Source organism: Pseudorasbora parva, chromosome 25 (assembly GCF_024679245.1).
Source record: "Pseudorasbora parva isolate DD20220531a chromosome 25, ASM2467924v1, whole genome shotgun sequence".
Classification (NCBI taxonomy): Eukaryota; Metazoa; Chordata; class Actinopteri; order Cypriniformes; family Gobionidae; genus Pseudorasbora; species Pseudorasbora parva.
Genome location: NC_090196.1, coordinates 24,654,708 through 24,726,796, shown reverse-complemented (window position 1 = coordinate 24,726,796; position 72,089 = coordinate 24,654,708). Strand labels below are relative to the sequence as shown.

Genomic DNA, 72,089 nt, shown 5'->3' with positions numbered 1-72,089 from the left:
ATCACTCTGGCTGGATAACGTCTGACCTGCACTGATGGAATGTTGAGTTTGCCATGGTTTGTCTGAGACTCTATTGATGTGTCACTGTTAACATCTTGTTCCTTTGCTGGTGGTGGAGAAGAAGTGCCATTTACAGAGGCTTGTACGGGAACAGACACATCACTGATGTCAGATGGTTGTGTCACCTGAGTTTCAGCTGTTTGATTCGGAATAGACAAGAGTTGATCAGCATGCCGCCTCCATTCCTCAGAAGCTCCTACATCCACAGTATAAGATACTGGACCACTTTGAGACTTCACTACACCTGAAGTCCATCTCTCTCTCCCTCTGTAATCTCGAGCCAGCACAGAATCACCAACTCCAAACTGTCTTGGTTTCGAACGACCAGCTCTGCGAAGAACCTGGGAGGTCTGTGAGAGTCGCACAGCAGCTGTTACACTGGGTTTCAAGGCATCTAGCCGTGTGCGCAGCTGGCGTCCCAAAAACATCAGGGAAGGGGACTCTCTTGTTGTTGGATGTGGTGTGTTGCGGTATGTCAGCAAGAAGGTTTCCAACCGCCTCTGAAGAGTAGAAGAGCCCTTAGAAGCCTTCAGTGCTTGTTTTAGCGACTGAACAAACCTTTCAGCCTGCCCATTGGTTGCCGGATGATATGGGGCGGAACGGATATGTTTTACATGGTTGGCTTTCAGGAAAGTTACAAACTCCTGAGAGACGAATTGGGGGCCATTATCACTCACAAGGACTTCAGGCAGTCCATAATGGCTGAAGTGGTTCCGCAAAACTTCAATTGTTTTTTCTGCTGTTGTTGATGTCATCAACTGCACCTCAGGCCACTTCGAATGTGCGTCAACCACGACTAGGTACATGTGACCCTCACATGGCCCAGCAAAATCTACATGTATGCGCTCCCATGGTTTGCTTGGCCACTCCCATGGGTGGAGGGGTGCTTGGGCTGGCATTTTCTGTATTTGTTGACATGACTGACACGTTTTCACTTGCAGTTCAATGTCAGCATCAACACCAGGCCACCAGACATAACTGCGAGCAATGGCTTTCATTCGGACAATTCCTGGGTGGCCAGTGTGCAGTTCCTCTAGTACTCTTTTCCGCAGCTTGTAGGGAACAACGACTCTCAAGCCCCGCATTAAGCACCCATGTTGGACAGACAGCTCATTGCGTCTGGAGATGAAAGGTGAGAGTTCACTGTTACCAGAAAGGTTGACAGCTTGAGTCCCTTTTATGACCATTTCGACAACTGTAGACAAGGTTGAGTCACTCATAGTCTCATGTCGGATATCAGTGGCACTGACAGGGAGTTTCTCCATTTGTCCGAGGTAAAACAGCTCTACGGCATCCTTTTTCTCTTTGTGCTCTACTTGTAATGGCAGGCGAGAAAGACCATCTGCATTTGCGTGATGTTCAGCTCTTTTGTACTCAATGGTGTAGTTATGCGCTGACAAAAGTAATGCCCACCTTTGCATCCGCGCTGCTGCCATAGACGGAATTCCTTTTTGTGGCCCGAAAATCGTAGTAAGGGGGCGGTGATCTGTGAAAAGCTTGAATTTTCGTCCGTAAAGATACTGGTGGAATTTTCTGACCCCAAACACTATGGCCAGAGCCTCACGCTCAATCTGCGCATAATTCTGTTCTGCCTTGCTAAGTGTGCGCGATGCAAAGGCTATTGGCTTTTCTTCACCGCTGGGTAACAGGTGAGAAATGACGGCACCAATGCCATAAGGTGATGCGTCACAAGCAAGCCGAATGGCGTTCTGGGGGTCGTAGTGTGTCAAGACATTTTGTGACACTAGCTGATCTTTAGCCTTTTTGAATGCAGCATCACACTCTGCAGACCACTGCCAGCGTTTTCCTTTACACAACAGGGCATTCAGAGGATTCGCTATGGTTGCCAGGTTGGGTATAAATCTTCCATAATAATTTAACAGGCCGAGAAATGATCTCAGCTGTGTGATGTTTGATGGAGCTGGTGCATTGACAATTGCACTTACTTTATCGGGTGACTTGTGTAAACCTTCAGCATCAATTATGTGACCCAGGTATTCCAATGAGTCCTTGAAGAAGTCACATTTCTCCTTCTCAGCACGCAAGCCAAACTGTTCCAGCCGTTCAAGGACTGCATCCAGATTTTCTAGGTGTTCCGCTTCAGTCCGCCCCGTAACCAGAATGTCATCCAGATAACAATGGACATTAGACAGACCTTGTAAAATTTGGTGCATAGCTCTCTGGAATATGGCTGGCGCCGAAGCGATCCCGAATGGAAGGCGATTGTACTGGAATAGCCCTTTCTGTGTCGAAATTGTGAGGAACTTCCTGGACTCCTCCTCAACACTCATTTGAAGGTAAGCATGTGACAAGTCTAATTTGCTGAAACATTGTCCTCCCGCTAATGAAGCGAACAAGTCCTCAATGCGCGGTAACGGATAGTGTTCAACGTGTAAGACGGGGTTTACCGTTACCTTAAAGTCACCACAGATGCGAACTGCTCCGTTTTTCTTCACAACAGGGACTATTGGAGTAGCCCATTCACTGTACTGTACTGGTGACAATACTCCTATTTCAGTGAGACGGTTCAATTCCGCTTCGACTTTTGGACGAAGAGCATACGGAACAACTCTGGGCTGACAAAACTTGGGTTTGTGTTCAGGTTTCAATGTTATTTTAGCTTTAATGCTCTTCATCTCTCCCAAATGTTTAGAGAAAACAGTGGAATGTTTCTGCAGCACAGCTTCTATTGTCTTCAATTTGACTGTTTTTATTTCTTTCCAGTTTAGTTTGATTTGACGCAACCACTCTCTGCCATAAAGTGGTGGATAGTCCCCCTGCACGACATACAATGGAAGAACAGCTGTCTGCTTGCCCATTTTTACATGTACATCAATTACACCTTCAGGATGCAATGCTTGTCCTGTGTATGTACGAAGAACAATGTCAGTTGAGTTTAAGGGCAGGTGTTTCAATATTCGATCATAAGTCTCTGTTGAAATCAATGACACTGCTGCACCCGTGTCCAGTTCCATTTCCAGTGGCATACCCTCAATTTCTGGTTTCACAATGATACTGGACTTTTCTCCTGGCTGTGACAGTTTATACAGAGCCAAATCAGAATCTGTGTCATCATCATGGGACTCTGCATCAGCATCAAGGCGGTGTACACTTCCCTTTTTTATATAGCCTTTTTGCTTAATTGCTTTCGTTGGCCGTGCAGCTCTCTTTGTTTTTCTGTCATCGTTAGTTTTCCTGCAAACGCGACTGATATGGCCCTTTTTTCCACATGTGTTACAGTTTTTGTCCTTAAACCAGCAGTCATCTTCACTATGGTTATTCTTTCCACATCGTTTGCATTTGTTTTTACTCTTTGATAAAGACAGTGCATTTACCGTCAGTGATCCGCTGAGTTGGTGTGCTTCGCGTGACGCTGTTTCCATGGAGACCGCTAACTCTACCGCTCTCTGAAAAGTCAGCGTAGATTCAGTCAACAAGCGCTTTTGTGTAGCCTCACTCTTCAAGCCACACACAAACCTATCGCGAAGAGCATCATCCAAATGTCCCCCAAATTCACAGTGTTCTGACAATCCTCTAAGTACTGCAACATACTGTGTCACCGACTCGCTCTCTTCCTGATTCCGCCTGTGGAAACGAAAACGCTCAGCGATGACCAGGGGCTTCGGAGAGAAGTGCTGCTGTAGCGTGTCTGTGATGTCTCTAAAGCTTTTCTCTCCGGGTTTGTCCGGCGCGATGAGACTTCGGAGTAATCCATACGTTTTTCCTCCGATCACACTGAGTAGCACAGGCACTTTCTTGTCGGCCTCAATGCTGTTAGCTTTTATGAAGTGGTCAAATCTTTCAATGTAAGTGGTCCATGGTTCAACGTTTTCATCAAACGCTTCCATGTGGCCAATGGTAGCAGCCATTCTAGCTAACCTAGCTCACTTTAGCTACGCTGAGAAAATAAAATAAAAGTTGTAGTACGCCTAACTACTCACGATTCACTATGGTAGTTTCGTACAAAGAATCTACCTCGTCGCCAATTATGTTATGTTGTCACACTATCATAACATGTAGTGAACACTTGGGGTTAAACCACGTTCAATAAACACAGCCGAACATTCAGGAATACTTTACTTCTTCTGAATTTATTGTAAAGAACACAACAACTAATAATTACAAGTGGCAGTGCCACCTGCAGGCACAATAGGGGAAAAGCAGTATTACATACATAACAGCTGTGTACCTCCCTTTTCATCTCTTCCTCCTCCTCACTTGGCCTAATGTCTCCTTGTACTTCCTCACTCATCTCACTTTCTTCCTCATTGGCTCTTACCTCTCCTTCATCTTTCTCTCTCGTCTCAAATGCTTTCTCTTGAATCTCATCAATACTCTCCTTATCTGACCTGCAACTCTCTATGAAAAATAAATTTCATTACATTATTTTTATATTACAGTGACAAAATGAAGATTGTTTCTATTGTGGAAAAATTTTGTCCACATAATGAACAGAAAACAGGGCTCAATTTTGTTAACCCTTTCCCTTTCAATATATGGTTAAAACCATTCTTAAAAATATTCACAGAATAAAGTTGTACAGGTTTGGAACTGCATATGGGTGATTTCCTTTTCAATTTGGGCGAATTATTCCTTTAAAACACACTTGTTATTGTCCTTAAGTGTTAACTATTTTACTGTAATACTAGTTTAAATGCATATAAGTTTAAACAAAATGTAAATGAAACAATACCTGCATCTTTATTCTCTTTTCAGCCAACTTGTGAGAGGGATGCTTCCTTTGGCTGCATCAGAGTTCCTTGCCTTTTTTCAATTTGATCCTTTCTTTCCTTGGCATGCTATGAAAAGACGTTGATACAAATAGAATGCTTAACACATCAAACGAAAATATGAAAATTAGGATAATATTACTAAATATTATTTACTTTTATTTTGCTAAACAAAACAGTGAGAATCAAGAAGGTAATTATGAGGAATTCATGTTCATTTTTGCTGATGTTGATGTAAACCTTATGTACGTATTATATGTATGAAAGTATAGTCATGAAATAGGTACAATTTTACAACAAGGTTTCATTAGTTAGCTACATTTGTTGTAGCTTTTGTACACATGATCTAATAATTAACTGCACTTCATTATTAGTTCATGTTAACCAATGTAGCTAACTAATGAAATCTTAATTGTAAAATGTTACCTATTTCATGATAGCCAATACTTTCATAGTATTACACAATACACATTAATAAAATCAGTTGTATCAGTTGTAAAAAAAAAGTTGTATTTGTTAACATTAGTTAATGCACTTTGTTAAGTAACATGAACAAACAATGAACAGCTCTTTTTTATTACCTAACATTAACAAAGATTAAAATATAGAGTAACAAATGTATTGCTCATCTTTAGTTCATGTTAGTTAATACATATGTTAAATGAGACCTTTGCAACGATGAAATAATCAAATATATAAATTCCATACAATTTAGAGTTGGACATGGACTTTTTAATTTCATTTCAGTATGTATTTCCCCAAGCTGTTAAAATTATGCCCAATAACACGAGGATGTGACGTGCTATGGTTTTGACTTGGATAAAAAAAAAATTGAATGACATTGTTAGATGTAGAATGTTGCTGAACTCGAGACTCGAGTTATGCTTTATTATAGTTAAGCATAACTTGCACGCTGTCGCAACCTTCAGGATTGCATAGTACTGATGGTAGGATAAATATACATGTTCTGTATTAGCTAAACTTACCTGCTGATCGTGTAGTTTGAAGACTCGCGCGGCTAACTGCTGTGCTGCGTAGAGCTGAAAAGGAAACTCCGCCTACCGCTCCACCTCCGCCAAAAAAATAACATTTATAAAACTTTTTTGAATTAATTTTAGTGGCAAAAATGTTTAGTGACCTGATGGGCTGATTTCAAAACAGAATGTTATGAATCAGTGTATCGTTTCATGATTTGGATCACCACGTGATTTCAGAAGTTTGGCAGTTTAGTCTTGTTCGAGATCGGTGCTGCTGATCCATCTGTGAATGAGATCCAAAAGCATAAGGAGTAGTTTGCTCTACCATAGTTCTCTTGGTACTTTGATGTCATATGCTGATCAGTCTGTGCAGCACCAATGGATCTCAATCAAGCCTTTTGGCACGTGATCCAAATCATGTATCAATATGCTGATTATAACCGTTCAAAACTTTGTTTTGAAATCAGCCCTTCACAATATCAGTCGCTATTTAGTTTTTTTGCACAAAAACTATTGTCGTCGCTTCATAAAATTATTGTAGAGTCACTGTAGTGAGATGGGCTTTGTAACAACGTGCCTCGACGGGTCTTGAGAGCGGAAATGACATTGGTGTCAATGAAGGCCTTTCTGAGCCATCGGATTTCAACAAAAATATCTTCATTTGTGTTCTGAAGATGAACGGAGGTCTTACAGGTGTCGAACAACATTAGGGTAAGTAATTAATGACAGAATTTTCAGGTTTGGGTGAACTAACCCTTTAAAGGAAAACTTTCAGTCTTTTCACTTTCTCTTGTAGGATCACACCTTCTAGTTTAATAAAACGCAACTGGTGCCATCTTGTGTCTAGTCTATGAAATGAATAGGCTAATACAATTACAAAATAATTTTAATTCAAATAAAAATGTTCATGAATTTGTTTAATGAAAAGTCAATAGATTTTGTAATCTTATAGTCTGTTTTTTCCATTGTCGTTTTGTTTCTAAATTAGCTATGATAATTTTTTAATTTTGTTGTTTATTTCTCTCTCTCTCGCAGTTTCGCATTTATTTTGGGTGCTTGTACATTTTAATAAACATTTTGGATGATTTAACAGTTGGAGAAGACGCAAAAAAAATGTATTTAGATGAAGTTGTGAAGTGAACCTCGCCCTCGTCTTGAGTAATAGCCCTATGCATGTTCTGAAAAGCAGGCTAACTTGAATAACTCGTTCCGTTTCTTGTTTCCTGATTCAATGAATGCGTTTTTAGAGAAGAATATGTTTTAACAGCTTGAGAAGATGATAAGCAAATTATTCATTTGTGTGCTTCTGTTGGCTCCAACAAGTGTTTCAACTGGTAGGATTCAATTTGGTTTGCATTTTGGCCTATTCATTTAAAAAGTGTGTATCTCGTCAATGTATGTGAATGATACATGTTTCTCAGATTAGCCTGCAGTGTGTCAGAAATGAACGTAGCCTATAAAGAAGCACCGAGAAGTAGACCTACCGTTCTGTGCCGTTTACATAACTGAAAGCTATTGTCTCAGGTGTAGTCAGCACAGGGTGAACGTGATTTTGCCAAGTAAGCTGCGTTCCTGGATCAACATCCTTTGTTGATCCTGGATCAACATTTAATTAACCAATCACAAGCCTCTGATGTCATCAGTGTGTGCCGACTAAATGCCATTTCCCCCCTTTTGAACGTTCCCGCCTCACTTCCCTCGACTCACCGACCAAAGGTAAGTTATTTTTTCTGTACTCTTTCTTTGACCCTCTCTGCAGCTAAAACTATGGCAATGTAAATGTAATTTATTCACTAAAAAGTCTTCAATTAGAACACTTAAATGGCATAATGTCATGCAACCCAGAGCACACCCAACAACCATGTGCCATTTAGCTAATAGCTAAAAGCTAAGTTTACTTTACTCCAATCCCCTAACGGTATTCCTTCTCTCCTTCATTTACACACAAATACACATTTCATATTTAGTTTAACAACTTTTATAAAAAAAAATTATAATGTTTAAAAATGTAATTAATTCCTGATCTTTAAAACAGTCTGCTATTATTTTGGTCTGAATAAAGTGTGCAAAAATGTATACATATATACATAAAAAAAAAGTAGAATAATTGCTTTTTGAATCTGACTGTAATCAATATTTTGATAATTGCTTTTTAATACAGGGTAGATTCATTCATAAATGTTGATCCAGGATCATCACGATCATTTCAGTTTGGGGTAGATTCATTCATAAATGTTGATCCAGGATCATCATGATCATTTCAGTTTGGGGTAGATTCGCTAATGTTGATCCAGGATCATCACCATTTCAGTTTGGGGTAGATTCGCTAATGTTGATCCAGGATCATCATGATCATTTCAGTTTGGGGTAGATTCGCTAATGTTGATCCAGGATCATCACCATTTCAGTTTCGGGTAGATTCGCTAATGCTGATCCAGGATCATCATGATCATTTCAGTTTGGGGTAGATTCGCTAATGTTGATCCAGGATCATCATGATCATTTCAGTTTGGGGTAGATTCGCTAATGTTGATCCAGGATCATCATGATCATTTCAGTTTGGGGTAGATTCGCTAATGTTGATCCAGGATCATCACGATCATTTCAGTTTGGGGTAGATTCGCTAATGTTGATCCAGGATCATCACAATCATTTCAGTTTGGGGTAGATTCGCTAATGTTGATCCAGGATCATCATGATCATTTCAGTTTGGGGTAGATTCGCTAATGTTGATCCAGGATCATCATGATCATTTCAGTTTGGGGTAGATTCGCTAATGTTGATCCAGGATCATCACGATCATTTCAGTTTGGGGTAGATTCGCTAATGTTGATCCAGGATCATCACGATCATTTCAGTTTGGGGTAGATTCGCTAATGTTGATCCAGGATCATCATGATCATTTCAGTTTGGGGTAGATTCGCTAATGTTGATCCAGGATCATCATGATCATTTCAGTTTGGGGTAGATTCGCTAATGTTGATCCAGGATCATCACGATCATTTCAGTTTGGGGTAGATTCATTCATAAATGTTGATCCAGGATCATCATGATCATTTCAGTTTGGGGTAGATTCGCTAATGTTGATCCAGGATCATCATGATCATTTCAGTTTGGGGTAGATTCGCTAATGTTGATCCAGGATCATCACCATTTCAGTTTGGGGTAGATTCGCTAATGTTGATCCAGGATCATCATGATCATTTCAGTTTGGGGTAGATTCGCTAATGTTGATCCAGGATCATCACCATTTCAGTTTGGGGTAGATTCGCTAATGCTGATCCAGGATCATCATGATCATTTCAGTTTGGGGTAGATTCGCTAATGTTGATCCAGGATCATCATGATCATTTCAGTTTGGGGTAGATTCGCTTGAAACTGAAATGATCGTGATGATCCTGGATCAACATTAGCGAATCTACCCCAAACTGAAATGATCATGATGATCCTGGATCAACATTAGCGAATCTACCCCAAACTGAAATGATCATGATGATCCTGGATCAGCATTAGCGAATCTACCCGAAACTGAAATGGTGATGATCCTGGATCAACATTAGCGAATCTACCCCAAACTGAAATGATCATGATGATCCTGGATCAACATTAGCGAATCTACCCCAAACTGAAATGGTGATGATCCTGGATCAACATTAGCGAATCTACCCCAAACTGAAATGATTGTGATGATCCTGGATCAACATTAGCGAATCTACCCCAAACTGAAATGATCATGATGATCCTGGATCAACATTAGCGAATCTACCCCAAACTGAAATGATCATGATGATCCTGGATCAACATTTATGAATGAATCTACCCCAAACTGAAATGATCATGATGATCCTGGATCAACATTTATGAATGAATCTACCCCAAACTGAAATGATCGTGATGATCCTGGATCAACATTTATGAATGAATCTACCCTGTATTAAAAAGCAATTATCAAAATATTGATTACAGTCAGATTCAAAAAGCAATTATTCTACTTTTTTTTTATGTATATATGTATACATTTTTGCACACTTTATTCAGACCAAAATAATAGCAGACTGTTTTAAAGATCAGGAATTAATTACATTTTTAAACATTATAATTTTTTTTTATAAAAGTTGTTAAACTAAATATGAAATGTGTATTTGTGTGTAAATGTAGGAGAGAAGGAATACCGTTAGGGGATTGGAGTAAAGTAAACTTAGCTTTTAGCTATTAGCTAAATGGCACATGGTTGTTGGGTGTGCTCTGGGTTGCATGACATTATGCCATTTAAGTGTTCTAATTGAAGACTTTTTAGTGAATAAATTACATTTACATTGCCATAGTTTTAGCTGCAGAGAGGGTCAAAGAAAGAGTACAGAAAAAATAACTTACCTTTGGTCGGTGAGTCGAGGGAAGTGAGGCGGGAACGTTCAAAAGGGGGGAAATGGCATTTAGTCGGCACACACTGATGACATCAGAGGCTTGTGATTGGTTAATTAAATGTTGATCCAGGATCAACAAAGGATGTTGATCCAGGAACGCATCTTACTTGGCAAAATCACGTTCACCGTCAGCACAGACACAGATTTTAGCGTTTATCTGATGAGGACATTCGTTTTTTTAGGATTATTCAAAAATGAAAGTAAAAATATATTAAAACAAAACGAAATTTTGAAGAATGACTCAGAAAACTACAGTTGATGCCATTTAATATAGTATTTTTTCCCATACTATGGTAGTCAATGGGGCAATCAACTGGTTACAAACATTCTTCAAAATATCTTCTGTGTTCAGAAAATTAAGAAAAAGAAAATTATACAGGTTTGAAACTTAAAGGGGGGGTGAAACACTCAGTTTCAGTCATTGTCATGTCAATCTTGAGTACCTATAGAGTATATATTATATAATTATATAAGAAAGATGCGCTGTTCCGAGTCTTTCCGAAAAAAGCCGAGTGGTGGGGGGCGTATCGTGTGAGCGGAGCTAAATAATGACGTGTGCAGCAGCGCGCTGCTATTGTGTTGAGTCGAGTGCGTCGTATAGCTGTGTCATCCCTAACAGCGGGAAAAAAACTTTATTCAAAATAAAAATATGGCTTTTAATCAGATACAGCCATACATCTATGATCCGGAATCAGACCCAGAGGCTGCAGTTGAACAGGAGCAGCAGCAAAAACGACTAGAGCAGGACGTCTCTATGTGGTACAAGTTATACACTAACTATATAATATGCTTAGCAGCTTGTGTTATTTACATATTTATACTTGAATTATATCGTCGTATTTTTGTCTTTGAAGGTGTACATGTGGGAAGTGCACGTGTGTTTACGCGTGGTTTAGACAATTGTAACGTTAGTAAGCGGACTGGTTTTGCACGGCAGGCTAAGTTAGTGTTTACATAGAAAGACACGGAATAGTAGCGCATTTGAATGAAGAAGCGTGCTTATTTAGTTCAACATATTTCCCCCCTCTTTGTGTATTGTTGTTTGGAGTGCTTTTACAATACACAAACATAAAGTTACACATATAGTGGCCAGCTAAACAAATGTACACGCACTACACCTCGCATGCTCCATTGATCAATTAACTATACGTGATCATGTTTGGGCTACTTGATGAGCATAGGCAAAAACACAGACATTTGAAGCAGTCTTACTCACAGCCTGCGGTTCTAACGTTGGGACCTTTATTGTTGGGACTGCTCCATCCTTCAGCATTAGGCGATCGGAAAATCCTGTGTCGAGCTGGGCCTTGTTTATGAAACAGTCGGCACCGAAATGCAGCGAACAGATATAAACATTCGCGCAACTCAGTTGCTGATCCGGAAAAGCAAATTACATCCACTGTTGCCTTAACGCGGGGTTTTTGGGGAATCTGTGCAGGACTGTCTTGGTCTGGCAACCAAAAACGCACTTTTTTGGTGACATTGTAATTGTGCACATCACCTGTGCAGCAGCCTACAAGCCAGCGCTTTGATGGGCATAGCCTGTTACTTTCGCTCTCTCCCTCTCTCTCTCTCACGCTCTTCCGGTAGAATTGTCCGTAAGGCCCATACAAGGAAATTCCGCCCCCATTAACGTCAAAGGGGACGCATGATCGCAAAAAACTTGCCGAAACTTATGACTAACCGGAAGTAGTATTTTTGACAAAGAAATACTCCCATCAAACGTCCACCTTAACTTTTGAAACTTTGTCCATGTTTAGTATGGGATTCCAAGTCTTTAACAGTGTAAAAAGATCAGTATGCATGAAACAGCATTTCACCCCCCCCTTTAAATGTGAGTAAATGATGACAATTTTATTTTTCGGATATATAGAATATTTTAAATCAGGAATAAAATTGTCAACAAAAAGAAAAGAATAAGGGGACAACAATGGTATTGCACATTTTACTTGTTCCGTGTATTCAGTATTTTATTGGCTGATCCAGAGTAATGACTATAGAAAAGATGAGTATTGGGACCTACATTTTTCTTTCAAAAAAGAAACATTTTAAATAATTGACTGACTATTGATTTTACATAATAGTCTTTATTTAATGTTTTTTTTTACTGAAAAATAAACAGATTTTTCAAATTAGCAAAAGATAATGTCCCTAACATTATTTGATACTAATATTTTTTGTCTTTTATCTTATTTGTATTTGTCTTTTTTGTCATTTCTCACAGGTTCTCACTCTTTGTGGTTGCTTGTAACATACATTAAAGGAGATACACCATTTCCTGAATTTAGTGTTACATTTATGTTGGATGACATCACAGTAGGCCACTATAATTCAGAGACGAAGAAATACATTCCACAAGATAATACTACAAATGAAGATGAGATCGTTTCTTACATCTTTTATGCAATGAGGCGTGATTTGCAACCTTTCCATATGGGAAGACTAACATTTAAAACCTATACAGAAAGTATGTTCAGTTGGTTGAAATATGGCATATTGACAACGAAAGTACGTGAAATGGGATCATGACACTGTCTCTTTTCTCCTGACAGGTCTTCAACTTTATCAGGTGATGAGCCATTGTGAGCTGTGGGACAATGACAAGCCTGGCCAAATGATTTCTAAGTTTGCTTTTAACGGCTCTACTACAGATGAAATGCGTTTATATGACAACAAATTTACATATGAAAGCCCAAAAGAAATGGCAACGCTATCTCTGGAGCTGTTCAAGTGGCGTCATGAAACTATAAACTACCCATCTTGCATAGCAACTCTCAGGAATTACCTTAAAAAGAGAACATCTCAAGTAAATAAGAAAGGCATGTCTTCCCACAAGATTTAAAAAGATTTGAGCAATAAAGGACTTGTGTAAAACAAAGAAGGAATTCCCTCTTTTTTTAACTTTAAGATAAGACAACATCAGTAAGCATATATCCACCTTAAGTGTTCTATAAAAAGGTAAGATGGATCTTTTTCTTCTGCAGTGAAACCGCGAGTCAGACTCATTCAGAAAGCAAACTCTGATTCTGGAGGGTTTCGTGTGAGTTGTTTGGCAACAGGATTTTACCCTCGTCACATCAACCTGACCCTGTTGAGAGATGGGCAGCCTGTATCTGATCATGAGATCACTGGAGGAGATCTGCTGCCCAATGGTGACGGGACGTACCAGATGAGGAAGAGTCTGGAGATCAGTGCTGCAGACAAACACACATACACCTGCTCTGCCACACACCTCAGTCTGGACAACAAACTCGACGTCACTTTGGGTAATGATTTATATGTGAGAAAATAATAAAATTTACCATTATTGAGTTTGCCATTTGTTTTTGACCTTTTTAATGTGCTTGTTTCAGAATTTGAGCCTGGTGAACCATTTAATTCAGCGATTCCCTCAGCGCTGATAGTTTTGGCTCTGCTGTGTGTGTTTGGGACTGGAGTCATGTATAAATACAAGAGGAGACAAGCAGGTAGGATCTACAACAGAAGGAATGGAAAAATACATAGGCTGCATTTAAAATCGCATATTTCTCCACTATGCAGAAGGTGAAAAACAGTATGTGACAAAAATAAATATATATGTCTGAGTTGACAGTATTTATAGAAGAGTAGGCAAAATGTACTCAGATGACGTACTATTTCTGGCGAGATTCCGAAGTGTGCATTTGATGGACACTTCACTTTCTCGTAAGGGTCAAGGGAGAGGATTTGTGAATGACAGTGACGAGACGCAACTGAAGGTGCAGGGCACATGGATGTAGTCCATGCAGATTACATTCATACAATGTACAATGAAGGCAATACCAATCATTGGAGTATTCATATGAGCAGTCGGTCATCAGTGTAGCTACCAAGATTGTATCTGATTCTTCGCATATTTTAAGTGCAGAATATGAGTTGTTGCCTTCTGGCAAAAGATACAGGATGCCTATGTGCAAATATAATCGTTTTAAGAAATCGTTTGTACCAATGTCAATTAGACTTTTAAATAAGTAGCATGTATGTTTTTGTATGTAATGTGTTTTTTGTTTTTTTTTGTGTGTTTGTATTATGTTTTTGATCATTGTATATGTGTATGTGGGCACCAGAGTCCAAGGCAAATTTCCCCATTGGGGACAATAAAGTTCATTGAATTGAATTGAATACTATAGATCATACTTATTTAGTAGTCGTAATAAGTAATTACTTATTCAAAATAACTACATACTCGAGAGTATCTGATTTTGGTGGCAGCCTTAGATATATCCTAGATATTTATAACTTAATAAGTCTAAATTTAATCTAAATCTGATTATCCCTCTGCTTCGAGTGGGTTATTACATCTTAAATATTATTTTTGTATTATTGTCACATCAGAATGACTAAAGAGTAAATTGGATTGTTTATTACTGGATAAATTCCATAAATATGTTTATTTTATAATTAATAATGTATTAGTTTTTATTTGCACATTCTGTTGACTAATCAATATTGTATTTATTTTTTAGCATCTAAAGAAAGCACTGACTCAAAATCAACACATGAAGAACAACAGGGAGCTACACAGCTGAGTGAAGCAAGTAAATTAATGAAAGCGCCTCTTCCAATTGTAAAATAAGACTGGATTATTGTAAAAAGTAAAAGAGTACTACATCGTACTGCAGCACATAATTTTATCAAAACAACTGGAGGGCACACTTTCTCAAGAGCTGTTTTTGCAATAGTGCACAGAAAATAGCTTTTGAATGGCTTATGACATAATTACAGATATAACTAATTATGCAATTCATTTAAATCTCAAAGGTATTTCACCATACACTGTTAAAATACTTTTTTTTTCTTTTTGCAGTAAATTTTAAACTGTTCCCAGTTTAGCTCAGTAAAATGATTTCATTATAGAAGTGTTTGAATTGTGTTTTCAAAAATGTATGAGGAAAAAATTAAGAAAATGCAAAGTTTTGTAATAAAGCATTTATTTGAAAAGGACAATAAATAAGCAAAATACACACAAATTTATTCAATAGAAAAATATGCTATCTGATAAATAATTACAAATAATTAATGCATCAAACTATTTAAGTCTTTAGGTGAAGTTTTCACACGGCGACCATCTGATTTTGGCATTAGATGACTTCATATCCTCTGTGTTCTTCATTGAAAAAACTGATGGCTGTATGTGGCATCATGTGGTGTTGTACAGGGAAACTGTTAAAAGAAGAAAAGGGAATTAATCACTGTACAACACATTAATACAACTCTTAGTCATTATTAAATAAACATTCAGTATCATTGTCAAGAAAAGCCTCCTTACCGTATAGGATTGTGCATCTCTGAAGTGTGAAGTAGAAGGAAAGTTGATTTCCATCTCTTGTGATGAATCACTGAAGGCTGTGAATGTTGGACAGTACTGGACATTGTCTTGCGTGTGTCCCTGTGGTTCTCCTAGACACCAGGTTTCAGTCTGAAGCCTTTCTGAAGTATCTTGTGAGTAGCATCTTGGAGTGGTTTCAGGTTTTGAGGTCTCGGACGGTCCCAGCTGAGCAGAAAGGTATGAGATGTAGCTAATAGTGAGGCGAAGAGTCTCAATCTTGGTCAAGGTTTGTCCAGGAGGAGCCACAGAAGGAGGTAAGTAGGTTCGGAGATGTTGGAGAGCTTTGGTCAGATCCCTCATCCTGAGCTTCTCTCTTTCGCTGGCCGTCTGACGCTTCCTTCCAGGGTTTTTGGACCTGGAACATCTCTTTGCCTCAACAGGTAGAGTTATTCTGGTTTTTTTTGCCAGTACGCAGTCTATGTTGGGTTTTCCAGCAGCCTCCGGCTGTATTCGAGCTTCCCAACATCTCGCCGGAGGAGAAAAACATCCAGAATCAACGGAGGAGCTTGGAGAAAGACTTCCACAGGCACTGAAGTACCCAGGATCAATGCTGGTAGGTGACTGCTCATATTCAAACTGGGATTTGGCTCCCTGGAGCATGTAAGGAGAGAAGTTAAATTCCATGGTTGTGATCTTTCAGCAGAGATGTTTCCTTCTTGTTCTCTGGTACCTGAGTGAATGCTAAAGAGCTGAAGGTAGCAGCCCAATATATCCAGGATGAAGAGGTGTGATGTTGCACCTCCACAAGGCGCTTAAGAATTTCAAAGCGGCAGAGAGACATCACACCAGGGGCAGGGGGTCTCTGGGAAAACTCACATCACTTCAAGCACAGGTGGGAGGTGGTGAATGTGCTGGTAAAATAACAATCATTGGTGCAGGACAAGTTCAAGATAAATTTAGAATAGAAGTCTGGAGATTTTTATTTTTTAATTTCAGCAGTACATGTCATGTTTAAAAAAAATCAGTGAATTTATAAATTCCATTTTTTTTGTCAGCAGTGCAAAGCTAGGCAAACTAAACCATGCTGATCATGTTTTTCTTTTTTAATTTACACACATGTTTTATGGGGACTTTCCATAGACAATGATTTTTATACTGTACAAATTTTATATTCCATCTAAACCTACCCATCACAGAAAACATTCTGGATTTTTACATTTTCATGTAAATTTAGTATGATTTATAAGCCGTTTTCCTCATGTCATCCCAAAGATTTCCCCACAAGGATTTCGGATATTGTCATCTTTGTTTGGGACATTTTGTCCCCATAGGGTTTGTCCCCATAGGCACTTGTTGGGTTTTTAAGGGGACTTTCCATAAAAAAAAGATTTTTAAACTGTAAAAAAAAAAAAAAAAAAAAACTCTAAACCTAAGCATCACAGAAAACTTTGTCAAAAACGTTTTTGAATATGATTTATAACCCAAAAGGACAAGGGTCTTGTATGGGGACAAACTTAACCACACAACTTTTTTTACATTTTCAAAAAATATAACTTTATTTGTATAACTTTATAATTGTATGACTTATGAGCTATTTTTTCTAATGGGGACCAAAAAAAAGTTGTCAGGTAAAAAAAAAACTGTTATTACTATGGGGAAATTTGGTCACCATACACAATTTATAAAATAAGATATTCGACCAATATTTTGGCCAAATATGTACAAACCCAACCATTGGTTTAAATGTTCAGTATAATTTTAAACCTACCGATTGGATTTGTTCATTTGACCCAAACACTGGTTGAAACAAACTAGCTTTTTTTTTTAAAGTATGGGGTTTACCAGTACCACATTTACTAATGCATTCATTCTTAAAAAATATTATATATATATATATATATATATATATATATATATATATATATATATATATATATATATATATATATATTATTATTATTATAATTTTTTTTTTTTTTTTGAAATTGTCTTGTATTCTGCTTTTTATTAAATGCTTGCTCAGAGTAGCACATCTTTTTGTGAAGTGTGTAGCCTGTAATCTATCAGTTGTTCACAGGTTTTTGTTTAGACAACTGACTTTTACCTTTTATGACCTCATGGAAACTCAGGAATGACTTTTTTTTTTTGGTTTTTATGTTTTTTATTCAGGGCATATTTAAAATGGTTGATTTTTAAAACACAGTTTTACATAACTCAGTTTTACTTTTGTATAAAAATGTCAAATACATTATATAGAAAACATCAGAATAAGAATGCTATTCTGGAGCGAGGTGAAATCTCAAAGGTTGTATATGCAGTTGTTGTTTTCTCCTCTGAGGTGTAAGGTGACCTCTTCCTCAAGCCTGGGCTTGTGGATTACGGCTTCAGTGTGAGTAGCTCTGAGGAAATGGTTCCCAGACCACAACGTGTCACTTTTTGCTCCTTCCTGCCCGGTGCTGACCTGAAATAATTAGATCTGGACTGTTCCCAGATAGCACACTGATCTGAGATGAGATCAAAAGAAATGACTTCTGTGACACTGCTGATGAAATCAAAAATCAGAAAGTTCTGAATTTTGGACATGAGGTTGGGATTTTAAGCGGCATAAAGGTCTTGTTTTTTTTGTTGCATTTAAAGGGTTAGTTCACCTCAAAATGAAAATTCTGTCATTTATTACTGACCCTAATGTCGTTCGACACCTGTAAGACCTCCGTTCATCTTCAGAACACAAATGAAGATATTTTTGTTGAAATCCGATGACTCAGAAAGGCCTTCATTGACACCAATGTCATTTCCTCTCTCAAGACCCATAAAGGCACTAAAGACGTCGTTACAAAGCCCATCTCACTACAGTGGCTCTACAATCATTTTATGAAGCCACGAGAATAGTTTTTGTGCGCAAAAAAAACTAAATAATGACTTCAATTTCCGATTAAAATTGAAGCCGATTTCAAAACAAAGATTCAAACCGTTATGAATCAGCGTATTGATTCATGATTCGGATCACCAACGTCACGTGATTACAGCAGTTTGACACGCGATCCGAATCATGATTCGATACGCTGATTCATAACAGATCGTAGCTATGTTTTGAAATCGGCCCATCACTATATAAGTCGTTATTTAGTTTTTTTTGTGCACAACTTTTTTTTTGTTAACTCGTCGCTTCATAAAACTATTGTAGAGCCACTGTAGTGAGACGGGCTTTGTAACGACGTCTTTAGTGCCTTTATGGGTCTTGAGAGAGGAAATGACATTGGTGTCAATGAAGGCCTTTCTGAGCCATCGGATTTCAACAAAAATATCTTCATTTGTGTTCTGAAGATGAACGGAGGTCTTACGGGTGTCGAACGACATAGGGTAAGTAATTAATGAGAGAATTTTCATTTTTGGGTGAACTTACCCTTTAACATAAGGTTAAAAAATAAACTTTCACAATGCGAAACTAAATAACAAACGCTTAACTCATTAAAATGTCACTGGCCACTGTTAATTCAGTGAAATGTTGATTTAAAGTCTCAGACCTTCCTGCAAATGACCTCACTTCTTCCTTTTCAAAGCATCTTAGTTTTTCCTAGAGCATCAAAGGTCGATTAGCACATCAATGTGAAGTGTTTTTCTTATCCTGCTCGGTTAAATGTTGATTTGAGGTAAACAACTAAATTGTCTAAATCCTTTCCTCCCAGTGCCCTGTAAACTGCGTATTGAGCTCCATATTAGCATATCAGTCACAGGGTCAAGGGTATCTAAAGCAGAGTCCTAGTTCTAATTACCTTGGCACGGTCCTGAAACGCATGCAGCGGCCCGACCCCTCTCGCATTAGAGGATTATGAAGATAAGGATGCATGAACTTTAGGCTTTTGAAGGGATCATCCGCTCCAGACTTAGAGGTGCGAGGTGCTCTTTTTTGTTGACCTGTAGGTCATTAAGAAAGAGCTTCTATTTGCACAGGCCTGATTAGTACTTGCTGAAGGTGAGGCTTTAGTGTAATGAGCTGGAACGGCTTTGGGAATATCTTTTGTTTTAATTGAATGGCGTTTAAATAGTATTAAATATAATTTAGCTACAGGGTCAAATGTAATCTGGTAAATGTAATCCAACAAAGTAATGTTCTTTTTAACATTTAAATTAAATAAAAAAAATAAATTAAAAGTATTAATTAATTATAAATATACAAACACATTTCTGATCAAGATACAAGCTAAGCTTCTAAATGATTTGAGATTTTTAAATGTCGATATCTCGAGTCGATATATTAATGCAATATGATGATGTAAATTAGCTAAATTAGCTGCAAAGAAGAAAATAAATTTTAAGCAAGGTTTTACAACCCCTTTCGTATAAAATATTTAAACAAATATTGGCTAATTATTTGACCTGGCCAAATATAAAGGTCTACTTTTCTAGAATGCTTGGAGAGAAATAGGTTGCAATTAAAGGGATAGTTCACCCAAAAAAATAAAAAAATCTGTCATAATTTACTCACCCTCGAGTTGTTCCAAACTTGTAATAGTTTATTTCTTCTGTTGAACACAAAAGAAGATATTTTCTAGAATGTTGGTAAGCAAACAGTTCCCCATTGACTTCCATGGTATGAAGAAATACTATGGAAGTCAATTAGGTAAACTGTTAGGTTACAAACATTCTTCAAAATATATTATTTTGTGTTCCGCAGAAGAAAAAATTCATATAGTTTAAGAATAACATGAGTGGGAGTAAAGGACGCCTGAATTTCATTTTTGGGTGAACTTCCCTTTAAGCAACTTCTGTCTGTGTTATTTAGTCAGTTAGACCACCAGATGGCCTTAAAGGGAACATATTTATATTTTACAAAATAGATATTTTTTTGTAAGTAAAATAATAATATAAATAGGATGTAAAATGTAATTTAAAAATGCATATAAGTTTGTAAACTAAAAATGTATGCCATTCTTGATGTACAGAAAACATTTTTTAGCCTTTAGCTTGCACTGTATGGCACTATTTCCTTTGAAACTGCTTTAAAATGAAAATGTATTATGAAAAGACAGTGATATGCAAATAAAGTTAAATTGAATTTAGATTATTCTAATATTGGGAAGAAAAACATATTTTGTTGTAGTCAATGAATAAGATTTTTCCAGATTTTATCATGTGTTTTGCCTTTAAATTAAGTCAATTATATAATGTTTTGAACAACATATCTTTATCACATTAAATATTTTAATATTAATCTAATTTTCTAATCTTTACATATAGCTGATTTTATATTTTAGGAGCATTTAACCCTCAAAAAAAGATTTGATTAATGTTAATATTTAAATATTTTCATTTTGTCTTCTTGCTTTGAGCAATTGCTCTGTGCCTGTGCTGTTTTTTTGTTTTTTTTTAGATGGGTTGTAACTGCATATTAAATTTGCTTTATCTGCCGGAATCTGCTGTCCCTGCAGGAATACTGGCTGGAAAAGCCCATTATCAGGATTTGGGGTGTAATTTACATGTAAATGACTGAGGTGAGACTCAAAGCATCTCCACTAACACTGTAACTGCCCTAGGGCCTGTATTAGATTTTTGTCAATTCCAGCTGATCCGAGATGTTGCTGATCCCAGCCCATATTATTTATTCAATTATTTTCAACCAAAATGCTGTCAGGGGTAATGTAAACCTACTTGACAGGATAAATGGAGACCAATGAAAGAATATTTGCTCCAAGGGTAAGTTCACCCAGAAATGAAAAATATCCAATAATTGATTCACCCTCAAGCCATCAGGGGTATATGACTATCTTTTTTCAGCCAAACACGGAAATATTCTGGCTCTTCCAAGCTTTGTAATGGCAGTGAATGGTACCCTAGATTGTAAAGCCCTTAAAAGTCCATCCGTCTGTCCATCCGTCCATCCATCCATCCATCCATCCATCCATCCATCCATCCATCCATCCATCCTATATCCATCTTAAATATAAATATACTGGAAGACTTGTGTATAGTCTATAAAGTTATAAATATGTATATTTTTCTAACAAAAAAGCATTGCTTTCACTTCAGAAGGCCTTTGATAACGCCCTGGTTCTTTTATGATGGATGCACTTTTTTAGCCTTCAAAATCTACCATTCACTTTTATTATAAAGCTTGGAAGAGCCAGGATATTTTAAAATATATCTCCAAACTCAATAACTATAAAAGTATAACTGTTTGGCTGATCGAAGAAAGTCATATACACCTAGGATGGCTTGAGGGTGAGTAAACTATGGAATCATTTTCATTTTTGGGTGAACTAATCCTTTAAGTTTAAGACAATATTGACAAAGTGTCAGGAGTGACATGAAGAGGAGGGATCATGCAATTAAACATGGCAGTGCAGCTGCCTCTGACTGTAATATTGCGCCATCTTGTGGTGACATTAGGCTTTTCACCACAACAAAACAAGCCAATACTAAACCAACTGAAGAATATACGTCCGTTTTAGGAACATCAGCACCAGACCAGCAGTCTCAAAAAAGAAAGTTATGGCAGAGCTGATCATTAAGGTTAGGTTTGGTGGTGAGGTGAGGATGGGAATTCGTTATGGTGGGGTTTATTGGGCTGATTCGGAAATCCCCTCCTAAATCCTCATTTACTATTCTCTATGTTAGTCCACTAAAGTTCACTTGAAGGACTGAAAGAAAACGAGTAAATGAATTTACAGCCGTTGAGTGTAGGTTATTGCGGTGCGAGTGCACTCAACGTCCACTAGGTTTCGGACACAACTACAAATGTCTGCCCCTTTGAATAATGCCCTATTTGAGGATATAGCGGGCATTTTCGGATTCAGTTAGGTTTTGTGTTTAGGGTGGGGTGGGCAGTTCCACGCTAATTTATGGTCTGAGGCTGAAACTGAACTTTCTTGAAACTGCTGTGACGTAGGATACCTTTTATTTCAGAGCATGCCACATGCATGAAAGTATTGGGAGAATAGACTTACCATGTTTTTAATGACACCACTGTAAAATGCTGTATAAAGCTCCTTGATCATTTACAATTATCCAAATAATTTTTGCCTGAAGTTTTTTGTCCACTAAAATTCTTGGAAATATATATTTTTGCAGTGTTTCGTCAGCAGAACCATTACATTTACTCAAAACCAGAAAATATGACCATATCACACCAGTCCTCAGGTCTCTACACTGGCTTCCAGTTACATTTAGGATCGACTTTAAAGTACTATTACTTGTTTATAAATCACTCAATGAGCTAGGACCTCAATACATCGCAGATATGCTGATTAAATACAAACCCAACAGATCACTCAGATTAGCAGGATCAAGTCAGTTAGAAATACCAATAGTTCACTCAAAGCAAGGAGAGTCTGCTTTTAGCTATTATGCCAGCCGTAGTTGGAACCAGCTTCCTGAACAGATCAGATGTGCTCCAACATTAGCCACATTCAAATCCAGACTCAAAACACATCTGTTTATCTGCGCATTTACTGAATGAGCTCTGGGCACTGTATGTCCGACTGATTGCACCTTATCTTATCTCTTATTTTTTTATTCTTATTATTGTCTTTACAACTGTTTTTAACTATGCTTGTTTTAAATTTTTATTCGTCCATATGGTACTCTTTTTCTTCTTATATATATATATATATATATATATATATATATATATATATATATATATATATATATATATATATATATATATATATATATATATATATATATAGTGTGTGTGTTTTATATATAGCCTAAATATATTATTGACATATTAAGGCAAATACTGTAAATTACTGAAGTGAACTGCACAAATGCCTAAAAGTTGATATTAAATAGTGAAAACCTTTTTATTATTTTAATTTATTATTAGCTAAAAAATTTAAAGTAAAACATTAATTTCAAATGAATACACAAAATCAAAATGTTGATATTTAGATCATTTTTTATTATAAATATCAATAAATTACTACTTTCGTACACAAAAAAATAACATACAAAATATATAATATTAAAATAGATATCTTAAAATAAGATAAAACAATATATTAAAATACATTAAATACTGTACATAGGATAAATATTTGAAAAGTTTTAAATATGTGAAAAGTCCAATGAGAGTTTTATCCCCAGAATTCCGGTGCAATCGGACAGTGGACGGCTTTGTTGTATCCCTAAAAAGAGAGGAAAAAGATGATAAGTATTTTATACTGCATTTAGAAACACATTTTGAAAATTAAACTATTATTAAATCGCACAATATGCATAAAAAAGTACACACCTGGTATGTTGTGGCTGTATCTGCATACGAAGGGCTTTCCAGAAGAGATTCTGAGCTAGAGTTGAAGGAATCATCATTAGCAGTTGTTTCCATGCTCATGAAAACCTGATGACAATCCATTTCTGTCTGCCTCAAGACATGTTCTGAAGGCCTGAAGGTGCTTTGACACAGTTCCTGATGTGATGAGCTGAGTCCCCAGTACTCTGGTGTTGAATTGCCCTGATATTGAGGTGATTCTTGGAATCTAGAAGCTCTTAGGTCCTTCATCTGGCAGAGAGACTCTTCGCTGAGGCCTAGTTGAGCAGACAGATAGGAGATGTAGCGGATGGTGAGGCGAAGGGTCTCGATCTTCGTCAAGGTTTGACCCACAGGAGCCACTGAAGGAGGTAAGTAAGTCCTGAGGTGATGGAGAGCTTTGGTCAAGTCCCTCATTCTGAGCTTCTCTTTCTCGCTAGCACTCTGTCTTTGCTTGCTCGGGTTCTTGACACGCGTTCTTCTTGTTCCGGCAAGGGAACCAGCACCGTCCTGATGTAATGAACCCAAGCCGGGTGCTTTTACACCTTCGGGAGGTGGAGAAGAACTGTTTTGAAGCTGGGCTGAAAGAGAGAAGTCCATGTAGGAGGTAGGAGACACTGCTTCTGGAGATGAGATGTTGTAGAATTCAGAGTCTGAACTCTGGCAGCTCCAGGAGTTCTGTGTGATGTAGCGGAGGAGTGGAGAAGACACATCCATTCTGTGTGGTTAGAGAGGGTCAGCAATGCTGGAGGGTTTGCAGGAGGGAGGCTTTATACCAGCCTCGGTCCTCAGAGGTGTGAAGTGACACCTCCACAGGCCTCTCCAGGCCACCGCTGTCTGTCTCAGGCAAGACTGCAGTGAGAGATGGAGAGAAGTCCTGTGCCGATGTGGGAACCTACAGATATGAGTCATCAGGTAATGTGTGATTTTTCACCCCTACCCAGCATGAACTTTTTTTCTTCTTCTGTTTTTAACATCAAGATCTCCAGTAGTATTTGGACTAAATTCAATCAATAAATAGAAACTCTATAAAGTGGTATTAAAATATATGTGAGAAAAAGGGTTAATTTAAAAATATTTATGCTACGTATTTGGCAAATTAAAAAAGATCTACTGCATAATCTGAATTCCATGAAGTATAAAATATATATCAAATAGTTATATATTTTTTAATTATCACTGTTTATTACATGTATATTGATGTCTTTTGGTAAATTTTGAATATTTAAGTCACATATTTTTTGAAAATATGATCAAATAATATATATATTTTTTAATAAAATATATATATTTTAATGGTTTTATGCCAAATAAACATGGCATAAATTAAAACAAGAAAGTTAACTAATCTAAAGTTTATATATTATAACCATCATGTTTTTAAATATTAAGAAATAATATTATTTTTATTTAACATTATTTCAAATTCCCCATTTTAAAAAATGAAATCTTAAATATAAAATGATCTATCTATCTATCTATCTATCTATCTATCTATCTATCTATCTATCTATCTATCTATCTATCTATCTATCTATCTATCTATCTATCTATCTATCTATCTATCTATCTATCTATCTATCTATCTATCTATCTATCTATCTATCTATCTATCTATCTATCTATCTATCTATCTATCGTTTGATTTATATATCAATTTGATTTATTTGTTATATATATATATAATATATATATATATATATATATATATATATATATATATATATATATATATATATATATATATATATATATATATATATATATATATATATATAACAAATAAAGGACAAATCTATACCCTGCTCTTTGGGATTATTATGAAACCAAGATACAGACGATGATGTGTGGTCAGTAGGCCGCAGATGTAAGAGGACAGAGCCGTAGGTCATTCTCTCACAGCCAAGGTGTTAAACGACACCTCTAATGGGTCACATTAAAGCCAACTCCACTGCTCCACTGTCTGTGTGAACCTTTAATGGAATTTCACACCACACATGTAACTGAGCTAATGAGGCTGGCTAAACAATATTAAGAGCCATCACACCAATATACAGCCATTGACTTTGCGAAATAAAGCCTATTGATATGTAGACTGTTAAAAGCTATTAGATTCCTTTTTGTAAAGTTTGATTAGCGATATCATTGATTGGCCTAGTGTGCTGCAACAAGTGCTGCTAATTTCAAATTTACAAAATGGTTGAACACTCAAAATCACTAAAATGTTATTTGAAAACATCTTAGAAAGCTGTTGACTACACAGCTATTTAGACTCTTTGAAGGTGTGTGTGTGGGTGAGTGTGTGGGAGTTTTGAGATGTTTAGACTGGCACCTCGAAGTGGCACCTTGAGAACTAGCTTACTATAGGTGCTAAACCGGTGAGACACAGTTCTCTGCGACCTCACCGAGCTCAAGTCAAGAGTTCATCTTGAACAATGACTAATATCTATTTAATAATAATCTATTTACCGATCTGCAATAAAGGGGAGAAGATGGAAATAGATGTATCAGTCATTTAATAGGCTAAACACTGCAAGGATATTAGCTTCCCAAAGTAATGGACAGTGACAAGAATATATACATATTATGCGACTTCTGTGTGGATAAATTAAATTATAAATTATATTTACAGGAATGCTTTCCTTCACAACAATAAAGAGATACTCTGTTTATCTGGGTCTCTTTTTTTTCAGAGCTGTGTGTGTGTGTGTTTAGAAATATTTATATAAGAAATAATATTATTTATAACATATGCATCATTATTTGAATTTTTCCATTTTCAGACCCTTTGCTGTGACACTTATATATTTAACTCAGGTGCTGTCCATTTCATCTGATCATCCTTGAGATGGTTCTACACCTTCATTTGAGTCCAGCTGAGTTTGATTATACTGATTGGACTTGATAAGGAAAGCCACACACCTGTCTATATAAGACCTTACAGTTCACAGTGCATGTCAGAGCAAATGAGAATCATGAGGTCAAAGGAACTGCCTGAAGAGCTCCGAGACTGGCCAAGGTAACAAAAAATGTCTACTGCACTTAAGGTTCCTTAGAGCACATTGGCCTCCATAATCCTTAAATGGAAGACCAGAACCCTTCCTAGAGCTGGCCGTCTGGCCAAACCGAGCTATCGGGGAAGAAGAGCTTTGGTGAGAGAGGTAAAGAAGAATCCAAAGATAACTGTAGCTGAGCTCCAGAGATGCAGTCAGGAGATAGGAGAAAGTTGTAGAAAGTCAACCATTACTGCAGCCCTCCACCAGTTGGGGCTTTATAGAAGAGTGGCACGACGGAAGCCTCTCCTCAGTGCAAGACACATGAAAGCCTGTTTGCTAAAAAAAAGTTAGCTAAAAACACCTGAAGGACTCCAAGATGGTGAGAAATAATATTCTCTGGTCTGATGAGACCAAGATATAACTTGTTGCCCTTAATTCTAAGCGTGTGGAGAAAACCAGGCACTGCTAATCACCTCTCCAATACAGTCCCAACAGTGAAGCATGGTGGTGGCAGCATCATGCTGTGGGGGTGTTTTTCAGCTGCAGGTACAGGACGGCTGGTTGCAATCGAGGGAAAGATGAATACAGCTAAGTACAGGGATATCCTGGACGAAAACCTTCTCCAGAGTGCTCAAGACCTCAGACTGGGCCGAAGTTTCATGTTCGAACAAGACAATGACCCTAAGCTAAAATAATATGGGAGTGGCTTCACAACAACTCTGTGAATTTTCTTGAATGGCCCAGCCAGCCAGAGCCCTGACTTAAACCCAATTGAGCATCTCTGGAGAGACCTGAAAATGGCTGTCCACCAACGTTTACCATCCAACCTGACAGAACTGGAGAGGATCTGCAAGGAGGAATGGCAGAGGATCCCCAAATCCAGGTGTGAAAAACGTGTTGCATCTTTCCCAAAAAAAACTCATGCCTGTATTAGATCAAAATGGTGCTTCTACTAAATACTGAGCAAAGGGTCTGAACACTTAGGACCATGTGATATTTCAGTTTTTCTTTTTTAATAAATCAGCAAAAATGTCAACAATTCTATTTTTTCTGTGAATATGGGGTGGTGTACATTAATGAGGAACACAATTAACTTAAATGATTTTAGCAAATGGCTGCAATATAATAGTATTTAAATTGCAGTCAAAAATGTAAGGGGGTCTGAATACTTTCCCTACACTGTATAGCTGTTTTTACTTTATTTTTGATCAAATAAATGTAGTCTTGGGAAACGTAAAAGAGACATCTTTCAAACACAAAAAAATCTTACCAAGTCCAAACTTTTGAATTGTGTATTTTTACTAATCCAGCGAATATAGTTTGCTTCGCAGCAGGTTGTTGAGACATGTCAGCTAACATCTGAGTTTTTGCACTATGTCTTGTTTTTTCAAGGCCTTGGTATGACCTTTGTGATTGTGAACTTTCCGAGCCCTGATCTCGCCCTCTGGGAGCCGAGAGGTGCCAGGACTGTGGTGATCTTTAGCACCTCAGAGGCACAGAGGGTGAGACAGTTAGAATCCATCAGTTCAAAATCTTATAAGACCACAGTTTTCACATCTATTCACAGTTTAAAAAAAAGACTATTTTATTAAGGCACTTTTTTCTATTAAATCCTAACTTTTATCCAAATCTTCCCATGGGAACGACAATGTTTTCTCTTTTTTTCCCTCCTCTCATGGCGTGCAGCATTTTGCACCCTGAGTGTGAATCAAAACAAAATATCTTGAGACAGAGGTGCTGCAAATCAGGAGAAACATGACATTGCATTGTGAGAACGACACAAGTATGTGGTGCCCAATGTGCAAAAAGTATCAACATCTGAATCTCCAACAATCTAGTGTCTGTTATTCACAATTTTTTTACCCGAATCTGCATGTAAAATAATCTTTGCACTCATCTTCCCACCCACTTCCACAGTCCTAGTGACCGTAAGAGCTGAATAGCTTGTCTACAAACTGAAACCTCTCAACCAAGCGAAAAAAAGGGACTCTGCTCCAACTCAGTTTCCCATGTCTTGTTGTTACATCTTTCACACAGTTGCTCAAACCCCAGGACGAAATGAGCTGGCAGGCAAAGGAAAGGATTCAGCCAAAATAAAAAAAAATAAAAACCCAAACTATGCAAATCACATAAATGTTTATTTTTTTTCTTCATAAATTTACAGTCACAAAACAAAAACATCAGAACGGAAAACATAAAATTAATTATTCTTGTGACAGCCAAAAAATATAATATGCTATAAAAATGAAAAAGCAAGCGCTAAATATGTATTATGCAGAGTTTATTTTTTCTTATGTATTATAAGAAAGAGGATTTAACTGCATTTTCCCGCTTTTGTGAAGTGGATCTTCAACCGGTCTGATCTTTCAGGCGCATATTTCATTCTGGTGCATGTATTGTTCATAATTTGATGTTTAAAGCAAAACAGTAAAATAGTGAACATGGACAGATTTGTTCGTTGGTTAATAAGGTGACAGTTTCATAAACCTTAAAGGGATAGTTCATTTTTTTCACACTTATGTCAGTTAAAACCTTTATGACTTCATTTTTACATTAAAGACATCCCCCTTAAGGGTGAGTAAATAATGACAGATTTTTTCATTTTTGGGTGAACTATCTCTTTAAGATGATAGATTTTTCATTTTTATGGGTGAACTGTCCTTCCTATAACCAGCTCATTTGATCTCGAACTAAAATGATACAGGTTACCAATGACTAGTATGGTCTAACCAGTTTTATTTGCAGTGAAACATACATTAGATCATCCAGACAGCACATTGAGAAAAGACACAAACATTACTTGGTAAGTTACACACATGCAACTCAGTCAACAACAAGAACAGATATGTGGCTCTGTGAAGCTCAAGTCCAAAGTGACCAAACCATCTGACTTTTTCAGGATTAACAGGATGCAAAATAATAAAATAAAAGGGCATAGATGAAGAGAGTTAGGAGAGCACTAAGAAACAACACATTTAGTGAAAGGCAAGGTAAAAGGTGTTCCGGCAGATTGGGCAATTTACAGTCAATTAAGCAAAAATAGAAAATGGAGGAAGCACACGTAACGGTTTCCGCAGTGACCTAACAAACACAAGCGCGCATTCTGCACCGAACGTACAGCGACACACTGAGATCAGTCTCTTGACATACAGTAGGACACTTGCAAACACACGGGACAGAAATACACCTTTTTCAGGCGGAGATTATATCATAAGCAAAGGCCGAGGGTGAGATGCTAGCAAATTACAAGCTATAAAATAAAACAAAAAGAAAATCTTCAACAGTACCTGAATTTTTTTAACCAAAATGGCACAGGATTGAGACTTCCATGACTCTGTGACTCATTCAAGCAAATCTGAGACAATTGTATTTTTCACTGGAGAGTTTTTCCTCTATAATACTCCCGTAGATTTTTCTGAAACTATATAGCTAGTGCAGATTTTTTTTAGGCTGCAAATGACCGAACAGGCCTTTAACATACTGTCTTTGATATATCAGGCATATCAATTAATAGTTGACATGGGGTAAAACCATCATTTGGTCCTTGTAGTTTTTTGAACATTGGAGGTTGTTGACACTATATCACATATTATTAGTATTTTGCTTGTTTGTTTTTGAATAAACCCAATTTTGCACATGCCAGCAGTGAGTTGTTATCTCCACACTATAATAGTCACATAGATTGGCCTGGACCAAACTTTAAGCTTCAGATTTTCACAGCAAGATCTTTTCCCTGGTCTCAGGCAGTTTCAGGGCCAGCACTCCGCCACCGACCAGAGCACCGAAGGACAGAAGAATGGGGATGACTTTGGTAATGCCGACGAATGAGGCGAAGATTGAGCTTCCCAATATAGCCGCTAACTTACAAATGGCATTTAAGACTCCAAATGCTGTGGCTCTGAAAGAGAGATTGAAAACAGGCAATGAAAAGACTTTTACTACTTTAAGGGCCAAATTGTAAATGGCAAATTGGCGTGCAGCCAAAATCTAATAAAAGCGCAGATGGGATTGGGAAGTTCTGCGGGTGATCTACTGAGATCTACTGCGCAAATTCAATGTCATATCAGGTGCAAAATTGTTCAATAATAGCGCAAATACCTGCAAATTGACTAGTGCAAGCCTCACATTGCATGATTGATTAAATATATACTTTCCACCCACATTTTTTAGGTCTGACAGGGAAACTGCATAAGGTCAAGCACAAAAAGACAGTATTTTCATGGCGTTTTTTTATTAAATTAATACATTTTTAGTAAATCCTGACAGTAGTGGTCTAAAAGTAAATTGTACAAAAGAAATTAGAACAAACAAATGAAGACTTCAGATGCAAAAACCTCTAAGTCCGAATTTTTATGCTTTCAATTGTACTTTTATAATCATTTTTGAAAATATGTTTTTTAATAACCGACTAATAACCTTTTCATTGACATTATAGTGAAATTACTGAACCTAAATATAAAAGCCTGATAAAAAAAAAAGCTAATTTAAAAGAAAAATGTCAGACGGACAATAAACTGTTATTTCATCAAGCATATGATTGTAGTGTGTAATATGCGGCATGTATTTATATACCTTTTTGAAGCTGGGTAGAGTTCCACGGTGATAACTTGAATGCCGTTCCATGCTGCTACGCTAACGCCACAAAACAGACACTGCCAGGCTATAATGGCTGCCTGACTAAAGCTCAAGAAAAGGAAAAAGGTGCACCCAGCAGAGATAAGCATTGAACCACCTGTAGAGAGGAGAAAAAGGATTTCACAAGCTCGTGGCATACATAGATTGCATCACTGAGAATAAATACCCGCTAACAAAAAATATTATAAGAACGTTTTGCCAAGATTCCTATTGAAGCCTTACTTCACCCCAAAATAAAAATATCAGTACATAATTTAATCACCCTTTAAGCCATCCTAGGTGTATATGACTTTCTTTCTCAGCTAAACACAATCAGATTTGTATTAAAAATATCATGGCTCTTCTAAGTGTAGTTTTTGAAGCCCAAAAAAGCACATCCATCCATCCATCCATCCATCCATCATAAAAGTAATCCATATGGCTCCAGGGGGGTTAATAAATTGAAGCAGTGGGATTTAGTAAGAAAAAATAAACTAAATAAACTATAAACACTAGTCTAGTTCCAACAGAAGAGTGACCCCTGACGTGACACATGACGCAGGATGTAGAAGTAAGCGTAAGCTTGGGTAATAGTAGTTCAACAATCCTAGGGTCACACGGTTCAAACAAACAGGGCTGGGCAACAAACTCAAGCTACTCTGACATTTCTTTTTAAATATTCTCATTTTAGACTTAGAATTCGTGATTTGTGCTTATCTCAATCCTCTGCGCTTTTGTGTTCGTCAATACGCCATGCGTCGGGTCAGAGGTCACTCTTCCAGCAGAACTCGACTTGCATACGGCCATTACCGGAAGCCAGTGATAATAGTTCATAAAGTTATAATGTATATTACTCTTACAGTAATCAGAAGGCCTTTATTAACCCCCTGGAGCTGTATGGATTACTTTTATAATAGATGAATGCACTTTTTTGGGCTTTTAAATCCAAGGTACCATTCACTCCCCTTATAAAGCTGGGAAGAGACTCAAATTGTGTTTGGCTGATAGAAGAATGTCATATACACCTAGATGGCTTGTTATTTCTGAATATACCCTGAATGCTCAAAACGTAATTTCTTTTTTTTTTACATTTAAAGAACTGTTTTTATTGAAAGAATGCTTGATTATAACTTTAAGTGAACCCTGTCAGAAGGTCTTCTAACAGAACAGGGTAAACTCACCTATAATCTTGATTCGTCCAATTTTGTCCATGAAGAGTGCTGAGATGATATTTCCAGGCAACACGGCTAAGCTGCCTAAGAAGCTGACCAAGTAGATGAGGACGTCGTTCTCCTCCTCATAGTCTAAATGGCATCCCTTCTTGTTGTGCAGGAAAGTTACGTTCTCGAATATACAGTCAATGAACTTTTCATGTAAGTCTGTGGAAATGAAGAAACCATGAGGCCAAGTGCGCTTAAACAACTCTGGATTGTGGGTAAGAGCTCTTACCTGTGTTGTAAAACAGGGAATTGCGGATGGTGCAGTTCTCAAAGAGCGTTTCTGTGGATCGGATGTTCTCGAAATAGCAATCCTCGAACAAGGAGTCTTCAAACTTCACAGACTTCATCTCAATGGAGATGAACCTGCATGAATGCCCACAACATGCATTGAGAAACTGTTGCCTGCAATTAAAAAGAACACTCATATATAACAAGTCCTAGGAGACGGTGTTTCAGTCAACGTACTTGTTGTTGATGTATTCTCCTTCTTTATGGACTTGGTTTTCCAATGAAAAGTTGAAATAAAATTGCTCCACCTTCTCCCGATGAAATACTTTCAGCTTGGACTCATACTCCTCGTGCTGGAGGTGTTTGATCATGTCAGGAAACCACACCGAAAGCCCATAATAACTGAAATATATCAAAGAAAGACATGAAATTAAATGTAGAGTGTAAGTGTGAATACTCCTCCAATGGTGTGATTTTGGGGGCGGAACTATCTTTTTTTCTGACCAATGGCTGAGGAGGGAAGTGTTCTGGTGTTGCAGTTCCATTTTATGACACTATTAGCGCTAAAATTACACAATAACCGAGGCACCAGTGTTTCAGGACTTCAGTACTACTTAGTAATTATTAAAATGGTTTACCTAAACGCCATTGTGAACCATATGATGGCCATTAGCAGAGTAGCGAGTCTTAGATCACGACCCAAGAGGGAAAAAATATTTTTGAAGACCTGCACACACAAAGAGCTTCTTTTAAGATTACATACTGAATAACTTAAGGTCAACTGAACTGTTAGATTTTTTGGTTTACCAGCTTGGTCAGTGTCAAAGTTCGAACCACCCATCTCTGGAAAGCAGTTCCAGTTGCAGTCTGAATCTCAATAAACTCATCTTCCTGTGTCTTTGGAGTCTTGATTTGAGTTACCTGGATAAAAGGATTCATTATTTTTGAGGCATTAAGGTAAATGGCAGTTTTCACTACGTTATCATAGTACATATGATTGCATGAAATTTAACTCCAAACATCAAATCAGCTCTTAAAAATCCCTAAACGTACAGTAAACACTCTCTCGGGCTCTCCTTTGGCTCTCCAGTTGGTGTCATGAACCTGTTTCAGGATCATCCAGGCCTCATCATGTTTAGCATTCTGGAAGAGACATATATTGTGTTATCACAGCTATGTGAATATTACTCATAATGGCTTGAGTTGTGAGATGCATACACCACTTCTAAAAAAGTTTGGGTATATTTAAAAATATATATATTTATTCAAGGATGCATTCAAATGATCAGAAGTGACAGTAAAGACATATAATGTTACAAAAGTATGAAAAAAGTATTATGTTCAATACGATCAAAAGGATCATCAATGTTTTGAACATTGATAATAATAACAAATGTACAAATTCAGCTTTGTCAACATAGAAGTAAGTTATTTAAAATATTTTACTGGCTTCTTTCAAAAACATTAAAGAAATTGTACTGACCCTAAAAGTTTGAATGGTAGCAGAGTTCAAGAAACAACTACATTTGTATTTATACATTTAAAAAAGTAAATTTGGTTTGCTTCAAAACCTAGCATAATTAAAACTCTGCTTATGAAGAACTGTGAATACAATAAGCTAAAGAATGAGGTGAAATCTTGGTTGTAAATAAACATTTTCATTTAGTACTGAAACAGAGATAAATATATACATTAGTGTAATCAAAATGAATAATTTACCTACATTAGTATTTGTGTGTGCTGTTTTGTTTATTAGAGTAGGCCTATCACTTGGTTAGCATAGCAACATGCTAACATCAAGCTTAGCACAGGTTTATGTGGTGTGAGTTGCTACCTATGAATAATGACAGGTTATGATGCCGTCTGTGTAGGCAGTGAGACAACTCACTAGGTCTTGAAACAAAGGCAAAGCTATTGGAAAGCTGAAATAAAGTTATGTACCTCCAGCAGGAAGCGTGGGCTCTCAGGCATGAACATCAGTCCAATAAAAGATGCTATTGCTGGGAGAGCACAGACCAACACAAACACCCTCCAGCTGTGGAATTGGAACTCTGTTCCCATACTGAAACCCCAGCCTGAAATATAGCAAGACACAAACAATAACGTAAAAACAAAGGGGAAAAAAAGGAATTTTCTCGTTCTATAAATACAAGGTATGTGTTTGTACCATATCGAGGGATGATGCCCCAGGCTGTGAAGGAGGCGTAGATGCCCCCCATCATCCAGAACATACAGAGCCAGCTGAGATGTTCTCCTCTCTTACCCATCTGCAGGAACTCGGAGAAGTATGAATACACGATGGGGACGGAGCCCCCGATCCTGCAAGACAACACAGGGCCACAATTATTCTTATACCTGCAAACCTCCCTCTTGTTTACAAAACCTCCATAAATGGCCACAGGAGCGAGGTGACCTCTGAAGTCATAATGTAGCCCTTACTGTATTTTAGCTTGAAAATACTACCAGAGGCAGCTAGATTGAAAGTTCCCTACGGAATGGATCAGTAATGTAATTACCGCCCAGCCTTGCTTGGTTTAAATTAAAAGTTGAGCCGAGGGAGAAGGGCCTGAGCCTGGACAAGCCTGATTTATAGAAGGGCTCGAGCTCCAATGGAAAACAATAACTTATTGTCAAGCATATTATATGGCTTCCAGTGTGGAGGGCAGACCTTTGTGTATTTTCTTAATATATGATTACTTCTCTTTGTTCCTTTGCTCCAGTAGAGGCTACTGGCCATAAATTTATGTAGGGCAGATCCTGAGTCTTAGCGTTATAGATTATGATAAGCATTTTTTGTAAGCTTTGTGTTCTAATCGCTGAACACACAGCACACTTTTAGCAGAAGTTGCGTTAGTCAACCTGAGGGTGGCACTCTAACACAATTGCCTTAATGTAGCACTTATTGCCTCAGAATGCTTTTTTTATATTACAAGTTGTGGAGGAACTTAAACACAATGGTACTATATATAGGCTATTTACACAAGCATGTTTAAACTAAAGGAATTATACTTTCATTCATATAATACAATAGTCCACATGGGAAGAACAGACATGCCAACCAGTTAGCCTACTAATGTCAAAGTAAACAAAAATCTGCACACTGCTATTGCTGCTCCCAAAAATGTATTTAAAAAGGACAATGTTTCGACCCAAAGGGTCTTCGTCAGGCAAGGCATTTATGCTCTATTGAATCTAGCAGCTGCAAAAGTTTGACTGGATGTGCGCATTTTTTTTTCTTTTTGCATAACTAGGTACTCATGCGCATGATTTAGTCTACTAGTTTTTTTCTGCATGTCATGTGCGGGGCTCTGTACAGGTGAGAAAAAGTAACGCAAAAGTAACATAAAGCATTACTTTTCTTAAAAAGTAACTAAGTACTGAATTAGTTGCTTTTTCAGGGAGTAACACAATATTCTAATGCATTACTTTTCAAAGTAGCTTTCCCCAGCACTGATCATAATACATGCCTGCCAAAGCCATATGTTAAATGTTAATATATCCTGCTTTTTTACGACTTAAAATAGTCTGGAAAATAAAAGCTTTAATAAAGGTATAAACACTACGAACTTAATACTAGCTTATATAGAGGTCTATGTTTTGGATGAAAAATCAGTAAATGTAAAATCAGAATAATATGCAATAATAATTAAATGTAATTACATAAAACAAATATTTTTATGCATTTAATGTCACTTTATTGACCAATGCTTGCTGCTGACTTTCAATGTTTTAGTAAAACCATAAGCAAAAATTACTTTAGATTTTTTTATCTGGCTCAGCAGAGGCTTTGCTTAGTTTTTCCTCCAGCTTACCCGAATCCAGAAAACAGCCTGAAGAAGAGGAAGAAGCCGTATCCCTGGGCGAATGAGGAGAAGAAGGCAGAGGTGCAGTTCATGGCCAGGACGATGATCAGACATTTCCGTCGGCCCACTTTATCAGCCAGGCCACCCCAAAAACATGCTCCAAACATCATTCCCAGAAATACTATCAAACCTGCAGGAGAAACGATAAACCATGTGAGATCAATTGACAAACAGTGTCTACATATAACGTTTTCATATTATTAAATTTATATATGCATACATTATACATTAAAATATTATTACATACAGAAATAAATAATTTAACGTCTCGTTAAATTTTATTTAATTCCATAATTTATGTTCTTCATGTGTTCCTTTATCTCATACATTGTTTGACTACCTCTAGGGGGCGCCCTCTCCCTCCTTTCCTCCTTGTTGGTGTGCATTGGGATTCTGATCACCCCACATACATTTTGTGCAGTGTTTACATTCAATCACTCTTATCTAATGAGATTCAATAGAGCCTACATGTGTTTTTTTTTTAAATGACAGAAATGTGTATGATCAGAACTGAAGTAACCACAATCAACTTAAGCTAATGCAGTCTCAGAAATGGAGTGAAGGGAACATCAAATAAGCAGTCAGAAGGTTAAGTGATTGCAATAAAAGTTTTTGCGGTCCTGGTCAATCTTGAGTGCGAGTGGGCGTTCAGAAGCTACAGCAGGACTCACAGGTGTGTTATTTGGCTGACGCAACACGCTTAGCGAATGTACCTGTCAGCGGGATGCTCACTTAAGAGAACACGGAAAGAGCTGGCATTCAATTTGAACCTTTGTGCAAATGTCATACGATGATGGTGGCAGCATGTTACCATCATGCCAGTAGATTAACTCCTTTTTAGAAAGGAGAAATTATTACAATTATACTTCAGGAATGCAAAAGAAATTTAAAAGGTTTAGTTTGAATCATGAGTCAACATTGAAGCTAGTTTCTAGCTCAGACACTAGCGTATGGCGCTAACAAGCATGGCTTCGGTTCCCAGGGAATGCATGACCATATCACACCACAAATGCATAACCGTTAAAGTTAGTTCAAGACTTTGAACTAAGACTTAGTTTACACCGAAATCACAAAACTAATATCTGCATGATAAGAACAAAAACAAAACAAAAAAACAGGCTCATATTAAAGGGTTAGTTCACCCAAAACTGAAATTGATGTCATTAATGACTTACAGTTTAAGATATTTTATATTTAGTCCAAGAGCGTATGCAAGTGTATGCACACTATACTGTCCATGTCCGGAAAGGGAATAAAAACTTAATCAAAGTAGTCCATATGTGACATCAGTGGGTTAATTAGAATCTCTTGAAGCATCGAAAATACATTTTGGTCCAAACATCACAAAAACTACGACTTTATTCAGCATTATCTTCTCTTCCTGCTTTATTTTCAATTCTCAAATAAAGATTCAAACAGTCATGAATCAGCGTATTGATTCATGATTCGGATGATCATGTGATTTCAGCAGTTTGGCAGTTTGACAGGCGATCTGAATCATGAATCAATACGCTGATTCATAAGATGGCACGCTGATTCAAAGACGTAAATTCAATTTTTGGGTGAACTAACCCTTTAACATCATATAAACAGCCTCATTTCAGACTGCAATTCTGAACCTCTTTTACATTTTAGAAAAATGTATTCTTATTTAGTGTATTAAATATGATTAAACATGCAAAATACTTATTTAATTAAATTTAATGAGATGAAATCTTTTTCAAATTGTATTATACTTTCAGACACTAATACTCTCAACTCCTTTTAACTCATATTATGGAATCTGTTCTGCATAAAGCCCGCCTCCCCACCCCCAAACTATAGCGTTGCAGAGGCATGAAGCACAAGGGCCTGGCGCGGAGCACAGTCTACAGATGGTCATGTGGTGAAGGGAGCTTGGTGTCGGAGTGGTGGGAGAGTGACAGCGCTGTCCTCTCTGAGCAGATCAACATATGGAGCTGAGCTGCCATTATCCCCCATCGCTCAGCAGGAGGATCCTTCTAGTGTCCTATTGGTCTGCCTTAATCCACCGAGTCACGCAGTCGTGACAGTGTTTCAGAGCCAAAATGAGGGCTGTGAAATGCTATGAATCATTCTTTATTGCCATACATATTTCAATGACAACTTGAGTTTATATTTCCAGGGTTAAAGGTGATGTGTTTTCAATACTTTCAGATATCCCAGATTAATATGCAGAGACTATAAATAAGATATTCGTAGGCTGATTCCACCGAGAACTAAAAACACTTGGCGCTTTCGAAACATTGCTGAGCTTGTTAGAGAATTCCGAGCAGCCCGAGATACCAACACTGACTCGACTAATGGCAAGAAGTTCAGGGCAGGGTTATTTGTTTTTTTGTGAACAATGAAAGATAAAGGAGGATACGGAGCCGGGAGCCCCGCACATGACATGCAAGAAAAAAAAGGCAAATAGTGCGCAAGATTTACTAATTCGTTCCCTTGATTTATAAATCATGCGCACGTTTTACTAATTTGTTCACTTGACTTAAAAATCGTGCGAACGATTTAGCAAAACGAGGGAACGAATTAGTTAAACGAGGGAACGAATTAGTTAAACTTGCGCACGATTTAGCAAATCGAGGGAACAAATTTGTAAAACTTCTAAATCGAGGGAATGTAATAGTAAATCCTGCGCATGATTTAGCCTACTAGTTTTTTACTGCATGTCATGTGCGGGGCTCCGTAGGAGGAAACTATTTCATATTGCTGCCATTTCAGAGGCTGCATCCTTCGAAGTCGCTTTCGTCGAAGAAGGCTGTCCCAATTCGAAGGCTCCTCCGAATGCCTCCTTCTCGTGATTTGGAGGACACAACAGATGGATCCTTTGTAGGCATGCGTACCCCAGAATTCATTGTGCGCCAGAGACAACAGGATTTTTTTTGAGAGAGAGAGAAATTGCCGAATTACAGTTTTAAACGTGATATCGGGTTTCAGTAACTAAATGATACCATGTAAAAATAAAAATGTGGTTCAAATGTTGACTTAAATCTTACTAAAATTTTGTTATAGTGTATACACTTTATTATAAACAGAAATGGACACATTTAGACATGCCCATTTAGCAATGCTTGTGGCCTTTGAAGTCTGAGTCCTTCAAAGAATGCAGCCTCTGAATTGGGACGCAGCATTTAAATGATGAAATGGCTTTAGTATTTCTGTTTTTTTGCCACTTGTGGCACAGAAATTACACACGTTTCCCCTTTTAGAAGAACTCTATCGGAGCTTTCATTGGCTAAGGTCTGCCCAGAGGCCGTCTGACTGACATGTAACTCAACCAATCAGTTTATTTTATTCCATGTCATGTTTAGGGCATGGAAATTTAAATGTAGTCCCTGATTTAAATTTAAATTTAGTCCCTGATTTAAATAAAACATGAAAATTTTATGTCCCTGCAATAACAGACTGGAGTGCATCAGTAAATTATTCATTCAAGAACGTTGTGCAAGTTTACTGCAACAATAGAGCTGTGAACTTCACATACTTTTGAGAATCCAGCATTTAGTTAATCCTCATTTAGTTAAAGCGCTCATTGTCACAGTTGTAAACACGGTGTTCTTCTTTCACGAGGGAGTTTGGCATCACGGCTTTAGTTTCCAGTCGTTTAAAAGCGTTACATCGACTAGAATTCCATCTAAAATAACTGTAAAGTGGCAGATCCATCTAAGACTTCATGTTCAGTTGTAGCCCAGCAAAAAGCTTCAATGTCTCTCAGAATCTACCCTGTTATTGATGTGAAGTATATGAAAAAGCGAGCGATGAATATAACCCGATGGCTATTGCAGGGGGAGGTGGGCGCAGGACTATGTATCAGCGCAAGGTCAGGAGAGAAGCTATCGATCTGTCGGGCTTCTGCTGACTCAGTTGTTCTCCACAGATGGGCACGCAGGATGGAAAGTGCTCACTCATTCTGACTCCCTGAAGCTTACAGGCAGTCTTTACTCTCTCATACACACAACTTCTGCACACACATCAATATTACTTAAACAAACAGGGGGATGGTTTTGCACTCTCACCTCTGGTGCCTTGAAAATTCAATCCGATTTGTAGTCTTCATTATTACAAAGTAAGCCAAAGTCTATAAATCAGGCATCCTGTTGTAACTTAGAAGTAAAGGGGTGATGACATGAGAAACCAAATCTGCCTTAATCTTTTGGCATATAAGAGGTCTTTGAGCAAGGGTATTTTTATAAACAGTTTTCCCCTCCTCCATTTAACAAAAACCTTGTCTACTTGAAAATGCAAAACCACCATATGAACCGCTGTCAAGAGCATGCCAAACCAACAGGTGGCAATATATAAACCTAACTGTAAAGCCATGTTAGACAATCAGAAGCCTGGGATTTTTTGATTGCCGGTTCCGACACAACAAGCCAAAATTTCCGGTTTCACTGTCCACACAACACCACTGCAACCGGAGTTTCTAAAAATGTTCACCCTGGCAGGAGTTTTCAAAAAAGTTTTGTTTCTAGTGTCCGGATATTGCGTTTGCATGGGAACGAACTGCCAAAATGCAAAGAAAAGGCTGCGGTTTTGAAAATACCCATTCATGTGGACAGGGCCTAAGACGTCCTCCCCATTATAATGAACCATTTATTTATTCAAGCTCCAAAAACGGCTCATTGTGAATCCTATGGGGCAAGGTGACAATGAAAATAATCTGTTATTTAAAACTAAGATTTAAATACAGTAAGCAATCAAAGAACGCTCAATCAAAAAACGAAATATTGTGTTTTCTTTTAAGTCTGCACAACAGAAGCTCTTCCTGTATTCATATCGATATCGTGTTTGCTTTTAGTTATGATGAAAGCGTTTTTGTGAGTGACGAGATCACTGCATTCACGCGATCAACAGACTGTCGTTTGCTTATCACTGCAACCTTTCATGTGATCGGAATTTCTATTTTATTTTTTTAAAACAACACTTTTCAGGATTCGTTAATCTCGATAACTGTAATAGTAAAAAATGTAATACACATGTAATACGTATTTCAAATGCAAAGATGTTAGCCAATCATAGCAGTGGTCGTTTCTACTGAAGTCTCACAGCAGACACGCCCCTTTAAACAGAGTGTTTAAAGCATAGACCGTAAAAAAAATATGGACAATGTGACTTCATTCTCTTCTGCTGAAGAAAAGTGAAACCGCCATAGACAGTAAAAGAATCCGCCGGAGGTCCGACTGTAGAGCTGACATCTTGCTGTGCAGTAGTGACCTCGGGAATGGGGTCTGCACATTAGAAAGCAGGAAGTAGAGCGTGAGGTATTAAAACCCACCCACACTCTCACAGATGTAGAAAAATGTTATATGTCGGTGTGAAATAAACAGTTATGGAAATGTAGAAATTAAAGCTAATGCTTCACTCGGAGAAGTAAAACTAAACCAAACTTATTTTTTATTAAAAAAACGAACGCTTGAATTGAAACCAGTGTGATAAAAACTGCCTAAAAGAACAGAAACCATCTTTGAGGAAAATTGTAATTTGATTGTTTAGTTTTAGGTTACGTTAGGTTATGAAATACACTGGGACCAACCACCTGGGGGCGATCGAGACGCTTTGGTTTCAGTTTTTAACAGTAGGCCTACCCTTGGTTTAAAGCCATAGGGCTAAAATCAGGACAGAAAATTGCCTTTTATTTCTAAATTAAGTCATTTTATGATGTAAAAATATTACTAACAATATAAGTTCACCTCAGGAAACGTAAAATGATATTTAAAAAGGAGTAAATGGTCCCTTTAAGGAGTAAATTAATAATAAAAAAACACATCTGGTTAATCAGGCAATTCTTATCAAAATGCTTTTCATGCTCGTCATTATATATATATATCAAACTCTTCATTCATTGTCAATAATAATTTATTCAGGGCTTACATTACAACTGAATTTTAAGTTTAGCTAAAATACCATAGCTTCTGACTCAACTACAGGGACAATACATTTGGGGTACATTCAAGACAACTTCCTCTCGATTTCTATGCTTGCTTGGGCTTGCCTAATTGTTTCTCTGAGGGTTTAGTTTGGCTGAAAACGAACCCATTTTACTCTTACCTTTGGGAGTCACGAATCAGTTTCCCCAACTGCTTTACTAAGCAAGAACAGATTGATGTAAGGCCGAGCGCGAAACCCAGTTGCATGAATCTTAACCGTCGAGTGCTCCATTAGCTAATTTGAGAGCATTCTTAATTGATGGTCTCCTTAAGTAGCAGCTGGCTAAAACTGAATGTATTCCATTACTCAATTCTGTTTAAATTCACAAAACCACTAGGATTAATTAAGCTTAAAAAAATAATCAGCATGTGCATTTGGAAAAACATGGACTCAAAAACCTGCTAAAATGTAATATCTGCATCTACGCCCATAAAACAATCACCATAAATTGAAAAAATATTTCCTTTATCATCTCAAGCTCATGCTAAGTTTGTCATTTGTGATCATTTTAAGTGTCCGTTGACATTTCATTTTAAACTGGGATGGGATGCTAACAATAGGATGCTAGCATTGGATTCTGCTAACTACATACTGTGCACACTATTCGCTGTACCGCCTGCTATGTTTAAAAATAGTATGTGAAACAGTGCACATTATGCACTGCTAAATGTTTCAAATAGTAGTATACACTACTTAGTATACACACTTTTGTTCCATAACCTCACTGCATGTTTACTGCAGCTAATGGTGTCCAGTTAGCATTTCTGCTAAATACTGTTATATAGTATTTTGTTTATGTCTGCATCCAATATTGCATATTTCTTTACTATTCGGTGGCCAAAAACAGTACGTGAACTGAGTCTGAATTCACAGTATAACAAAATACAGAAAACAAAAAGTATCCGGATGACCTACTTCTAACAAGATTTTGAAGTGAGCATACAATGTATACTTTACAATCCCATGAGGCCACAGGAGAGGATTTGTGACAGTGAAACAGCAGGATGAATGTAGTATGTCTAGATTACATTCATACTACACAAATTCATACAATATAGAACATATTTTTTACACTCGCAAAGTAATTACTTATTCAAAAGAAGTACCAATTCAGAGAGTCAATAAAGTTAACAGCCTGAAAGGTTGCCTATTAATGTTGTGTGCAATGCATTATGGGAAACCACTAGATAGAGCAGTATTCTTCCAGTTTTGGCTAATTTATGGTAAATGGTAAATTCAACAGACCCTATGGCCATCCAAAGCGCTTTACATATTGCCTCACATTCACGACGGCGGTGTCAGCCATGTAAGGCTCATCCAGCTCATCGGGAGCAGCTGGGGTTGGGTGTCTTGCTCAAGGACACCTCGACACTTGGTCAGGTGGAACCGGGGATCGAACCGCCAACCTTCCGGTTTGTAGACAACCTACATGAACCACTGAGCCACTGCCGCCCCAATTTATCCATGTGTATACTGCAGAAATACTGAAAGTAGTATGGTAGCATGCTATTTCAAAATCTAAAATGGTGACTTACCCAGCATTCCCTTCTCAGAGTGGGACAAACACATGTCTTTCTCTGCACTGGGCAACACCAAGGCTACTACGAAGCACTCCACGCTGTCCGCCATTAGCGCCAGACCCAACACGATGAACAGGGTCCACTGGAACCTCCCGTGTCCACAGTCCTCCATGATGTCCTCGTATTGTTCAGCCAGCTCCTCCTGTTCTGACACGGCGTCCGCCGTAGTCCTCGCTTTCGCTCTCGCCGCCCTCCGGGCAGTCTTGGCCTCATCCGGATGTGGGATGCCCTGGTATTCTCCTTCATACATTTGATCATCTTCATCGTGTCCCTCTGTGACGTCACTGGCGGCGTCTTCCTCTTGGGCAGGGTAGTCAGTCTGATAACCGTAGCCGTCCGGTCCTCCCTGTCCATATGTCCCATAGCTGTCTGCATCTCCCTGGTGGTAAACGTTGTTGTGGTAGGGGTCCGCCATGGTTTCAGATATGCTCTTACTTAAACTGCACGTACAAGCCTATATGGGCATAATCCGTAGCTGATTTGGTTTGTTTCTGTGTTCGTTTGAACTCCTTGCGTGGTTACAGCTAAATAAATCTTGAGGTCCTCTAGGGTCCAATCAAATGGGTCTCTTGAGTTTGACTATAATGATGGCAGTTGGTAACTTCTAATCACCTTTGATTTTCGGAGCTCTCATTGGGCCACATGCTGAGCCTGCAAAAAGAAATCAACACTGAATCAGCAACACATAACCTTGGGAAAATGCTGCAACAATAGGTATAAATGAAGGACACATTTGACTTTTATACCCACTCATGACATACATTACTTGCTTCTTAATCAGGCTTATTTGACATCAGAGATTTGCTTGATGTCTAAACTGTTTAACATGGAAGGGCACCAAGGAACCCAACTGGATTGGAAACGGTGATCTGCTGCACTCTAATGATGGTGAAATGATGCTTTGAGAAGAGAAGCACAGATGCTTTCTTATCAACTGTTTTATAAACTGGTCAAACTTCCGCAAAGGCTGCATCCAAGATCGAGTACCTCCCTAATATAGAGAGCGAAAAACTGTATGTGACAAATTGTCAGAATTCAGTACTCATAAAAGAGTACCCAGATGAACTACTTCTGGCGAGATTCTAGGCGTTTCTCAAAGTCAAGGAAGGATCCTCGGAAGCAAGAATTCCAAGGATGCTACGTCATTGACATCCGACGAAGGACTGTTCCAATGTCGAGGATCCTCGGAATTTCAACCAAGGACTGAATCCTTCGTTCGAAAAATATGTCATATACATGAAAGGATGCATATGAGTAGCCTTCGCGTTCTTCGCGTTCTTAAATCACCCACAATCCTATGCGCGCAGCTTTGCTATCTTCAGACGTTCCCGGAGTCGGAGCGTGAACGGGGCAAATATGCTTGTATCGAGGTTTGTAGATGGGAAGGAAGGAGGCGGGAACCGGCGAACGTTCAACAACTTTATAATAAATAATAAACCAAACGAAAGTAACGCGGGAAGCCCCTCACGGGCGACTTCCCGCACACACATAATAAAACATAAACAAACCATAACAAAGTCCAGGCCTGGTCCTCTCTCGTCTTCCACGCTCCTCCAATTAAACTCCCGTCACTGCCATGAGCCGAGACCGGTGTGGCGATCAGCTGCCGCACATTATCACTCCACCGGCCCCCTCTCACGGTCCCTCACCTCGCTGCTTGCCACAATGATTTTATTTACGTTACCAAACATTTGTTATAACCGTAGTAAATTTACGTAAAGTGTAACGTTTAAAGTGCCGGTACAAATTACTACTGTATTGATATATAACAAAAAATACAAATAACGTTACACATAACGTTATTGATGGCCAACGGACCTTTTCACTGACGTAATGATGCAAAGACGTGCACTTGCTAGCCTGTTCCATTTACGCTTTATTGTCCCATGAGGCCACGGGAAAGGATTCATGAATGGAAGTGAAGCGATGCATCTGACGCTGGTAGGTCTCATGATAATGACAACATGGTGAATGTAGTACGTCCAGATTACATTCATACTACACACTATATAGAACATACTTTTTAAGTAATTACTTATTCAAAATAAGTGTTATTTCAGACACAGCCACAGCTTTTCAACATGGGGCATGTTGATGCCAACTAGTGGTCAAAAAGATAATGGTTTCACATGTGGTTCTACAATCAACTCTTTAATTTTATTTTCATTTAATTAAAAATACAAAGGATAAATTGAAAGCAATAAATAAAACAAAAGAAACAAACGTATTACAACATTACAATAAAATCTTAATGTTACAATAAACACCTAAATACTAAATATCAAGATTTCTATCTAATATCAAGCTGAAATGTGTCGTTTTTATTGTAGTTATACAATGTTTCATTGTATTTTTGTTGATATTTAGTTTAGTAAGAATAAAAGCAGAATAGTTGCATATATATTATAATAAAAATGATATGCATATACAATAAATTAAACCAAAATCAGCCTTTTTTTACTGTAAAGCATGTCACAGTATCCTGCATTAAATGTCCCTTCCTTTGTTTCACACTGTGCTTATTAATGAAACACAGGCTTGTCAGAAGACACAGAGACTTCTTCTCATTTATTTGACAGCTGTTTGGGTCTCCGCTAATGCAGCAAATGAGATTGGTCTCGCACAACACAGTTCTAGTTGTCTTTCTGGCTTAAACAAGGATTTATGCAAGAATCCCATACATATCTTATTCCCACTGGTGGTCCATATATTCACATCACCAGCAGGCAGACATGCTGTGAATTACAATGTTAGAGGAGTACTCCGCCACACATATGTTAATGCCATCCGTCCAATATGTTAAGGCCTGTGGACTCATTACAGGAAATGTTGCTGCTGAGACACTCATGAATAAGGTGTGTAGGTTATTAGTTCAGTTAAACAAGGAACCTAATTTAAATTTCTTTGGTCGGAGCGAGAGGGTACAAGTGGGATCATCCTTTGAATTGTTCATTTGAATAAATTGTATAATGAATAATGAGGTCATTCACATGAGCCTGTTCCAGATTAATTAGTGCTGATGAAGAAGACATGAAGATGATGTATGTATAGTCAGACTCGTTCACTTCGTATTTGTTTAAATTAATTATATTTATGAGATTTTTATGGCTTTAATTATACAGTATAGCAGAGAGAGCGAGAGAGAGAGAGAGAGAGAAGGAGAGAGAGAGAGAGTAAAATGAAGTATTGTCAGAAGCATGTGTGCTCTATAACAGGCTAACTGAGCCAGCCATTAGCATCCCATTTATAATCCCAAAACATTCGGCATCTGTCCCGAGCTGTGATGTCAAAGGTAAAAACTCAATTTTATGCTTTTAATAGTCACTAGCAAAAAAGTCTATATTGTAAATAAACTAAATATGCACTTAGTCAGTGCCAGATAAAAAAAATATCCTTGTTAGCAGTTTTGCTAACTGTGTAAATACAGCAATTAATGCATTTCAAATAGTATGATATTAATAAACAGATAATTTTAATGATAAATTAAATAGGTATTATGCTATATATTGTCAAAATTTGACTTTTGTTGTTCGGTTAGCTGACTACCCTTTGATAGTCCTGGTTCAGTAATCCGTGAGGCATATGCTAGCTGATTAACAGGTGGTTGTTAACAAGAAGCTAAGTGAGACTACATTAAACGTCATCTCTCTGAACAGGGAATTCTACTCATTCTCTAAACTCAATCTACTCATTAGTTAGCTTTCATATTTTCACAAGTTTACTTTCTGCACGCTTTGTTGTGTTTATAATTGTGCTCTTGCAAACTAGTATGGCTAAACTTTTAGCTGAATGTATATTTTTAAAAAAGACTAAAGAGTTGTAGGAACTGTAAAGGTGATGACATTAAAGTCATGCGGCCGTATATATGCACACGTTTAGCTTTTTACTTCTGGAAATTGTATTTAGACTTATTTGTGTTCATTTGTGAAGATTATCATGATAATCAAAACGTGAAAGAATCATAAACTTCTGCCATTCACAGGGTATATTTTCTGCAAGAATCTAAAAGGCAATGGGAAATATTCTGTTGCCTTTTTTGTCGAGGTAAACTTCCAGATTGGCCTACAAAAATGTTATCAACACAGCAATCTGTTAGGCTGCAAGTTTAGCATGCTGCTAGCCTATTAGCCTGCTAGATTCGTGACCAGTGTTGCAAATGGATAACTGGAAACACTATTTGGATTATCTGAGACGACATTGTGAAATGCGGTAGGTCTATTTTTTTTTAACAAATGGTAGAATCTTGCATCAGCATCTAGCAACATTGCTAACTAGACAGCCAAATGTTGGTGTTACCACTGCACAATGGCTCTAACATTCAGGTAGGCATGTCATTATTGCTGTATTCATGTAGCTTGTGGCACATTTTTGACTGGTGTGACAAATCACAACACATTAGCACAGAATGTCAATAATACAAAGGACTCAAGACTGGTGTCAAACCATTATGATGAGAGACAAAGAAGCAAGGGTCTAAAAGTAAAACACATTTAGTGTGTGTGAATGTTCTTCAGCGTCTTCAACAACTGCAGAGAATGAGATTTCCCTCAGGTACGGAGCCAAACAAGGCCTATTTGAAAACTGATGTTGGGGCAAAAATCAATTTGCAATCATTTGAGGCAGCACACTCCCCTCCAAATTCCCATGTCTTGTTAAACATTACTCCCCATCTGTGCATTATATGAGAGGGGCAATTCTGGCACAACGCTGTGCAAAACTGCTAGAGCTCATTAAATGGCTTTTTATTCAAGATTGATTAAGTTTGGTTTTCCGGCTCCTGTGTAGATAACAATGGATTTGTTTATTGTTCAGGAGAGGATTGCACTGAGGTGAATGTGCAATTTGCCATTTTCTCAGCCTGCCGGCATCTGCAACAAAGTTGCATTCTCTTTCAACAAAGACGAGTGAAGGTCAGAGTTTCCAGATGGGCTTTTCTCAGTTGCAGGTTCATCTGATACCTTTTCCATCGAGCCAGCAGGAGACATTTGGCTCTTTTCAAATGGACACAAGATGCATATTTCTGGCTGTACTTTGTGAGCAATAGTTACTATGACAATGCCAATAGTTTCTATGACAATCAGGAGGACTTGAGACTTAAGGCAAGGACTGTTTTGTTATTCAGGCTATTAATAAATGTTAAAATAAGGCATACTTGAGGAAATGTATAATCTATGCTTGTTGTTACTATGCTATACGTTTCTTTAAACGCATAGCGAGATTGGTGACATAAATCATTTTGTAAGACTTGTAATATGTCTAAGCCACCGGCCAATAATTTCTTACACTGAATTTAAATGAGGACAAAAAATGAGAGGGTGTCTAAGTATATGCACATGTTTTGTTGTAATTTAAGTATTGTGAGGGACTTATTCACATATAGAAGAACACCTTAAATCCGGCACGCATGTAGCAGGTATTTAAATAAATAAATTATACATATATAGGCCATATGTAACGGAGGCCAGCTAGTAGTTGCTGTGCTAGTAAACCTCATTCCTCCTGATCTCAAGAGACAATCTAGCAATGCTAAGAGTTGCAGCTTTTTATCCTCATGCTTCGCTTGAAGCATATCTGGGCCTTAAAGGGCCCCTGAAATTTAGCTTTTAGTATGAATATTTTAGCCTTAAGGTGATGAATACGCTGGTAGCTTCCAAAACAATGACACAAATTGCATTTAGGAGATATAAGCATTCAAAAATTACAGTCTCTCACTTCCGTTAAAATAAATCACGGATTTTTATTACATCTCCGCGGCCCCCTAAATAGAAGCTGTGGTTAAAATTTGTCACTTGCTCACACATGGCGAATGGCACATAGTGCACTATAGGGATATGGAATGATTCAGACACTGAAAATATGCTTTCAGTTGAGGTGAAGACCTGACAATAATGTAAAAAATGTGTATCTTGAATGCAGTGTAAGTCGCTTTGGATAAAAGCGTCTGCCAAATGCATTAATGTAAATGTAAATAAATGTAAATGTAAATGTGAATAAAGTCTGGTTTCAGTTTCACATGTTAGACATTTCGGCAACACGTTGAATACTGCTGCACATTTCAAGCCACTTCAGATGCACTTTTAAAGTGTGTTATTTCTGTGCTACAAGCGGCCCAAAACATATCTGCAAATATACTGAATATTTTCCAAAAAGTAAAAAAAAATCTAAGGAAAATTGAACAAGCGAGTAACTCAAAAATAGCCTTGCGACTGTGCCATCTTAGGTGAGTGATGTGTGTATAGCAAAAGAGCTGATTTATGCATGACAGGGTCTTCAGAACTTTCCCTGAGAGAAAACACACTGCTGCAAGAAGGCAGCTGTGGTAAAAGACACTTCTAGAGCACTGCACCACACCACACCCACGTCAAGCCAAATATACAACACATGCATCAAACCATAGAAGCCTGGCCATGAAAGATTCAAGAGGATAACACTCTGTCACGTGGAGCCCGTCATTCATTATCCATGGTGATAACAAGGTTCTGGTTAGTTGGTGGATTCAGCTAGTGATATTCACAGCTTGAGCACGGAGACGGCAAAAAGTCCAGCAGGGAAGTGGGACATTTTAATTAGGTCTATGCTCAAATATTTGAAAGATAATGGATCACCTGTTATTAAGTGGAAGGATAGAGGTCTCCCAACAGGGAAAGGATCAGAGAGGTTTGTGGTTTGGGATTATGATGTATTGTGGGAAATAATGTGGATGTCAATGGTATCTTTTCAACTTTTAGGTTCAATTCAGGTGCATTCAGCAAAGCTATTTTACAAACAAGTGTAAAAGGATTGGTGTTGATATATGAGTAATTGACATGAAATACTTATGGGTTGATGTGTTGATGATAAGTTGATGTTAAAGATGTTTAAAGAATTTTGCTCTCTGTTTTATAATTATTATGCATGATGTTTTAATGCACAAATATTTATTGAAGAATATGTATACTAAGCTTAATTTAAAATGAACTAGGAAAGACATACACATATTATATAAGAATATATAATAACTATGATTAAAAAAATAAGTAAATAATATATATATATATATATATATATATATATATATATATATATATATATATATATATATATGTTTTAGTATATAAACGTTATCTATTAAATATACGTTTTAAAGGCCCCTTTCACCTTCAGAACTGCCTTAATTCTATGTGGCATTGATTCAACAAGGTGCTGAAAGCGTTCTTTTTAAATGTTGGCCCATATTGATAGGATAGCATCTTGATGGAGTTGATGGAAATTTTTGGGATGCACATCCAGGGCACGAAGCTCCCGTTCCACCACATCCCAAAGATGCTCTATTGGGTTGAGATCTGGTGACTGTGGGGGCCATTTTAGTACAGTGAACTCATTGTCATGTTCAAGAAACCAATTTGAAATGATTCAAGCTTTGTGACATGGTGCATTATCCTGCTGGAAGTAGCCATCAGAGGATGGGTACATGGTGATCATAAAGGGACGGATATGGTCAGAAACAATGCTCTAAGTGTGCCAAGAAAACATCCCCCACACCATTACACCACCACCACCAGCCTGCACAGTGGTAACAAGGCATGATGGATCCATGTTCTCATTCAGTTTACACCAAATTCTGACTCTACTATCTGAATGTCTCAACAGAAATCGAGACTCATCAGACCAGACAACATATTTCCAGTCTTCAACTGTCCAATTTTGGTGAGTTTGTGCAAATTGTAGCCTCTTTTCCTATTTGTGGTGGAGATGAGTGGTACCCGGTGAGTCTTTTGCTGTTGTAGCCCATCCGCCTCAAGGTTGTGCGTGTTGTGGCTTCACAAATGCTTTGCTGCATAACTCGGTTGTAACGAGTGGTTATTTCAGTGAAAGTTGCTCTTCTATCTGCTTGAATCAGTCGGCCCATTCTCCTCTGACCTCTAGCATCAACAAGGCATTTTTGCCCACAGGACTACCGCATACTGGATTTTTTTCCCTTTTCACACCATTCTTTGTAAACCGTAGAAATGGTTGTGCGTGAAAATCCCAGTAACTGAGCAGACTGTGAAATACTCAGACCGGCCCGTCTGGCACCAACAACCATGCCACCCTCAAAATTGCTTAAATCACCTTTCTTTCCCATTCTGACATTCAGTTTGGAGTTCAGGAGATTGTCTTGACCAGGACCACACCCCTAAATGCATTGAAGCAACTACCATGTGATTGGTTGATTAGATAATTGCATTAATGAGAAATTGAACAGGTGTTCCTAATAATCCTTTAGGTTAGGGTATATGCAGAAAAAAATCCCCATACAAACTAAAATCACAAAAATTCATCACACATTTCTCTGACAGGAAAATTGCTCATCTTTATGCATAAAATGCCCTTTAGAGAATATTCCAAGATGGCAGAACAAAGCAAAAGATGCCAAAAAAAGGTCTGAAAAGAAGATCAGAACAAATAAAAAAAAAAATAGGAGGGAGGCTGCTGTGAAGGAGCTGATGTGATATCTCTCCTTCTCATCATATTTTATACCTCATTACCGCACATGTGACACAGCATGAGAAATGACAGGCACTTAAAATGGCACTCATAAAACAATCTTCTCCAAAATGGAGGAAAATGTCACCAAAACTGCAGGATTGTGGATGATGTGTGTGTGTGTGTGTGTGTGTGTGTGTGTGTGTGTGTGTGTGTGTGTGTGTGTGTGTGTGTGTGTGTGTGTGTGTGTGTGTGTGTGTGTGTGCCTACAGCTTTTGGGATAAAACTAAAGCCTATTACATCTCAATATTCATTATACATCTGATCATCAACCGGACTGGACTTTTTACTATTCAACTAACCAAGATAATGAGAATGATCTGAGGCAGTCTACTCATCTACTATAATGTATATCATAATATCATGTAGCGTGTCCTAGTCCTATGAATAGCACTATGTGCTGTATAATGTCTCAGTATGTCAAAGTTAAATTTGTTATCTATGTTGTTTACAAAGCAGGCATTAATATTACTACTACTTGAGAGATATCACTGAAACACACTGTTAAAATCAACCAGAAAACTAGCCAATGAGAAACTTTCTCTATATCCGTATTCAGCATTGCTGATAGTGGATTGGCTAAGAATTCTGAATAGGTTGGATCAATGGATTGAATGGATCAATGAATCATTCAATAAGACGGTCACTTGTCACAACCCACTGGAGTAACCAATAAATAACCAGGTAAAGTCTTGAAACTGCCAGTTCAATTCTCTATCTTTAGTGGCACATCCAGGTTTTTAACAACTCAGCACAGCCCAATTAAACACAATCTAATGGTTCATAATTAAATACACAGATTCCTCTTCCTGGGTCTAAATGAGGTTAGTCAAATTGATTTGAAATCTGCCCTGATAATATTCATGCTTGTTACACGTTTCGATCAGTTAGCAATCTTGTTCAGATGCAATCCCTGAAACATACCAGCACCTGCTGGGTTTCTTTGTCTTTACACTGCTTTTTGTTTTAACCACAACTTCCTGTAACATTGTACATGTATCTACGCTATGTGCAGTTTATCCCTTTGGTACTGAATCTTTCTAACTCTGCAGGTTTGGACTTGAAACTGGGGCATGAACAAATTCTTGGGGTTAATTTTTCTCAAAGCACCGCCTAAAATAAGCAGTGAGGGGTAATATTTTGTAACAGAGAAGTTGCTGTAGTGTGTAATTTGTTTAAACAGATCATTTGTAATGTTCCACTGAGATATATATCTCATATATATATATGAAAGAGTCAGCGGTAAATTCCTGAAGGACAATCCATTACACAATAGCTGTAAAATTGTACTAGGTTTGGTCCTCAGCCACTGACGCTTGCTGTGAGAAATACAGAGAAACAAGTGGAGTGATGCAAATTGTAAAACCGTTTCCATGTGATATTAGTAGAATATAGCTGTTACATGTATACCCTGTCTGCTGTGTTCTTTGTGTTTTGAGTTCAGCCCCCGTGACTGACCCTGCGTCCCAATTCGCATACTATCCATCCTAAATAGTATTCGAAAATAGAATTAGTATGTCCCAAATCGTAGTATGTTGAAAAGAGTATTCCAAAGATTCCCGGATGGTTTACTATTTCCGGTCCGAATTCGAAGTACGGATCGATGTGTACTCTAACGGCTGATATTGCCCACAACCCATTGCGAGTTGGACGAGGATTCGATTCGAACTACAAACGCAGATAAAAAGCATTAAAAAACTACAAGCATGACGGATCTGCGAGTCCGACGGTTAAGTAGAGAAGTTTAGATAAAGGGGTTTGAGTGACCAACTATCAATATTTAACCTGACAAAAATATATTTATTCAGGGTTGTCCACATTATATTTCACCTGCAGCAGCATTGTGAACTTTTGCAATGACCCGAGAGTTAAAGCTGTTAATGAGCTATAACAGCTTCAACTCTTCTTGGCTTTCCACAAGGTTTAGAAGTGTGTCTATGGGAATTTTTGATCATTCTTCTAGAAGCGCATTTGTGAGGTCAGGCACTGTGGCACTGATGTTGGAAGAGAAGGCCTGGCTCAAAGTCTCCGCTCTAATTCATCCCAAAGGTGTTCTATTTGAGGTGCAGGCCAGTCAAGTTTCTCCACACCAAAGACATCCATGTCTTTATGGGCCTTGCTTTGTGCACTGGTGCGCAGCTATGTTGGAACAGGAAGGGGTCATCCCCAAACTGTTCCCACGAAGTTGGGAGCATTAAATTGTCCAAAATGTCTTGGTATACTGAATCATTAAGAGCTCTTTTCACTGGAACTAGGGCCCATGCCCAACCCCTGAAAAACAACCCCACACCATAATCCCCCTTTCACCAAACTGGGCATTACACTGGGCATAACGCAGTCAGGACAGTCTCTTTCTGCTGGCAACCGCCAAACCCAGACAGGTCCATTGGATTGCCAGACAGAGAAGCATGATTGGTCACTCCAGGGAACACATCTCCATTGCTCTAGAGTCCAGTGGCAGCGTGCTTCACACCACTGCATCTGATGCTTTGCATTGCACTTGGTGATGTAAGGCTTGGATGCAGCTGCTCGGCCATGGAAAACCATCGCATTAAGCTCTCTACACACCGTTCTTGAGCTAATCTGAAGGCCACATGAATTTGGAGGTCTGTAGCAATTCAATTGACTCTGCAGAAAGTTGGCAATTTCTACATGTTGTGCACCTCAGCATGTGCTGACCCCGCTCTGTGATTTTACGTGGCCTACCACTTTGGGGCTGAGTTGCTGTATATATATATATATATATATATACAACATGCTTTTAATGAGACTATGCTGTGACAGTGATAAATGTGAAACAATAATGTAGAAAATCTAGACAAAGTTCAAGGAAAACACCCGCTGACAACAAAACCACAGTCAAAATCCCATGTGGTAAACACAAATGTCACATCTTTCAAAGCCACTGTGACCACAGCTCTCTTGATGACAGTGACATCTTCATTAACAGAGATGCTATTTTTAACCCAGTGCAAAGATTATCTAATTTAGCTCTCGCTGAAAGTGTTGATTGACTGAAACTTGTGAGTGAATCCGAGAGAGGTAAGCTACAGCCTCTCCAACACCGACAGCCTGCTGTGAACTCATCATGATCTGACCATGAAGCCCCTCTGTGTAGCTCCAGGAATAAAATCTTAAAGAGATAGTTCACTTTAAACTGAAAATTCTGTCATCATTTACTCACCCTTATGTTGTTCCAAACCAAGTTTCAAATCAACAACATTGAACAATAAAATTTTTGTCTTCAGTGTTCAACAGAAGAAATAAACTCATACAGGTTTGGAACAACAGGGGTGAGTAAATGATGACAGAATTTTTTGGGGAACTAACCCTTTAATATGAATCACAGCTCCAGGACCACAGGTTCAGACATAATTTTCATGGCTCCTAAAACCTGCAGGTCTCCCAACCAGGAGCCATTGATGTCAGAGACTAGGCGGCATGATGTCTGCACCGAATGAAGTTTTCAGAACAACAACATCTCTGGCAAGACTAATGCAAGACAAGCTTTAGGCACTTTATTTCAACGGCCCGTTCAAAATACAATTATTTAAATGATCTCAAACATATAGTTATACTATATGGAATGTAATTATTTAAATGACCTAAATACAAATGTTTATTTGAAATATATATTTTTTTATTTTTTTTATTAAAAGCATGTTTGATGGCATAAAAGCTTTAGCTTTAACTGTTATAACAGCTAGAAAAACGGATTTGTGAAGGAATCATTTTGGTTTTTGTTAAAGGGGGGGTGAAATGCTGTTTCATGCATACTGAGCTTTTTACACTGTTAAAGACTTGGATTCCCATCCTAAACATAGACAAAGTTTCAAAAACTAATGTTGGGCGTTTGATGGAGTATTTTTGTGTTAAAAATACTCCTTCCGGTTTCTCACAAGTTTCGGAGAGTTTTTTTCAAGTATGGATCGGGTTGACGTTAATAAGAGCGGAAGGTCCTTGTATGGGCCGTACGGGCTCTTCTCCCGGTAGGGTGCGCGTGCGCGTGACTAGAGCACGCTGTAAACAGTCTCTCAGATGCAGATCCAGTCGTCCGTGAACAATGTGGCGCCGCGCTTCTCTTTATTCCTATGGGTGACGTCGAGCGACTTCAACGCTTCAGCACAGCATTCCGGGAAGGCAGCGCTGCATTTGAACAGATTTGAACGCAGAAATGACGGGAAGCTTCACAACATCGTTTCAGTTCCGTCTCAAAATGTATTTACACGCCACTGCTGTCACAGAACTTCACCATATCAGACCAAAGAAGTGTGTTTTTGACGGAGCGGTCCCAGCGATAAAGGTCCTGCTTTGGAAGCAGCCGGTGTGTTAACTTAAACTGCTTCAAATGTCTGTGTTGTCGGCTACTGACGCATGAGTAAACATCAGTAAACGACAAGATCGCGTGCTTCGTCATTCAAATGCTCTAAAGGTTACTCCATTGTTGTTTCAGTATAACGTTACAGTATTCTGACGTGCAAAACCGTTTTGCTTGCTACTTCTAAGGTCTAGTCGCATACAATAGTCCATAAACCGAATCATGTCCTCATACACTGCGAGTAAAGACACAGAAATGTGGAGAGGCCATTAAATACAATAACTTACATACCACAGAGACGGACGTCCTGATGTTGCCGTTTCTCCTGTTCAATTTATTTCTCCCTCAGATTTGATTCTGGATCATTATCTGTATTAGCTGACATAGCCATGGGTTCCTCCACGCTTGAGGACGTCACCGCTTTGCGCGCTTGTCATTCTTTAGCTCCGCCCACACGATACGCCTCCAGGCGCTTGGTTTTTTCCGGAAAGACTCGGTACAGCCCATATTTCTTTTATAAATATGATCAAACTAAAGACTTTTCGGAGATATGAAGGATGCAATACTACTCTATAGGTACTCAAGATTGACATGAGATTGACTGAAACTGAGTGTTTCACCCCCCCTTTAACCAGATCATCTGATTCGTTAAAAAGAAACAATTCCATCACAAATTAAACAACATCTATAGTATTAAGGAGATTATGGTGGATATCAATGTTTTCAGGAAACTTAAATTTCGCCATATTTCCTAAATATAGTGGTGAATCTTATGGACTGCTTTTATGGTCCGTTTAAGTCTTTTAATGCAAGAAAAATAATGAAATGAAAACCAAAGAAATAAACTGTCAATAAGAATCTGTCAATATATAGTGGTAAAGGCCCTTGGAAGAAGACCAGAGCATTCATCTCCCCTGTCTACAAGTCAGTAAATGATCTGTATTATCACTGACCTTTATCTCTCTGAGATGTAAGGGTGTGTTTGAGGGGAAAATAACAGAGAGAATCAGTTTGTGAGATCAGTTGTCGTCATGACAGATGAGAGCTGCAATTTAATCCTGCTTAATACTGCGGAAATTTTATTCTGTCCACTGGCCACGAATGGCTTTAGATTACTCTCTGTCTCTCAGAGCGGGAGCATAGATGACAAGAGAAACAGATTTATCTGTTTCTTGTCTCTCTGTTGTCTCATTGCATGTTTTATTATTGCCATAGACATCTGATTGCAGCGACCAGCTAGTCTCTCTCATCATTGATAAAGTATGGCAGGGAGACTGTCTTTGCTCACTTTGAGGAGGAAATGACAGTCTGCCTCTGTGAAACAAAGTTATTCCTGTTTGTTTTGTTTAACTGATTGGTTCATGAGCCGCTAACACACTGACATGTTTCAATGAACTAATTATGCACATTTTAGGATATCACATTAAAAAAACAATTGATGGAAAAAACATACATTCTAAAAATGCACATAAAAAAATGGAATTAAGGCGGACACATTTTTTTAGCCGATAAGAAGACGTGCATGAACTACAACGAAGACAAATTTACCACGACAGCTTTTATTTAGTTTCAACTGCGCATTGAGACGAAAGTCATTTAAGATGTACCACAAAAAGAGCCAAAGTGGCTTCCATTGTTATTATATATATATATATATACACCCACAGCGCACCTGCACCACTATCACCCAACGTTTGTTCACTATTTCCCCAATAAATCCACCCTCTGGGGGTTTTGCACCAATTTAATTTATTATATATATTGTGTCATTTTCCCAGAAAGTGAACACATGGGATGGAAACACTGTTTTATTCGCAAATGTTTTATGCGACTTTCTGATTTTGCGCAGAAGTTAAAGGGGTAGTAAGCGATTTCTGAACGAACATGGCCCTACACAAAAGGATCACACCCATCTTGATAGCCCCACCCCTAAATTGCCACTCGTACACGCCCCTTACTGCTGATTGGCTTTGTTTTAGTGCTCGTTCAGTTTTTGAAAAGCATTTCTCAGAATTCGCTTACTGCATCTTGATATTATATAATAATTATTTAATGAATTATATAATTTACATCCACAACTTTGGTAAGAAGCTTGCATCCTGGTCAACAGCAGCCGCATACACAGCAGCACAGTGCATGTTGATGTATGTTTCCACACAACCCCACCCAACCCAACACTCCCCTCTTCAACTCTCCCAGATGAAACAGCCAGCTGGGTGTTATATAACTACTGCTTCCTGAGGTCACGTATGCACCTATTTTCCTGCTCCCGTGTGCAGTTTCTCTCCCTTTAATCATGTGCTGTAATGCACAAAAACAATGAGCTTCATAAAGACAGATATTTACACAATTCAGTAATAATATACTGTGCTGTATGCACTATTCATAAAAGAGTCAATCTGATGTTTTCACTGGATTTGGTTCGGTTTTATATTCGTTAATGAATTACAGTAAAGACAATTCAGTCATCTGGAGAACCAAATTTAGATGCTTGACAGGGATTTGCTATATTAAGATGCATTATTAAATCACACATTTATTAAATGATGAGAATGAATGACATGAATTATTCTCATGATGTAATCACATGATGTGATTAATTTAATTAATGCAACTTTATACAGTATATACACAGATCAGGCTGAAGCTTTCGCGCCTCGATCGAACCCCCCGGTGACCGGTCCCAGTATAGTCGCCCCTCTGTGCTTTCTAATGGACTCGAGGCAAACTAAACAATAAAATTACACCTCATATTTCCCAAAATCGCTACTGCGCAGACTCGGTCCCAAGATGTCAGCGCCGTGCAGATGTTAGCAGCAGATCCTTTGATTCCTGTAAGTTTGTTCAGCACATCCCACAGATGCTCAATTGGATTGAGATCTGGGGAATTTGGAGGCCAAGTCAGGACCTCAAAATCTTAAATGTACTCTTCGCTGCTGAAAGAGACCACAGCCATCAGGGAAAACGTTTGTATATGGTGTAAATGTATATGTATATGGTCTGCAATAATGCTAAGGTAGGTGGTACGTGTCAAAGTAACATCCACATGGATTGCCGGACTCAAAGTTTCCCAGCAGAACATTGGCCAAAGCATCACACTGCATCCACCAGCTTCCCATAGTGCATCCTGGTGCCATGTGTTCTCCATGTAAGTGATGCAAACACACCCGGCCATTCACGTGATTTAAAAGAAAACTTGATTCATCAGACCAGGCCACCTTCTTCCATTGCTCCGTGGTCCAGTTCTGATACTCCCATGCCCACTGATGTCACTTTCACCGATGGACGGGTCAGCATGGGCACCCTGACTGGTCTGCGGCCCCATACGCAAAAAAACTGGGATGCACTGTGTATTCTGACACCTTTCTATCAGAACCAGCAATAACTTCTTGAGCAATTTGAGCTACAGTAGCTCGTCTGTTTAATTGGACCACACGGGCCATCCTTCGCTCCCCACGCACGTGCATCAATGAGCCTTGGCCGCCCATGACCCTGTCGCCGGTTCACCACTGTTCCTTGGACCACTTTTGATAGAGACTGACCACTGCAGACCGGGAACACCCCACAAGAGCTGCAGTTCTGGAGATGATCTGACCCAGTCGTCAAGCAATTTGGCCGCGATGAAGAGATAATCAGTGTTAGTTAGTTCACCTGTCAGTTTTTCACTTGTTACTTCACCTGTCAACATTGACGAATGCCTGATCAGTGCGTGTACACACACACACACACACACACACACACACACACACACACACACACACACACACACACACACACACACACGCACACGCACACACACATTTATGAGCATAAAGTATTAAATCAAAAGAAAAATATTTAATACACAATAAATATATAATAAGAAAATAAAATAAATATAATGTATCAATATTTTCATTTTATACACAACTTCTTCAAATAAAGAGGACAATTATAGGTAGAGTTCAAAAGGTCATCACCCACGGTGGTTTGGATCAAACATCATATCCTGAAAGATGTGTATAGGTGTCATGCATCAAAGGGTTAAATCTAATACCTTACAATGAAAGAATGGAAATGAATTACTGTACATGCAAATCTACAATATTCTCCATCTTTAATCTTATGGTAGCCACACACCCGATAACATGCTTTTAATACTATCTCACACACACACACACGCGCGCACACACACACACACAGATCAGGAGGGATAAATACAATCTGATAGGTCCATTAAGCTGAAGAAGAGACGTGCGTCTCACCCACGTCTATTTGAGAGCTTGGAGATGCATATATTACGATGACAAATTTAAAGTTATTGATTGAGTCCTGTGCCTTGCAATTCAGCGGCGCACACATAAAACATGTTGTGTGAAGGGTTATCAGGATCTCCAATAGCTGACGAGACTCCATTTGTAGCATAGCACGTGTTAACTGAAACAACTACAGTGTTATGTCTAGATTAACTTACAAATAGATTTAGTGCAAGATAAGCAGGTGTGCAACACACTGTATCACATCTAGCATCATACCACTATGGCACCCAGAGGTCTCTATTAGTGAGACCATTAGGAACACGCTAAGTATTATTGATTTCCTTAACATGACAGGGGTCACATAATCTCCTCGTAACCATTAACCAAATGATACTCTTTGCCAGGCCTAAATTACATTTAAAGGGTAGGTGAATTAGAGCAAGTCTATAGTTAACATGATATATTTTATTAACTTTTATTTATGATTACAGCTATATAATTTTAAATTAATAATACATAATTTTTTCAGTAGTCTTTGAATCAGCTCAGCTTGGACCCCAAAAATGTTGAAATTACATGGGCGTGCAAGAAATAAACGAACAGATTGGTAACTGGCGAGTATAGCTTTTATGAAATATACCCCCGGTTTCACACTAGTGTTTTCAAGTGTTTTCCAAAACTGAGTGTGCGTGAGACCTCATTAAGCTCTCTAAGATGATGGATGGAACAGACATAATAAAGCTATTGATAAAAAAAATATATATAGCTTTAAACAAAGTTTAAATTGTATTAATCGGTAAAGATCTGCATAATTAAGGGAGTGGCAACTTGAGTGACAGGTGGATTGTGATTTGTCTGCTGTTAGCCATCAAGCACCTCAGCTCCACCCACGTCCCGCCTCTTTGACCATTATGGGTTATTTGCGAGTGACGCGCGGTAACTCGCTGCCAAGATGGCGACGGCTGGCTCTGGCCAGAAAAAAATGCTCTTCAGAAACCTACGGGTGATGTCACGGACACAACGTCCATGTTTTATACAGGCTATGACTACAATGCGAAACAGAAATTTATCCACTTTGGAGAGCATTTTCGAAAAGTTCTGTTTTCGTTAATAAAAATGCCATCTCAGCTTGGATGGAAGCCCAAAATGGAGAGAAAAAGATGCGTTTTCAAACGAAAATGTATTAGTATAGACAAGGTCTTGAAAACCTATTATAAAACCCCACAGAAATCTTGAGGGAACAGCTGGCGAATTAGTCTTCCGGGTTTTTACGTCATCCCTGCATCACTTTATTGCAACACCCTGCCCTCTCGATCTTTCATTGGCCAAACAAACAACTGGCCCCACCCCAAATTCATGCTACTGGGTGAGCCGGTTGCTATGTCTGGCTTCTCAAACAAATAAAGCAGTGTATTGAAAACACCACAGGGTTTAGACTTTTTGAGACATCAAAACTGTAGGCTTACTTATAGTCCAACCTGATCTCCTGAGAAAAATGTATGAATTTGTATTTACGAATCATTTAAAATTTGAATTGTAAAAAAGAAAAAAAAGAAAAAAAAAGAAAAAGCTTGAACCTAACTCTCAGTGGAGAAAAACATATAAATGAGATTCAATGACAAACATATCAATGAGATTCACCTCACCTACAAATTAACCTCCAATTCGCCAAACGGTAAAATAGCTTTTATTTACCATGAGAGTGTATTGTAAACTGTAGTCTTAGGCCCCGATCACACAGAATGTCTTTTTGCAGCGAGAGGTGCCTTTTTTGAATGGATTTCTGTTGGCAGAGAGCGTTATGTGCGCTGCTTATGCACCCTGGGCGCCTCGCGTTTTAACCGCTTGCTGTGCCTCGCGTTTTTGAAGGAACGCTCCGAGCGTAGGAAGTTGAAAAAAAGTCAACTCTTAGCGGAAAAGCGCCCGACGTCATCGCGTTTATTTTCTTTTGTCCAATCGAATGAATGGAGAGGTGGGCCTTCCGTTGTGTTGACCGTTACATTGATTTGACTGACAGTACAGGTGATTCGGGGGTTGCCTAGAAACATTAAAAAAAACGTTGCGCACTGCTCTTTTCTGAATGAAAAAAACGCTTACCAAAAAAGGCAGTGCAGTGTGCCTCGCGTTTTCGAACCTTAAAAACGCGTTCTGTGTGAACGGGGCCTTAAGGCTGATTCAGTCTTCTGATCTTCTGCGTCAGACCTACACTGTAGCTATGTCGTAAGCTGTATGTAGCACGCATAGCCTGTGGCACCTCTCCAAAAATGTAACTATGAGTAAATTCTAGGCGGACTGCAAGCACTGTGATTGGTCTGCTAGAACCTCTCCCTCAGGTCAAGTAAAAAATCTGCAATAGCATCACATTTCCTCATACACATTTCCACTTGCATATTATACATTTTCAGTTCTTTGATATTTAACAGCTCAGGCTACAAAAAATCAATATCTATATGCCGTGTCACTGTTACTGCTTTCACCGTCGACAATATACACAACAAGCTGCTTCTTCTCCAGCTTTGGCCTTGATATTGTGGGTTACACCATCAACGTGGCCCATGGCGCTGCCTACTAGTGGTCTGCATGTGTAATTGCATGTTGACAGCGACAACAACGCAGATTTATGAAAACCGACCCATAGACTACGCCATAGGTCTGATGCAGAATTATTAATCTGCCTTTAATTTATTAAACAAGAATAAGATAACTTTCAAAATGCATCATCTTTATAATTATTTGTATTTGTAATTATTTGTATGTTAAAAAGTGAGCGTTGTGTACTTGACAGCAAGTTTGCTAAAACAGTGCAGCCTTAGTTGTTTCAGGAAAATCACATTTGATTAAAAAAAGCAAGCAACTTTTACCTTTAAATTACCTTTAAAATCATGCACTATTCAATCAAATGTACACCAAAACCCAAGCCTAAAACATGAGTTAAAATATAAAACATGGAGGCTCAACCTCTCCAAATGGATTTTCATAGTTGAAACCGAAGAGTTCCTCAATAGGTTTAAAATGTCTGTTCAAATGTATAGTAATTCAATTAAAAAGCAGCACAAAGGGAATAAATCACAGAGGCTCGGGGTGAAAAGCCGCCATGTTGATCTATTAGGGAGAATCCTGCTGTGAGCAGAGCTCTAGTGAAATATTAAAGAGTCTGCAGACGTCCACGCACTTCCTCAGTTCAGCAACATTTTCTTCTACGGCTGACTATTATTGCATAGATATGTTTAATTTATTCTTAATTCCATTTATTAGTCAAACAAAGCTCCTCACTCACAAGGAAAGTGAGCTTTTGTGATGCCTAACGAGACCTATTTGTGCTCCATTGTGTTGATGACAACTGTCATACTCTTGCAGATAAACAGATAAAAAGGTTAATCCTCATGGCTTCAGGAAACTGGTTGCGAGGAAGAGCAAGAGAAAGAGAGCTGTTTTTGCTGTAAAGCGTGGTTTTCAGGGACATTCTGCTCCAGCTTTTTTTTTTTTTGCTCCCTCTTGAGATTTACAGTCTAGAAAAAAGCTTCTCTCGCAAACATAAAACGCAAGCCAACTGTAGGACTGCAAAATTGGCATTACATTAACTGCCAACGCTAGGCTGAAAAAACAGAACTCTTTTAAAGAGTTCCACTCCTTGCACATGCTCACATTCAATTCTGTCCATGTAGCTTAGTTACAGATGATTGAAAACATGAGCGTTAGATAAAGACAGGTGAAAAGTTAGTGGTGAAATTGATGAGTGTGAAGTCCCAGTTTAGGTGGACAGTAATGGGCCAAATGTTCATACAGTTTCTTAAATATGTAAATATAACCTAATTCTTTGTATAACATGATCTCATTGGTAAAAGCTAGTGCATTTCACATCTTCGCTTTATATTTGGGTCATTGAAAGAGAGAGTTTAGATTTAATCCGTCTGAAGAGCTACATTTATCTGAGAATATATACATAACAGACGTAGGCCAGTAAGAGCTGTGCATGTAAACCTCACTCCTCTGGCCTCTAGAGGCGCACTAGCGGCTGCTGTCTTTAGCATCCTTGTTAGCTTGCTCACCTCTCATGCCAGAGACCCGGTTCGAATCTCACTCAGATCGCTTCGAGTATAGGACTGGTTACATACATATACATATCTATACACACACCGTTCAGGTATAACATTATGACCACTGACAGGTGAAGTGAATAAAACTGATTATCTCTTCATCATGGCACCTGTTAATGGGTGATTTTGTCCTCAAATTTGATGTGGTAAAGGCAGGAAAAACAGGCAAGTGTAATGATTTGAGCGACTTCGTCAAAGGGCCAAATTGTGCTGTCTAGACGACCGAGTCAGGGCATCTCCAAAACTGCGGCTCTTGTGGGCTGTTTCCGGTCTGCAGTGGTCAGTATCTCTCAAAAGTGGTCTAAGGAAGGAACAGTTGTGACCCCGTGACAGGGTCATGGGCGGCCAAGGCTCATTGATGCACGTGGGGATTATTAGGAAAGTTAATATATATATATTAATGATTAATATCTGCAGGATTTAAACATTTAGAAATGTCTATGGAGGAAATCTGCGTGTTTGGACGGATATAAATGCAATTTTGATGGAAATTATTTAGAATGACAAAATGTTGTTGCTTTTCACTTATAATAGTGACACAAGGTACCAAGTTCATTCCTAATGGATGCTCAGTAAAGTTTGTGTAAGTTAGCAACAGTAACCATTCCAAGGGGGCGGGGCTTAGTGAATATTAAAATCTGTGGAATGGATTTAAACATGGTCAAATGTTGAAAATCAATTTAGACTGACTGATGAAGATCTGTCTTAGACCTTTGATTTTTGTGTTTGTTTTGTTTTTTAAACAACTTTTTATTTATTTATTAAAAAGCCTTTTTTTTCTTCGCTTTTTAGAAATGAGAGACATTCTATTTGGGAATTGTGTGCTGAGTATTTGCCATTTCTTCTACAGAGCTTTAGACTTGCTTCTGGCAGTGGAACATTTTACACTGAGATGCAAAAAATAAATAAATAAATAAATAAATACTGGTCCAAATTTGATGTAGTGCTTCTGCTAACTAAAAGCAGTTTCCAAGATTTTGTTTTTCAGCCTGCACTCCCTCGCCGTGAGGTGCCTCTAATAAGTCATATTTCTATAACATGTTCTCTGCCTTTGATCACCAGAAATCCACAGAGGAACAGTTTGAAAGCCATAGAAGACAGCTAATGATCCAAAGAAATCTGGGAGGGTGAGTTGGAAATTATTTTCTAGGTTTTCTTGTTGGGTTAAGTTGCCAACACGAACAAGTTCACCTTCAGTTATATTAAGCATATAGATTTACTACCTTCATCATGAGCATATAATGAATATTTTCTGTATCTGCGAAGGGCTATAATGGTGCTTCTGGTGCCCGTGAGACATTTAGAGGATATAAATAATGCATATGTTTTTATCCATTGCAAGGAGATCCCCCACCCTTCGGTACACAACTAGCACGCACATCATTTATAAATACACACTAACACACACCATGCATACGCCTACACATTTATGAACAAAAATACACACAGTGAAGTGCGCTGAAAGTGATGCATCAAAAAAAAAAATCAATTTTGTAGTTTAATCAGTTCACACGCTTGCATCATTGCACATCTCATTTTCATCAACGTAATGATGCTTTTCATGTCAAAAAGGGAAGGCCGGCATATCTCTCTTCATTTCTTGCGATGATCTACAGTAAGTAATCTGGGAAAGCAAGTTTTGTAATGCCTCCAGCACAACTTCTCTTCACGATTGATGATCGGTCTACTTTCCATAAGTGGCGACGATTGTGCACTTTATCATATTAGATTATTGCATCACTTTGTCTCTGCGGAAGAGAAATATTTTCACTGTGTATTGATTACGCAACTGCTTCCAAAATCTACTAGGCAGCAACCAGACTCTTATTGATTCATTCTATAAACGGAAGCATCACCTAAACGCTTCAATGTCTTCGGTTACAGATGATTTGAAAGAAAAACTCCCTTTAGCCGAGTTTTGTGTGCAGTGAAGCTTTGTTTTCATGCCTCTGTGAGCTTCAAACATGGTTCTTCCCTTTAATATTTCATAAACTTTTACTCTGCAGAGACCCCCACTGAAACCTCCAGTACTTTCAGGGCAAAACAAAACAGAAAAAAATCATTGTATACACTATATCACTATAAATATCTAGGACACATTACACAAAGAAACAAATAAACTTTCTTACCTTTAAAATTATGCTGACTACGCACCAAAATAGTCCCTCTACTTTTAAAAATGAAAAATTGTGAATTCCCTCAAAAAGCAGTGTATCCGGTAATGACGGCCTGTGTTCAAACATGAGAGAGAGAGGGATCATCCAGACAGCCAGCAGAGATGCTGAACAGGAAGATTAGGATGCGAGCGCTCTCACTCGCACTCTCCATCCCTCCTCCCAATCCGTTCATTATAGGAGGAGCTCCCAGAACACGCCCAAGCAACTCACAATGGTTGCTTCCATCCCTACCTCTGCTCCTCGCTCACTCCCTCATGTGCCAAAGCTGGCGTGAGGGAGAGGCTTCTGTTTGTGTGTGTGTGTGTGTGTGTGTGTGTGTGTGTGTGTGTGTGTGTGTGTGTGAGAGAGAGAGAGAGAGAGAGAGAGATGGAGGGAGGGAGAGATACTGTAGAGAGAACATGAATGCAGATCAAGGGGAAGGAACTGGGCTATCTATCTATCAATCTTTTTATCTGTCTATCTATCTATCTATCTATCTATCTATCTATCTATCTATCTATCTATCTATCTATCTATCTATCTATCTGTCTATCTGTCTATCTATCTATCTATCTATCTATCTATCTATCTATCTATCTATCTATCTATCTATCTATCTATCTATCTATCTATCTATCTATCTATCTATCTATCTATCTCTTACATTCACCCCATGAAAAGAAAATGCATCACTATTCTTCACATATTGTTTACCGACTGCAGTGCTCTCACCTGGCAAGGTGTGTGTGTGTGTGTGTGTGTGTGTGTGTGCGCCAAAGTGCTTCAGGGTTTGCCATATGGAAGTGCTGCATAGTCTGTACTTAAGAACAATGAATTGCCTAAAGCCTGCTGCAAAAACCTCTCACAAATCATGTGCATAAAGCAGATGCCGTAAACACTGTTGTTGTTTTACCATCTCAACGCTTTCTGCTTGACTTGCACTGGATGTATTTAGTTACGCATTTAAATATTGTTATTATTCATGAATGTTGACGGACATATTTGACTTAACGACATTCTGATTTTTCTTGTGTTTCCAGTTTACGTGTTGGTGAATGTTTGTTTAAAAATTCTCACCAAGGCTGCATTTATTTGATCAAAAATACTGTACAAATATTGTAAAATATTTGCAAAAATTTAAACATACTAAAATTCAGCTTTGCATCACAGGAATAAATTACATTTAAAAATATTGAAACCAGTAATTTCAAACCAGTTTCAATATTTTAAACCAGTATTGATATATCACCAGTAATTCATTATATTTTATAAAATTCTAATTATATAAATTATATACTGAATACAGATGTCTGAGCTGTAAAATCCAAACTCTGGTCAGGCCAATCACATCGTGTATAGAGTTGGTGGGCGGGGCTTAACATAATGACGGCCGAGTTGCGTTTGCGTTCTTCTAGTAAACACAGAAGCTAGCGAATGACGGTATTTCGAATCAACTTTAACCGAGACTCTGGAAGACTTGGAGTTAAGCTTTTCTCTGAGAAAAGAACAAAGAACGGCACTGAAGTCATTCCTAAAAAGGGAAGATGTGTTCTGAGTTTTGCCGACTGGATACGGCAAAAGTTTAATCTATCGACTAGTTCCGCTTCACGTTGCTCTGGTTGGTTGTAGCATTATCCAATCACGTGCAGAGGGAGTTTGAAAGAACACCGTTTATCCCGCCCCTCGGACTGAGCCCTGTCAATGGTGAGTTCCCAGACCAAACATCTTGATGTGGGTCTGGCTTGTCAGGCTAGTGCTGTGGTATCTGGCACCAATATGTTATCAGCAGATCTTTTAAGTCCTGTAAGTTGCGAGGTGGGGCCTCCATGGATCGGATTTGCTTGTTCAGCACATCCCACAGATGCTCGATTGGATTGAGATCTGGGGAATTTGAGGCCAAGTCAACACCTCAAACGTCTTGCTGTGCTCCTCAATCCATTCCTGAACCATTTTTGCTTTGTGGCAGGGCATATTATCCTGCTGAAAGAGGCCAGCGCCACCAGGGGGTGACCCTTGGTCGCCGTTTCATCACTGTTCCTTCCTGGGACCACTTTTGATAGATACTGACCACTGCAGACCAGAAACACCCCCCAAGAGCTTCAGTTTTAGAGATGCCCTTTGTTTTAGTTAGTTAACCTCCAACCCTGCTTGTACATCAGAGTAATTTATTAGCACAAAATGAAAAAAAGAGCAATATATCAGATCTTTTTTAATCATGCTCATGGATAAACAACATTGTTCAACTCCTGTATGTCTGCACCAGGCTACTACATAATAGATTTTGAGCCTGCTGATGAATACAGTCATGCAGAATTTATATGGTGCAGGAGGAAAAACTGATCTAATATGGAGCTCCAGCAAGTGCAGTGCAACTCAAATGCTTCCTCCATGTGTTTCTACCCCTGTCCCGCCCCAGCCTCTGGCCCATCCCCTTTCAGCAGACCCAGTTGGTTTGACCTGCTGCTGGGCCGTCATTATAAAGAGTGGATGTCCCACACAGGAAAAGGGAAAATCTCACTAATCCCACACAACATAATTCTGCTTGCAAAAGGATTAGGGTCGAGCATTGGTCACAGCCCATGAACAGATTTAAATCATAGACCCCTCCTCATCTGCCATCATCATTATCATAGTCACTGTCCTGTACCCTAAAATTAATCAAAAAAGGGACCTTTTGCAGGTGGGAAAAATGCTATAGGCGGTCAGGTCAATTGTGTGTTTGTTATAACATGCTTTTGAGAGAAAGCCTCTATTTCTGCTTTCTCCATCCATGGTTGAGATGCCTCTTGAGACATATTTGGCAAGAGGAGAGTTTTCTACAGTCTTCACTTCAAATAAAGGACAAACACATAAAGTGAAACATCAGTGACACATTTTTTTAACACTTTACAATAAGGTTCCGATTGTTAACATTAGTATTACATTTGTTAAAATTAACAAACAACGAAAGCACTTTAAAGGGTTAGTTCACCCCAAAATGAAAATTCTCTCATTAATTACTTACCCTAATGTCGTTCGACACCCGTAAGACCTCCGTTCATCTTCAGAACACAAATGAAGATATTTTTGTTGAAATCCGATGGCTCAGAAAGGCCTTCATTGACACCAATGTCATTTCCTCTCTCAAGACCCATAAAGGCACTAAAGACGTCGTTACAAAGCCCATCTCACTACAGTGGCTCTGCAATAGTTTTATGAAGCGACGACAATAGTTTTTGTGTGCAAAAAACCCCGAAATAATGACATATATAGTGATGGGCCGATTTCAAAAAAAAGTTTTTAACCCTTGTGAATCAGCATGATTCATGATTCAATATATCCAAATGTATTGTACATCCCTAAAAGTAAAATGCTAATAGACTAGATAAGCACATATTCATTCTAAGACCCAAAGCACAGCCAGATTTTCCCATGCAGCACCACAGAATTATTACTTGATGCAAACATTTAATTTTTGAGACAGCTACTTAAGGGAAAACACTCAGCCAGGATCTGTATAATGCAGACTCATTGTGCTTATATTCCCCCACTCCTTAAGTACTCTTCTGGCTCGGAAACAACATTTCTTGTCCATCACTTAGGACAGATGGTCGGAGGATTGACCGAATGCAGTATATTCTGCACTGGCTTGCATTCAATTTTTTGGGGACGGGCATCAGTCTGTGGCAATCAATAAACGTGAAACCTCAGATGCTGATCACAGCTTCCGTCAGCTATGCCTGGGAAAACCAGTGACTGGCTGTTGTTGGCATCACTCAAACTAGAGTCCTGCCCTCGCTGAGTAAAAACTGGGCTGCTGGGATTTGTAGTTGGTATTTGGTAGCTCAAGAAATGGATGTTTGCTAACCCTCGTCAACAGATTAGTAGACAAGCTTTACATTAATCAAACTGGGCCAGTCGTCAGTAAGCTCTGGAACTGATCATCATTAAAGTCTAAAAAAGACTAGAGAAAGACCCCCCAGTCCCCCATGAGGTATAAATCAGACTAGCAGTAAACGCTTTGTCGAAGCTCTCATCTGCTCTGGAGTATCCACTAATAAAAGCAGCAATAAAAACTAGTGATATACTGCATGAGGGAGAACATGGTGCTGAGATTCACTGGGACATTAGAGCATTTCTTCATTACACTTTCTTAATAGATCAATTCAATGTGATTTCAAACGCATTAAGTAGATTAGACTTGCTTGGGTTTTCATTTCATCTATTTTTATATGAATTTTTTGATGTGACAAAAAATGCTGGACGGAAACAAAATAACAAAAATGTGCATAAATTATTTATATGATTGCTTGAAGTTTTTTTTTTTTAATGAATTATTTTATTTGAATACATGCACAAACAATTACTAAAAAACATGCTAAATAGATTCCTAGATTCCTAGACATCCAAGTTATGTGATTGAATAATGATAATAATAAAGAAAATATGTTGTTCTTTTCATTCCACTCCCAGTCAGAGTCACAGTCTGCCCTCACACTCTGTACTCAGTCACAGTCTGTCCTCAAAATTCTGTGTACAATTACTCCCCAGCACTGTCCGACACATTTTACTGATGTCTTCATGAAATCAAAATTGGTGTAGCTTTTAGTTCATGACTGT

The 72,089-nt window shown here is 38.3% G+C and overlaps 4 protein-coding genes across 4 annotated transcripts; 1 reads left to right on the top strand and 3 right to left on the bottom strand.

Moving 5' to 3' along the window:
* Positions 1 to 6,970: 6,970 nt before the first annotated feature.
* On the top strand, positions 6,971 to 15,002 carry LOC137065304 (zinc-alpha-2-glycoprotein-like). Its single transcript, XM_067436913.1, has 6 exons — positions 6,971 to 7,101; positions 12,416 to 12,658; positions 12,744 to 13,010; positions 13,176 to 13,457; positions 13,545 to 13,658; positions 14,676 to 15,002. Exons 1-6 carry the CDS (start codon positions 7,044 to 7,046, stop codon positions 14,783 to 14,785), a joined length of 1,074 nt encoding a protein of 357 aa, XP_067293014.1. The 5' UTR covers positions 6,971 to 7,043; the 3' UTR covers positions 14,786 to 15,002.
* Positions 15,003 to 15,318: 316 nt separating this feature from the next.
* mespab (mesoderm posterior ab) lies at positions 15,319 to 16,523 on the bottom strand. Its single transcript, XM_067436597.1, has 2 exons — positions 15,479 to 16,523; positions 15,319 to 15,372 (listed from the first exon to the last, which is right to left on the bottom strand). The coding sequence occupies exons 1-2, from the start codon at positions 16,160 to 16,162 to the stop codon at positions 15,319 to 15,321; spliced, it is 738 nt and encodes a 245-aa protein (XP_067292698.1). The 5' UTR covers positions 16,163 to 16,523.
* Positions 16,524 to 23,556: 7,033 nt separating this feature from the next.
* mespbb (mesoderm posterior bb) lies at positions 23,557 to 24,698 on the bottom strand. Its single transcript, XM_067436596.1, has 2 exons — positions 23,715 to 24,698; positions 23,557 to 23,607 (listed from the first exon to the last, which is right to left on the bottom strand). The coding sequence occupies exons 1-2, from the start codon at positions 24,444 to 24,446 to the stop codon at positions 23,557 to 23,559; spliced, it is 783 nt and encodes a 260-aa protein (XP_067292697.1). The 5' UTR covers positions 24,447 to 24,698.
* Positions 24,699 to 29,444: 4,746 nt separating this feature from the next.
* On the bottom strand, positions 29,445 to 67,747 carry sv2bb (synaptic vesicle glycoprotein 2Bb). Its single transcript, XM_067436643.1, has 13 exons — positions 67,464 to 67,747; positions 44,132 to 44,827; positions 36,600 to 36,780; positions 34,955 to 35,106; positions 34,729 to 34,862; positions 33,841 to 33,930; positions 33,595 to 33,708; positions 33,426 to 33,514; positions 33,025 to 33,189; positions 32,789 to 32,922; positions 32,521 to 32,718; positions 31,298 to 31,457; positions 29,445 to 30,623 (listed from the first exon to the last, which is right to left on the bottom strand). The coding sequence occupies exons 2-13, from the start codon at positions 44,589 to 44,591 to the stop codon at positions 30,440 to 30,442; spliced, it is 2,061 nt and encodes a 686-aa protein (XP_067292744.1). The 5' UTR covers positions 44,592 to 44,827; positions 67,464 to 67,747; the 3' UTR covers positions 29,445 to 30,439.
* Between the last annotated feature and the right edge of the window lie 4,342 nt (positions 67,748 to 72,089).

Coding starts and splice junctions, on each gene's coding strand:
- LOC137065304 (XM_067436913.1), top strand. CDS start 7,044: ATGATAAGCAAATTATTCATTTGTGTGCTTCTGTTGGCTCCAACAAGT. Junction 7,102..12,415: donor TCCAACAAGTGTTTCAACTG/GTAGGATTCAAT, acceptor CATTTCTCACAG/GTTCTCACTCTTTGTGGTTG. Junction 12,659..12,743: donor ATTTAAAACCTATACAGAAA/GTATGTTCAGTT, acceptor TTCTCCTGACAG/GTCTTCAACTTTATCAGGTG.
- mespab (XM_067436597.1), bottom strand. CDS start 16,162: ATGGAATTTAACTTCTCTCCTTACATGCTCCAGGGAGCCAAATCCCAG. Junction 15,373..15,478: donor GAGATGCACAATCCTATACG/GTAAGGAGGCTT, acceptor TTCTTTTAACAG/TTTCCCTGTACAACACCACA.
- mespbb (XM_067436596.1), bottom strand. CDS start 24,446: ATGGATGTGTCTTCTCCACTCCTCCGCTACATCACACAGAACTCCTGG. Junction 23,608..23,714: donor ATACAGCCACAACATACCAG/GTGTGTACTTTT, acceptor CTCTCTTTTTAG/GGATACAACAAAGCCGTCCA.
- sv2bb (XM_067436643.1), bottom strand. CDS start 44,591: ATGGCGGACCCCTACCACAACAACGTTTACCACCAGGGAGATGCAGAC. Junction 34,863..34,954: donor GGGCATCATCCCTCGATATG/GTACAAACACAT, acceptor GCTATATTTCAG/GCTGGGGTTTCAGTATGGGA. Junction 32,719..32,788: donor TTCCCTGTTTTACAACACAG/GTAAGAGCTCTT, acceptor TCATTTCCACAG/ACTTACATGAAAAGTTCATT.